A 69,209-nucleotide genomic window follows, 5' to 3' on the forward strand; every position below is an offset into this window, starting at 1 on the left:
TTATACAATGCATTAAAGAAATGCACATATAACTCACAAGTGAGAAATCATAATCAATAAACAAAAGCCACAGTATTATAAGTGGGTATGGCAACTCCTTTTGTGCCATCTGCTAAAGTATTTGTATACTATATGATCCTGTGTTGTATTTGTTTGTGTGTTTGTGGACAGAAAAGAAGATTGACAGGGAGAGTCAGGTTTCAACTGTCGAAGTAAAACTAACCACCATATCTATCCACACTATAGACAAAAGTATGACATATCCAGTCAAATGTGGGTCCTCTTAAAACTGTTACTGCAAAGTTCGAGTTAATTGTAGAGGATGTCTTCAGTCCACTTGAACTAGGAGACACAAACTATGCCACTGTGCACAATGCAAACTCTATGAAAGATATTGTTTTTTGTTTTTTTTGTTTTTTTGTTTTTTTTTGGGGGGTGGGGGGTGGCGGGGGGGGGGAGGTGTTGGAGTGGAAGATCTTGAGTGACCTGCTATAGAGCTCTAACCTCAACCTTATTAAAACTCTTCGGGATGGTTTGTAATGCTAACTGCACCCCAAGCCTCCGTACCCTACATCAGTACCTGACTAACACACTTGTGTCTGAATGAACACAATTTACACAAACAAACTCCAGAATTTAGTGGAACATCTCCCGAGAATAGTGGAGTTTATTATAATCCCAATTGAGGACTAATTGCAATGTTTAAAAAAACACAAATTAATCTCAGGCTCAGGTGTCCAACAAACTTTAGTCCATAAAGTCTATCTATCTACTAATTTATCTATCTATCATGAATCATCAACATGACATATGCCATTAGATTGTACATAGACATAAAAAAAATGCAAATGGACATTTTGTGTACACTTCAGTGATTAGTGAATTAGTGAATAGTGAAACTAATCTGAATTTGTGATGTAGCCTTATACATTTAAAATGTGACTAGCAGTTGTGTCATATTCATGTCAATTTAAAGTGCTTATTGAAATAATGTTTGCATTTTGAGTGAACAGAGTTTTCTGTTATTGGTGAGCCATTTACTGCTCAGACATGAAATAAGGCCCTGAAACTGTTTTGTGACTGCAACAATTTCATTTTGAATTAAAGCACCAAACTAAATATATGATAAATAAATACATGACTAAATATAGATAAACATAACAAATAAAAAAAAATCTTAACTGCATAAAATAAAGTAAAAAAAAAAAAAACAGAACAAAGATTTATATAAATATAGATTGTTAACTATGTAACAAAAATGTTTAGTGAAGCTGAAGAAAACATGAAACCACATTGGTCAAGTTTTTATTATTATTCATTATAATTATTATTATAATTATTATTCTTAATAATAATAATAATAATAATAATAATAATAATAATAATAATAATAATAATAATAATAATAATAATATTGTTGGTGTTGTTATTGTTGTTGTTGTTGTTGTTGTTGTGATTGTAATATTAATTGTAATATTTTTTTTGTGTGTGTGTGTGTGTGTGTGTGTGTGTGTGTGTGTGTGTGTGTGTGTGTGTGTGTGTGTGTGTGTGTGTGTGTGTGTTAATGGTGTCCTGCTATCGACTGTCACTACTCTTACTACCACTACTTCTACTACTACTAATAATAATATTTCACAAGAATAATCAATTACCCTGAAACTGTCAAATGTTTTTCTTCTGCATTAAAAATAAAAAAGATTATCCTAATCTTTAGGGTATACAGTGAGAGCAAATCCTTTGGAAACCAAAGCTGAAGACATGCATGATTAAACTAGGTGAATATGAGCATTGTGAAAAGAGCCAAACTGGTAAGCTTTGTACAGTCACTCTGCCTCAAGACACAATGCAGATACAATTTTAGTTGAAAAGACGTAAGTTGAATGATCTTCACCTTTACAAATCTGCAGTCACAGCTAAAGCATTCAGGAATGTGAAGTGAATACAGTTATTAATCATGTGCACAGTATAACCTGTACGTGTTTTGAGGAGAAAAAAAAAGTATGTGAATGGTTGGAAGTGTACATGAGCTTTCAGGTCTTAGCTATGAGAATACTGTTTGTCCATTGATCGCTGAGTGACAGGCCAGGTAACTTGAGTCCTGCCTCTCCCTCCCTCCATTTCGGTGTAATGGGCACTGATAAAACCCTGGATGTTCCCTCAAACATTTCAGGAAATGAAAGTTTGAAACACGATCCCGCTGAGCCAACAACCCTCCATCCCACTCCCCCACCCCCACACCTACACTGAAACAAAAGCTGCTCACAAGCCAGCAAGCATTTTACCCTACAGATGATGGAGGAAGGAGTGATGGAGAATAAAAAATGAAAGCATAAGAAATAAAAAAAATACTATGAAATCTTTATTGCTAAGTATAAAGTATATAATGTACAGAAACACAAAAGCAGAACGAACGCAAAGTCAACATATAGATCAACCACCCAACCACCCACCCACACACACACACACACACACACACACACACACACACACACACACACACACACACACACACACACACACACACACACACACACACACACACACACACACACACCTGCCCTCTTCTCCCAGCTTTGTTGTGTCGTATAGTCACTCAGGACTTGACACCACTGATCATGCTCCATTGAAGCACATCTGGCTAAAGTGAAGGAGAGCCTGAATGAGTGGCAGCACAAAATCACAGGATGAGGTTAAAACGCCTTTGATGTCTTTTGCATTTTCTAAGTTCAAATTCAGACACCTTTGGGAAACAAATGACCACTTTCCTTGCCCAGTGATTCATCCCATAACATGTTCATCACATGCAGCACAGTCTCAGGACTCAACTAGGTTTCATATGGACTTTCATGTTAAGTAAATCAGCTTATGGAAGCTGTTCCTATGGGAATTCAGGAGATCTGCGCTACACACAGAACCATGTTTACAGACCAAGAGACTGCTTTAGTGCTTTACATTCGTTAGCCCCTGCTGTCTAAAGATCTAGCAGGCTCCACTGACACCAAGGGTATAATGAGTACCAGGGAAGAGCTTCAGTGGGACAGCGGACATCTGCCAGAACTTCACCTCAATTATCAGGCCACACACGGTATTGACCATGATCAAGGTCATACTGCAATACACACTGCCTTAAATTAGAATTGTTAAGATGCAAAGATGTATGTTTTTTCATAAATCAAGGAGAATCTATATAAAGCATAACACTTCCTGGGGCACAAATGGCTGGCACTCAGCCGAGGTATACATGGCATTCGCAATACCCAGGACTATCACAAACAGAATCTCACAATCTACTGCACTACAAACATCAACTGAGAGGAAATTATGTATAAAATTATTCATAGACAGAACAAGCTTGACTTGAATAACATTTTCTTTATCACAATGCATAAATAGGACGCCACAATTATTGAACAGAAACATCATCCAACAACTTGCTGGTGTTGTGAGAACTTGGGCAAACAACATAGATGATATTGGCATGGGAACACAGTCATTCTTTTCCTAAGGAGATAAGTTTGTTTCCTTTAGTCCATATTAATGCACTTAACTAACAAAGCTTGTGCTGTGTTATTAGATTATGATAGCTATCGGTTTTTAGCATTGTCTATAAGGTTTCTGGGCAACTAAAACTTTGGACTGAACAACCCACTGGAGCCTCTACTTGCCTGGAGGGCTAGCTGTTTAAATGTCTTTTTTCCCCACAATACCATAGTGTGATTTTGATGTCTTGAATGTCTTGAACGAATGTGATCTTTCGGCCATAGTGGTGCACACGCTTCATTTCCTTCTTAAGAAACATGGTAAGTTCTTGCCTGGTCTGCCATGAATGTCTCAACTGCTAAAAGTTCACTGAGCCTTGTTGGGTTTTTACCAAGCTCTCTCAGTGCAAAATGCAGGAATCATCCACAGTAACAGCTGCAGTAACCAGAGACCTGAGTTATTTATAAGACCTCTGGCAGACTTTAAGGCAGTATACTTTTTCAGATGTGCATGCTCATTTACTAGCTCAACTAGTGTGCCTCAGTGTGTAGACATGTTTTTGCAAGGTATGTGGTTTCATGTGTTCCATAGAATTTTCTTATGTAACTGTGAGTTGACTATAAAAGATGTTTTGGATAAAATACACTGATGGCAACATAAGCACAACTTGTAAAAGGGGGTAGAATTAACCAGAAATCTATAGTGAAAATGAAATAACAGTTTTAATAAGTGTGATGCTGAAAATGAACTGCTAATCATTTCCTTTGAACTGAACTCTTTCAGTGACGCACGGTACATAAACCGTTCAGATCTGATTGGGTGTGCTAAGTGGCATTCATAATGATTATTTGTACAGGGGACAAGGTGTGTCTACAGAAGCCAGGTGCAAAAAGGACACAGGACAAAAACAACCAATGAACTTTGCAATGAAAGCTAACGCTAATGCATTAACCAATAGCACAATTCTCTCTTTTACTTTATATAAACAGCTAAATACATATATTCTACATGTGGTAAAATTGCATCAGTTTTGTGTTTATCTCCAATTTATTTTCCTTACAAACTAAGCTCAAATTTAAAGCTCATGTAAATATAATGGTTGTGGCAGTGATATAAATACTGCATACTGAAAAACTGACATGTTGTACATGATGTTATATTTATCTCGCATTTCCAGTGAAAAATACCAGATAATGCTTTATTGCAATAAAGATAATTACAACTATTTTAAATGGCTTTTTGCAGATTTTAAGCCTTAAACATTCTTATATTGGCAAATCGCTTCTTTATATAATTAACGGCCAACAGATAAATTATCTGCCAGTATCACAAAGTATTTGGTTTATTGTGATCCTATGATAAGATTCTACTTAAAGTTCAATAGATCGTTGCAAAAACCGATCCAAATGTTTCAGTTTAGTCATATTTATGGTTTGTTCATCAGGGTGCCATCTGAAATAAAACGCCTGGTTTGTGATAAACATCAGTAAGCTTAGGTCTATGTTTTCTCTCTCTCCCTTTCTCTCTCTCCCTTTCTCTCTCTCCCTTTCTCTCTCTCTCTCTCTCTCTCTCTCTCTCTCTCTCTCTGTCTGTCTGTCTTGTGTACTGTCTGTCTGTCTGTCTGTCTTTTTTTTTTTTTTTTTAGATAAATGCAAATTGTTAAATGTTTTTATAGATCAGCTTACAGCATGTACTATGTAAAGCATTATGGGTGAAATGGAGGGCATACCTAGGGCACTGGATCTAATTACTGTTTGTGCCTTGGAGATAGAAGTGCAATTTTGGTGTCCTTGACACCAAATCTGGGTGTAAATTGTTATTGCATTGGCTTGCTTTTGAAGTATGTGTCAAGCCATTGTCTATTTGAATTGTAAAACACTGTCCAAGATATCCTTCTGCTTTTGTCATTAATAAATACAAGCCAGCCAGTTCCATTAGCAGCCATGCCAACACCAAAAATAAGGTGGTACTTTTTACTGTACATCATGAGCAGTTCTCATCATACTCATCATTATTTTGGTAAGCTGGTAACCTTATGGATGTTTTTGTTTAAGGTGGGTTTTTTTTTTTTTGGCTATTTCTAATCTGGTCTTCCTGGTTTGTGGCCTAATCAATGTTTTACTTGTGAGATTTTGTCCATCCAATGACAATAAATAAAGAATAAATATTAAGCTGATAATATAAAATATACACTTTATACATAGTCCAAACTTTGTTTCATGTGGTATGTCTGTAAATATGGCTTTGGCCACATTTTGCCTATAATAACTAGCATATTTTCGAAGAGTTGGGAAATTAAAATCTGCAACCATGTGATCATTGATGAAAGAGCTATTCAAATTGGCTCGTGCAACAAGACACTGAATGATAATGACAACGCTTCCATCTGCTGGTTCGAACTTGTATTACAATACATTTGCAAACACGTGTATTTATGAATGTCTGCCCACTAGTGCCTAGTCGGGTTATACACCATTTATTCCATCAGAAATATTCTTTTCGTGAAATCCTCAAGATGTCTTTTTATATATGAAGTGAAAATCTTTATATCTTATCTTATGTCTTAAAAAGGCATTTTACATAAGATAACATAGAAGTGTCAAATCTATTCAAACCAATTTTCAGAAGCGATGCTGAGAAAAAAAAAATGCTTTTCTATACACGTGTCTCTCTAAGCAGTGAGCACTCAGCACAAGGGAAAAGGGTTGCATTTTAAAAAAGACTTTTAAACCGCACCCACTGCTGCGAAAGTGATCACTACTGAGAAGACACTTTGCCAGGTCTGGGCTCCTGAAAAACACTAACTGCTGTTAACTAGCCCAAGTCCAAGATTATTGAAATTTGCAACATTTTCTTGACATTATGAATTTCTTCACATCACCTTATATCACATTATATACATTCACACACACACACACACACACACACACACACACACACACACAGACACGTACACATTATGTCACCAGCAGCCCATGATACCTATAGGAACATTGAAAAGAAGATTTGGGATAAAAATGTAGATACTAAAAAAACTTGGCTTGTTGTCTTACAGATCTACTTTTGCTAACTCATGGATGGTCCTTTGAGCAATTTAATTGGCAGATATTCAGCAATAGTGTTAATTCCTTGAACACCCAAAGCTAAAAGAGAAGGCCTGGAACAAAGCCTTTACAAAAAGACACTAGTTTAAAGGAGCCGACAACATATGGAAAAAGACATAAGCAAAATATCCACCAACGATAAAAGTATAGATCAGGACAATAGTAGTATAGATAAGAAACAGTGGTCTCTGACATTGTTCCTACTACAGTCCTATCATTCAGAGACTGAACAAGGTATTTTAAGAATATATAATGTGGCTTTTCCCTAAACCAGTTCAGCCTGCACAAAGAGAGGTTGTGACCTGGTCCAGGATGATCTCCCATTCTCACAAATGTGGACTTGACCTACTATTTAAAAAAATAGCCTATTCACCACAACCATCATTAATATCTCTGGACTTTTAGATTGTATAATGTTATTTAGTAAATATGTTATTGAAGAGTTTGACTCCAGGAAAGAAGGAATGCAAGTGAACAACTTACCTCAAGAGGGAGCTACCAGGCAGAGAAAGAGCAGAAAACTACACTGTTCAATTTGGAAAAACACATAGAAGAAGTAAATTTAATGTGGAACTAATATATAGGCTCCAGTTGTTCAATTTAATAAGCACTCTAATGAAAGTTTGTTTACATTTGTGATAAAATTGGATTTGGTTGTCTTTAGGTGATCTAGCTCCCTCTTGCTTTCAGAAAATGCACAAGCTGTGGGACTGGTTGTTTCGACATCACCAGGTGAATACTCCAGTAAAAAAATGGCTCATGCCAAAATAAATATGTAAGGTGCTGACATGCTAAAATGATATGCTTGCAGGCACACAGTCAATAAAGCAAAAGGGGACATACCAGACATATATTTCCATATATGCAAATATTTCCAAGGTTTTAATAGTTTATTTACATTATTGCTGAAAATCTACATTTCTAAAATATTTAAATGAGAAAGATTTATTAGAGGGGCCTAAATGGTAGGAGCTTTAGTTATCAAAATAGAAAGAAATGATCAGATAGAAATTGTCAGTATCAGGCATTCAGTAAGAGTAATGCTCATGTATTAGCATACTAGAAGAGACCTGAAGAGCAACTGTTTTTAGACTGCTCTTTTTACCAGTTCTGTTTATGAAGCACAAACTTAATAGCGATGGATTGTAAACTTTCTATTGTGCTAGAGATACAGCCAAATGTAAACTTTCTATTGTGCTAGAGATACAAGATTCACTATAAGATTGTGTGTGTATTGACTAGAATAATCCTGCTTTTCTAATCCCTAAAGAAAATTGGTGTCTTGCAAAGAAGGCAGACAATTTACACAATATATTTCAGCTTGGATTATAAAGACAACAGCAAAGACCACAGTAATGGAACAGCTTTCCAAATACTATTTATGTCTCAATCTCAGATTCAGGCTTATTCCTAATGTTTAGGTAAAATTAACATTTGTTTAGTCAAGCTGGCATTTCTATTTCTCTACTCTAGTACTTTCCTGTGTTTCCATGGGTGTAATAATAGCATTTACATTTATTTTGTAAAAAGAAATATAAGATTTGAATCAGAATAGAAAGAGTGATATTTGGAGCACTTCACAAATATAGTATTAATATTACTTAACAAGTAAATATATTGCATGTGTGTATGTGTAACAATATTAGTGGAGGGTACTGTTTGTAAAACACATCACCCTGAACTGCATGCAACTGTTTAATGCATTCTTTCATACGTCTATCATTTTAAATGTTGATTTTCTTTCCTACGTTCGAATTTACCTAAACCATGTTTAGTAATTTGGGACATTACACACTACTACTTTCTACTTTCTGACCACACCATCTTACATTATAACTCTTGAATTAGAGAGATTCGAATGCATCTGAGGTCACTTTAATTTATTGACATGAAATAAACTCACTTTTAAAGCTATCGGGTTTTAGCTTTTCATCTGAATCTACTTCCACTTATTCTTCATGACTTTGTTAGAAATATATAGAATTGTGTGTGTAGTTTATGGATGTTTGTAACTGAATGGGGTTTCAAAGGAAGTAAACAAAAAAACGTCAGAAAATCCCGAGCGTCACTGACTCTGGCCATGGTGCTGAAACAGAGAGGGCTGTTGTTAGTTGTTAAACGGTTCCATATCGGTTTTAATCTAGTCTGATCGGCACTGATGATAAATGTAGAAAGAGAATTTCAAAGATAATAACACAACAATAATGCAATTAGAAGAATCTCCATCAATTTAGAATTAACTAGGACAATGGTTACAAGCTTGACTGGACCAGTCTGTATTCAAGCAACCAGCAGTTTTATGCAGCATGATTTTACCAGCAGGGAGCGTGCTACTCCATCAAAGCTTATAATGTTCAGACAGCATGAGCACTCCCACTGATATTCTAATCGAAAGAGCCAAGATTCCTTTACGAAAGTGCACCTATGGGAAAGAGGTTTACTCTAGAGGCGTTATCCATCAACTATTATTTATATCACGGGAATCCATTAATCAAGAGGCCCACCAAGTGATAAAATTGGCTTTAGCTACCACTCTCTACTTTTGAAAGCTGTAGACAATACTTGAGTAATTGTACTTGTTTAATCCTTTATATAAGCAGCAATGTGGCATATTTATACTTATTCTTAGTATAACGATATTTGTAGTATATTGAAAATAAATAAATGTTTATTAATGATCCAGTTTAAGTAATAATCAAGCAAAACAATATTTATTTAGAGCTCCAAAGAACGCATTACAAAAATGTATGCTGATCTCTTATCTAGGCAGTTGCTGTATGTTGTACATCAACCGCACTGGCTCAGTTTAGCATCTAATTAGTGTAGAAAAGTATATGAAATCCCTGTCAATTCGCCACCAGCCTTGAGCTGTTGTACAGTATAATTTTCAACGTTACTATGTTATTTGATTAAAAATAAATCCCAGTGTAAAACTTGAGAATGAGAGCCATGGCCCTTCCTCAGCAAAATGTGTCAAATAATACAGACTTGTATAAAATTAGGTCTTTCATTTGGCTCTATAAACATTAAAATTCCCATCTAATTTGAAAAAGTACGTTTAGGTAAGTTTTGCATAATAATATATATACATAATAAATTATGTTCTGAATAAAGTAGCATTTAAAAAAAAAAGCCTAAAAAGCTTAAGTCATAGTTGTATTAAAAAGTGACAAACAAGTCAACGTGGTGTGTCTTTGCGTTCCGACTCGGCGGCTGCTGAAAATGTTTGGGGAGTTCGCGATTCCGAAACCATTAAGATTAAAAGGAATTTGATGACATCAACTGTATTATATCAACAACCATACCATAGAAAAAGGAGAAACTCCTAAACCTGAACCTCATCTCTATTTACTGGTATAATGGTAGTCAGCAGACATATAACAAGTCAGAGAGCCTTTCATTAGGAAACATTCTTGGATACTCTCAGACGCCTTACATAATAACACAATAATATAATAACACAAGTAAGAGTTTCCTTTTTCCTTCGCTATTTTCTAAGTCGTTTGATTATTTTTGAAGGTGAAGTGCAATTAGGAAGAAACAGAACTGGAAACCCACCCACAACTGCAATAAAGTCCCTGTTTTTCAACGCAGTAAAACATGATACAAATATATCAGTTGATCTGCCTTATGTCAAATAGGAGTGTAGGTTATGTAGTCATGTACTCATAATGTATAGCCCCTACACTAGAACTGACACAACTACATGATTGTTGTATTCTCAAATTGATATAATGCTTGTTCGAGGTACAATTCTTAAGTCATTTATTCTATTTAATGCCTCGTTTATTGGCCAAACGTATACTCCCAAAGTCGTACGCTTGAGTAGAGTCATAAAATATATCATAAGAATGGCACACGATTTACACTTTGATTTTCACTGGCGATTAAAACTGATATGCACGTGCTTCAAACCTTTAAACCTGCCACAACTGCACGTTTTCTTGAATGGAGTACTCTTAACACAGTACATTCTTAAGCATTGCATTCGCTAAAGAATTGTATGGGTTCAGAAGAATAAGACTTTTGTATAGTCAGTTGATTATTAAGCTATACAGCTGACGTTAAAGTGTCTTTATGCAAAACCTTATTAGATCATATAGAACGAATCTAGATCTATAGAAAGCATGTCATCCTATATGGAAGTTGAATCCTTTGACTTATTATAATGTCTTCAATGTACAATTGAAACACGACTCATGTTAAATTACTGGGAAATGAACCGTCTACTAATAATAAAAAACAAAGATAGTTTGGCGTTTGCATGTATGGTCCTGAGGAAGTGAATTAAGTAGACAACCTAAGTGCAGTTTCTTGTGTATTGGAAGTAGGCTATTTAACGCTTTTGTGTGAAAAGGGGACTCCATAGAGCCACAAGTGCAGGTGGCAGTAGTAAGAAAAACCTCTGTCCGTGCCTGAAACAGTGGTTGAATTTTGTAAGATTGAACTGATCAATCTTATAAATTCAGCGAGTAATATCCAAATAATTAGGTTAGGTTCACTTTCGTTTTTATCATTGCTTGCAGTTTTCCACTAGATCATTAAACATTTCATATTCACATTTAATATTCGTATTAAATATTGAATACACATTAACGTCTTAAATGTTAAAGCGTTACTATAATAGTCTGCCTGCATCAGCAAAATTAATAAAACATGTTTTTATTTAAATAGCAGTCTTGCGTTCACTATACAACACCAGAATTGTTAATAATTGTATTTAATTTTCTCTGAAATTCTTACAGCTAAGGGACGCTATAAGCATTTCATAGAAAATGAGATAAAATTAGGTTTGATGCAATGTTTTAGAGAAGGCTCAGAGCACACTTTATCATTTCAGCTGTTTAGGATTATCATTTAACTGAAGCCACATACTGTAAACAACAGCATGCATCAAGTTCCAGTGATAATGATTATCCTGCAGGCTAATTTTCAGACTACCTATTTTCGCAGTCCATTACAGTCCCTGGTAAATGATTTTCTATTGTGAAAAGAAAAAAAAAACACACACACACAAAAAAAAGCAAATAGAAGACTGGTTGGGTTTGAAAACGAAAATCCAATTATGATGATGAGGATAATGCTTATGCTTTTCACTAGCAATGGTAGTAATGTTTATAATAATAAGAAAATAAAAAAATAAAAAAATAAAAACTGTGTATTATATTTGGTTTGGCTCCTAATACTAGTAGTTTGGATAAAACTTTGACTTAGGCAGGTAGACTAGTTTTTTTCCATCACCACCACCCCCCCCCCTCCCGCCCCCCCTCTCCTCACCAGAACTTTTGAAGGCTTTTTGTTCCCGATGTGCTTGAGAGGCCATCATTACCGCTGATTAGCGCTGAACAGTTTGACAGCCTTATTGACTGCCAGAAACGCTCTTTTCAGCTAACCTCTTCCCTTTTGTCCCTGCACAAACTCAATGAGCTTCTCTCTTCGTTCTCTTGCTTCGACTGTTCCTCCATTTATGTCGCATTGACAATTAGGTTGCAACAGCTTGCCACCCATTTCAGAAACAAAAGAGACATAAAAGAAGATCTAGCTGTGTGTTATGACTTGGGCCTATGTCAGAGAGAAATAACCCACACGCGTTATTGAACGTGAACTTCAGGAAGATTGAGGTATGATAATGCAAAAGTTTTCTCTGAACCGTGGTTAGAAGAACAGTCCAAGGTTTAACGATCAGCCTGGATTTTTCATTGAGGTTACACAAACGCAAGTGTTTCTTTTGTCGACGAGTTTCTACCCAAAAAGTATTGTTAAAGTACTACCATATAAATATTGAATTACATCATATAGTATCAGCAGTGTATAATATATTGAATTGTACATATGAAAATGTTGACGTTGCATTGCTCTCAAATATACATTATGGTTTTAACAATATATTTTTTTGTGCTTGTTGAATTAAAATATGTATGATGCGTAATACTTGTATTACGTGTCATTTCTTTTTCATGAAGCACCAATATTTATTGAACAATTGCAATAATTAGAAAACCCTTTTTCTATAACCTGCATTGTTTTAATAAAGTGCAGAGGATCCAACAAAGGAAGAGCATTAAGTATTTTTGTCACCAAAATACCCATACATTAAAAAAAAAGAGTATTGCAGAGAGGACACAGCCCGCAGTTTGTTCGTGATGAGAGCATTATGTAATTTCTATTAGTGATATGTATTCAGTCTTCTTGTTTTGAAAGCGAGGAGCTGCGCCCTTTGGCTGACCTTCTCCTGTCAGAGAGAATTAGGGTGCGCGATGCCAACAACGCTGCAGTTAACACACACAGACACAAAGTAAGGTACCATCACTATTACCCACATTTACCCATTACCACTCATGCACCAACCACACACCATTTAAACACGGACTCTAATAACGCCAAGGCAAAGGGTCCAGTCCAGGGTCTCCATGTGTAAACAAAGAGGCAGCATTCACCAAACACATTTGAGCATGCGCTGGAACTGTTTTTAATAAAGAGTTTGATGAAAACCCGCATCCCGAGGCGTTCAAGTCACATTAATTGGATGTGTTGCGTAGTTTTAAATGGCAAGCAAATCATTAAGGTAAAAAAATAACACGACTGGTTTCCATGTAATCGGGTCAGTTCAAGGCTGTACAATGACAAAGACAAGACTATTTATTAATAGAAAGATTCTCCTTTTCTTCTAAAAAAAAATAAAATAAATAAAATTAAATAAAAAAAAAATGTACTGACCGAGTTTTGCTTTTATATTTTAAAAGACAAACAGCAATAATAATAATAATAATAATAATAATAATAATAATAATAATAATAATAATAATAATAATAATAACAGCAATAACAGCAATAATAATAATAATAATAATAATAATAATAATAATAACCTAAAGTATTAATGACAATACGTCTTTGATCATCAAACATTTTATTAACTTAACGTTCTTAATAAAATGAAACATATGGCCACTATTCATCGCAGTCTAAAAGCCCAAAGACTTACACCAACAACAACAAAAAAACGACCGGACTTCAAATAAAACAGGCAAATCAACGTTTCTATTAGAGCCAAGACTTTTAATACGTAAACATCTTAGAAAAGAAAATCATGAAGTCCTTCTGAGAGCAAACAAGAACGATGTTCTGCGTTGTTCATATTATTTATCCGATGCATCCGTTTTCGATGAATGAAATGAGAACCCGGACAGGAAGATCTCTCTCTCTCTTTCTTTCTCTCTCTCTCTCTTTTATCTATTCCATCAAATCTGTTCGTGTATTTCACACTTGGTTATGGGTAGAAAGAAAAAAAAGATAAATACAATTTTTTTAAAGATCGAGCATTCCGTTTATCTCTGGCTGGTTTGACAGCCATCCAATAAAACAACAGAAACACAGCCTTTAACACTTTAAGGCAGGCACCGATGTGCTTGTTTGTCTTGATGATTGTCTGCCTTCAATTCCTCCGTTAATGTGTTAATGTTTGCGTCGTGCCCCCTCTGGGAGCCTCGTGCCGCGCCGTTAGATGTCACATTCGCTGTCACTCGATGTGATGGAGATGGCGGAAGCAGCAGCTTGGCTTGACAGGCCGGCTTCCGGGCTGGACGCGTTACCGAGCCGGTCCGCGGCGCCGTCCTCCGCCGAAACCGAGCCGTTAGTCAACACCTGCTGTTGTAACCTTTTCGGGTGAATAATAAAGGTTTAGATTTGTGACACTATATAACGAGGATATAACGCTTAAAATGATATGACACGCGTCAGTTACCCGAGGGTCAACAGGGTTATTTTAAGCACGTTTGTGTGAGATAAACTGATGCAGAATGATGTACGACAAAGTAAACCGCGTTAGCAGGAATGCCCCGGAAGAAGAACGTTCTGTACGCTATTATCAGAGGGTCTGTGCAGAAAAAATAGTGCAGAATGTAATGGGTTTAATAAATAAAAAAAATAATAATAAAATAAACGTTTGACAACGTCTAGAAATAGTGTGAAAAAATTAAGAAAAATTATATATATAAATAAATAAATAAATATATATATATATATATATATATATATATATATATATATATATATATATATATATATATATATATATATATAAAATATTACAGTACTACTTGCATTAAGCTTCTTGCAAATAAATAAATAAATAAAGCAAGTGTATATAAAGCAAGACAAAAACACAAAACAAACCAACAAACAAACGCTTTGCTATAACCTGTACAGCTAGGCAGTAATAATAACAAAAATAATAATAATAATAACGTGTTTTGAATGGAATAGTGTGCATTTGGTATGTGTTTTTGTTGTGGACTTTTTTTAGTTACAAAAGCTCTAAATACTGCAGTAGGCCGATATGTTGTAAATAATAGATAAATAACTTATTTTTTTTTAATGCCATCACCCATGTTATCAGTGGGTAAATAAGTCTCTTTGATTTTGAATAGATTATAATAATACCACTATGATATTGAGTTTAAATGATGAGGAAAAAAAACTATATTATTATATATCATATATCATATTTTATTATTATTATTATTATTATTATTATTATTACTAATAAATGGACAATCATCTGCAATGTGTACATGGATAAGTTTATGCCATTGAATTTCCTGCACACGCACAATGTGCTTGTATGTGCAGAGTTGATGAGAAGAACACACACCTGTTCTTCGCTGCTGCTGCTCTGTCTCTTTGTCTTCGGTTTTTAAACCAGTTGCCCACTTGAGTAGGAGTAAGTCCTGTGGCTTGTGCAAGCTCCCTCTTTTTGCTCGGGTTCGGATAAGGGTCCTGCAGATACCATTCCCGCAGCAAATGTCTGGTCCTTTCTTTGAAGCAGTGCGTCTTTTGTTCTCCGTCCCAAATAGTTTTGGGCAATGGAAACTTCTTCCGCACCCTGTATTTGTCTACTGGCCCTAGCGGGCGGCCCCGGAGCTTTTCCGCTTCCCGGTAGTGCGACTCGAGCCACAGAGCTTGCAGTTTCGAATGCGAGTCTTTGGTGAATTTGTGGTTCTCCAGGATGTGGTAAAGCTCGCGGAAGTTGCCGGTGTGGAAGGCCACGATGGCGCGCGCTCGCAGCACCGACTCGTTGCGGTTTAGCACCTCGCAGGCGGCGGGCGCCACAGGCAGCGACCACAGGAAACGACCGAGGCGCTCGATGTCGCCGCTTTCCTCCAGAGTCTCGCACACCCCCGCGACCTGCTGGGGGCTGAAATTCAGCATGGGCAACTGAAACATGAAGGCTGCACGTTTTCTCCCCGCCTCGAGGTGCTCCGTCTCTCGTGCTCGCGCGCTCTTCTGTCGCGGTTTTTTTTTTTTTTTTACCTCCCCCTTGCCTCCTCGTCTCAATCCCTTCTCTGGTGCAGACAGGCAGAAAAGCAATGGCGGAGCAACGAGACAAGGCGTTAGATGATGCTCAGAAGAAAATGGATGGTGCCACTTTTGGACTGGCTCAGCCTCGGAAGGCGATATGGAGAGCAGAAGGGAGCGAGAATATAGTTTAGGAGCAGCGATATTTTTTTTTTTGAGGAGGGGGAAAAAAAAGACGCCCTGTCCTCGTCTGATTTTCTATTGGACCTGGCAGATTGATTGCGTAGTTGCCCATGAATTCCTGTCAATCACTGTCAAGCTGTGCCAATCACATGGAATGGGGTGCTAATAGATTTCAGCACCTTTCAGCACCTCCCAGTACGTTTTCGCTTCATTTTATGGACGTGTTTTATGGACATTTTATCGGGATGTTGTAGGTTCTAACATGTTCAATGGCTTCTGGACACAATATTGGTGTAGAGAACAGTATTCGGAATAAATATGGTTTATTCCACAGACCAGGCTGTGTGTCAAAGGCAGACTTCAGCTGTCACACATAGTCTTTTTCATAACCCACATAATACACATGACAGAGAATACGACAGAGAGATTGTGCTTTTGCAGTTCGCATCAGATCTTTGGGTAGAAAACTGCGCCCAAAACGCTTCGACATGGGAGAGATCAGAATGACAGAAGAGAATAAACCAGTTCGTCGTTCCGGTTTAGAAATCAGTGGTTCCCACATGAAGTTTAATGACGTCAGAATGAGGAGGAGGACACAATATAGTTATCTCAATTATGTATTAAACAATAGAGACAGCCAAGAAGGTCGACAGTCAAAGCGCAAAACTCATTTGTCCATTCCAATACATTAGTCCAGTCAGGATACACTGGGACATACAGTGTGTAATGATATCTGTGATTTATTTAAAGTCTCGTACCTGCTCATCATTTCAAAAACTCTTATACTGGTTATCTAGTCCTAACACACTCTATGTACACTTCGTTTTGGTTTGGATCGTTAGGAAAATATCGAAGCATTTTTATATTCCTTAGGCCTAGTTCCCGGAGCATGCGCAGAAGAGTGAGTCTGCTTGGTAAGAGAAAGAGAAATAATGAGAAAACCTTGTCAGGTTCAGCTCGTCGTGGGGGGAAACGCCGTAAAAAAAAGAGTGGACGGGCGCAGTTTAGTGTCAGCCACAGTTCGCTTTGTGGTCGAGATGAGACGGTAAGGAAGACGGCGGATAGATAGCGCAGATGGTTTGAAGTGTCGGGTCACATCATTTCACGGCTGCCTACAGTAGAAAGTTCATTCTAACGGAAAGCCCCTGATACAGTGGTCGCAGATCCAGATTCAGCTAAAGAAAATCCCCAGACCCTTTGTTCATTATGGAGGTGTAACTGTGGAATCGGAACCACTTTCTGTACCAGAATACTGATTACATTTCTGATTATTCTAAAGCCAATGTGTGTAAATAAATCTTTACATATTATATAGACAAAAACTAAATTACTCCTACTACCACTATTAGATAGATAGATAGATAGATAGATAGATAGATAGATAGATAGATAGATAGATAGATAGATAGATAGATAGATAGATAGATAGATAGATAGATAGATAGATAGATAGAACTTTATTGTCATTGCATTGTACAGGTACACAGCAACGAAATGCAGTTTGGCATCTACCAGAAGTACAAAAATGTAGCAATCGTGCAAATAGTAGCATATGAATACAGCATGTGATATACAAGTAAGTATATGTACAGTGAATAAATATAATAAATAATAATAATAATAATAATAATAATAATAATAATAATAATAATAATAATACATCTAAAAAGTAAAATAAAAACAACTAAATGAATAATAATAATAATAATAATAGTTGAAAAATGTACTTAAATAATTTAATGCAATATTATAAAAGTATTACGTTTATAAATAAGGGCATATTCTAATTATTATTATTATTATTGTTGTTGTTGTTATCATTATTATTATTATTATCATTATTATAATCATTAATAATTATGATAATAATGAAACAACATTGATAATAATAATAATAATAATAATAATAATAATAATAATAATAATAATAATAATAATAATAAGAAGAAGAAGAAGAAGAAGAAGAAGCAGAAGAAGAAGCAGAATAATACAGCGTTCCCGTGCGTAAAGATCTTGTGTTATAGGGTAATGTTTGAAATCAAGAATATATATAATATCATTTGGATTGTATCATATCAATTTATTTATCCTCGTATGAAATATTACATATTTATTGTCTTCAACACGTGACAACTGCTATTTTTGTTTCAGAAATAGCGATAGCCAAACGAGACGGTGTGCAATGGAAAGTGGCCTAATGTCTTGCTAAATACTAGATTTAAAGTGCAAATCCAACCTGCACTGTAGGAGCGAATGAAGCTCTCATTGAGACAGTGGATGAAGTGTCTGGTGTGCTTTGGCGTGCTCTGGCTTTCAAACATTTACAAATACACAAGACACCACATTTAAGATTTCATTTGATGCCTCGTGCATTTGAAACAACCATTGTGTCAGTCCTCGGCATGGCAGGATAAAAGAGCAGCAACCTTGTAACTAAATGATTAGACTATTGTGGGTGGTCCCTCCACCGTAATTCCAACAACAGCTAATCAAATACTATTTTCCTACAGATTTTTCTCGACCACTGTGGCTTTTTAATCGCCCTGGGAGAACAGACGGCTCATCTGCTAATCACAGCCAAATACTCAAACGCGAATTAAATAATTATAGCCTTAGAATAATTGACAAATGTCTCAAGACCGATTATTTAGTCATTGCTGTAAGATGGGGGGGGGGGGGGGAGGGTGTGAGGGGTTTACTACGAAAAGCCCAAGGTCACTCATTAGAGTAGAACTAACGCATGAATAGGCTTTGGAAATGAACTTTTAAACTGGAATTTTTGTATTTATCCTAAATACATACATACATGCATACATACATTAAATATATATATATATATATGGACATACGGCATAATACAAAAGAATCAGCATTAGAAAGCTAAAACAACAAAGCTACAATCTACAGATTTTATTCCTGAACACATAAAGGAAGTAAGATATCATTCATTCGTTATTTATACATTAAGTGAGCGCTTTATCCTAAAAAGGGGACCATCAACACTGGGCAAAAAAAAACCCATAAATGGGGGTCACCCAATCATCAGTAAATTTACCAACAGCACTTCTTTTATAGAGTCATTCTCTCATGTATCTCTCATTCTACCACGATGAATTAAATGTTATGAAGTACGAAAAAGAAAATGCAAACACATTACCGACTTTCCCAAGTCGTAAATATACTGCTTTTGCCTGGAATAGTCTTCTCGGCATAAGTGAATTATTTTCCATTTTATTCGCATTCATTCATTTGTTCTCGACAATCACTTCCTGCCTACACTGTAAAATACTGACTACATCAAGAAATAACTTGAAAACAGTTCATTAAGTTTCCTCAGTTAATGTTTACCTTAACAGATTGATCCAATATTTATAGATTTTACAACAATAAAATCACAAAATCTTCACATATAGCTTTATTTGCATGTAGTGCAATTTTGTTGTTGTTTTGTATTCTCACAGTCTATTCAAAGAGTACAAATTGCATCGTTGTTTTAACCCGTTCATAGATGTTGACACTGGTTGTGGCAATGTGTGTAAATGCGTGTGCGTGCGCGTGCGTGTGTGTGTGTGCGTGTGTGTGTGTGTGTGTGTGTGTGTATACTGTAAGATGTTAGCTAGTAGCGGTTAGTAAAAAAATTAGTGTATAATAATAATAATAATAATAATAATAATAATAATAATAATAATAATAATAATAATAATATTTTTTTTAATTATTATTATTATTATTATTATTATTATAAATATAGTCATATTTTCAAATTCAATTTATTGTAGCTTTTTATGGTATGTGTAAAATTGATGCCATCTCTGCAGCATTTGAATCTTTTTAATTATTATTATTTTCATGGACTCTGAAAAAAAGGCAATGAAGAACCAAAAAAAATAAATAAATCTGAATTGAACATATATTTGGACATCCATTATAACAAACTGTTTAGAAGCACAAAAGAAGCTCTTTCTGCATGCGTACCATAAATCGCATAGCTTGAAATGTAGCGAGGGGTATTGGATTCATGGTTAGATGACACCGAAGTTAGATGTTTTGACTAAGCACACTATCAGTATGTTTGCAAAAAGAAATGAGGACTACATTTAGTCAAATGCATTTGATACTAAGTGTAAAATGGGAAGATGAATGACAGATGATTTGGGTCTGTGTTTACACTAGTTGTAAAGGAGCTCTTGTAGGCTAAAAACATCATGAATGATCACCAACTAGCATGATTTTGTAGCCTGTGATTGCAAGGTTTAAACAATGCAAATATTGGATATGCAAATATTGGCAAAAATAGTGAATATTTGACCACAAACACACATCTGAGACACATTTGTACATAAATGATTATAGAAACACAAAATGATGGACACCTTATTAAATACATAGAAAACCTATTGAAGTATTTACTTCATAAAGAAGTGGCCTAAACGTTAATAAAGGTAATAAAGGTCATGTAAAAAAGCACGTAAAAGCTTACAAATGTCTCCAGGAATGTTTATTTGTTTTTATTTAGTTTTCTTAACATCAATGTTGTTATTATTTAATTTTCTTTAAAAAAAAACAAAAAAATGCTGAAATTTGTGTTGTTCCTGTTGTTGTTGAAAATGACAAAAAAAATGATCAGGATAAAAAACAGCATTCTATAAAATGGTTAATATTCAGATTGTTGAGCTGTTGTGGGTTTTCAGCACATTATGGCATCAAAGAATGTGACAGATACAGCAAACAGCCAATAAGATAAAAGGAAATTACAGCATAATATGTTCAGAAGAAACCAGAAGAGAAATTTTTTTTTTATTTTTTTATTTTTTTATTTTTTTACCATTTCTCTCTTATTTTGTTGTGACGCTAGTATAGACAAGTCAGCCAATTCATTAGAAAATTTGTTCAGAACCCAGCTAAGAAGCTTTCAAGCTTGAGAACAAACTATACATGGCTAGTAAAAAGTGATAGGTGGAAGATGGCAAAATACAGAAAGACAACAGACTTATTTTAAGAAATGGGAATGGGCAGGAATTAGAGTTTTGTCCTCTATCATATAGCAGATCAGATTGGGTCAGTGGTGTGCAAAAACTACAGTTTTACCAAATGTTTAAATGTTTATCATAGATTGCACTTTTATTTTACTACCAGATTGGTTTTAATGATCTTTTTTTTTTTTTTTCAAGCTTTAGGAAAGATAAAAAATATGGTGTAAAATATAGTGTGTTTCATGAAAGCCATATTTGTTCTGTGTTTTTCTGATTGTGCTGCCATGAACACCAATATTTTATGGGGCTTCAGAGGTCTATAGGTCACTTGATGTAGCTCTCTCTCTTTTTTTTATTTTTTATCTTTGACTATTTAACTGCTTGGCCTTGAACACCCACTCCTGCGAAGTTTGGCACCTGTCTTGTAAACAATATTTCTTACTGAAGAATATTGAATTTTACATTGTTTGGTGAAGGCCTTATAATTCTTCCCAAATTGATTAGGAGCAACTATTGCTTCTCTAGGTCATGGTGGAAGGTTCTTTCTTCTGGCATGATATAAACACACATATGAGTGCTACTGAACAAAACCTCTTCATTTATATTGGTAGTTAGGCTTTGTGATTATTAACTATTTGGTTGCTTATTACTTATTTTAATGATTGTCTAATTGGAAAGAGGGTATTTTTGTTCCTTTACTGGCTTCTGAATGGCCACATAATAAAATCAGATGTGTTTTTTTTCTGGTAGTTGTCATCACCTAGATTTTTTTTAATTGTTGAAGTTAGTGTTTGGTCCTAAACATCTATTCTTAGACATCAATATTAACGTTCCATACATGGACCTGGGTTCCATACATAGACCTGGGCCATGCTGAATCACCCCACAGGCTACCTGCAAGCGATGACCCACTGTTTCCACTGTGCGTACTGGAAGATAAACTTCATTTAATCTCTTTTCACTTCTTTTCACAGCTATTGTAACATACTCTTTGGTTCATGGGAGGAGGGGGAGGAGGGGGTGAGGGAGTTGGTAGTTAGGTGGGGGATAACTCAAAAAGGCTTTTTATCTTTCTGTACCTTGACGTTGGCTTTTTGGATGTTTTTATTTTACTTCACACATGCAAAACAGGGCTCTATGTTGTTCAGCTCTCTTCCCACTTAAGACTTCCTTCTCTCTGCCCCCTTTATTCTTGCCACACCGTAATGAAACACCCAAGATTCATCAGTAAAATTTTGCACAGGTGTAGGATTCTAGCCCCTCACTTTTCTTGTCTCTAGCTTCTATTCACAAACAATGAACCGTGCTGGAACAAATATCTTTGTGGTTCTACTCTATTTTTGTTACCACAGCGCTACAGTCTCTAGCTTGTTATCTCTGCCTTGGCATTTACAGACCACTGTATATTCACCAGTTCTCTAAAGTGGTGTCTCAGTTATACATTTTCTTTACTGTAATTTTTTAATGCTTGTGACATTTGCCTGATATTTCACATCTATATGTATGAATTGCCTGAGTGATTTTGAATGCTTGTTTTTTTATTCTGTTGCAATGTACACTTCACTATGATTTTCAGCTCTTGAATTTGCAACTCTATTTAAACTAGAATTGTCAGTAGAATTGTTGTTACATTCTGTCCCTTTTATTTTTGCTATTCAATAAAGACATGGATGAACATGGGATAACAGGTCAGATTTTTAGCTATAAATTCTTGATATGTATACCTAGAAGTGTTAAATGAAGCTATACATGGAACTTTCAGCTTGGACCCATCAATTTCCCTAAGCAATTTTGGAAGATGTGTCCGGTAAGTGTTTCTTGTTGCCCAGGCCTACCCAGGTAGATTGACTAAACAGTTAATAGGTCTCAATGTCTTCTCTAGGTCTGAGCCCTTAGTTTCACATATCAGCAGTAGGATTCAAAAAGGGCAAAATGGGCAAAAGGGCAAAATGAATTTGCAAAGAAATACAGATAAGAGAAATACAAGCTGAACCAAGTGACAGGAAAAACTAACTGTGAAGAAAGGATCTGCTCATTATCTAAAACATGGAAGCTCATCTGTCCAGCATGGTAAAAGTAGTGAAGAAGTAGTATAGAAATTAATTCTATGTATGTGTGTAATATGTGTGTAGTATCTATATCTATATATATATATATATATATATATATATATATATATATATATATATATATATATATATATATATGTGTGTGTGTGTGTGTGTGTGTGTGTGTGTGTGTGTGTGTGTGTGTGTGTGTGTGTGTGTGTATACATATATTTCTTTTATTTTTGTTGATTATGGCTTACAGCTTATGAAACCAAAAAATTCAGTATGAAAATGAAAATAAAAATGTTAATATTGTGGAAAGTTTAATATTGGAGACTCGTGGTGTCACACTGTAATTAGCTAATTAACTCAGCAAAGCACAGCACAGAAAAGGTTTCCTGAGCTTTTAAATGGTGTCTTAGTCTGGTTCAGTTTACACATTCATTGGAAAGACTGCTGACTTGACAGCTTTTCAGAAGATGATCACTGACACCCTGCACATGGAGTGTAAGACACAAAAGGCTGTTTACAGAGTGCTGTATGCAAGCACATTAATTAAAAGTGGAACAGAAGGAAAAAATATGGTAGAAAAAGAGCCACAATGCTCAGGCCAATGTCTACAACTGTCAAGCCACTCTTGAAACAAAGACAACATCAGAGGCATCTTACCTGGGCTAAGGACAAAAAGGACTGGATTGTTGCTCAGTGGGCCAAAGTCCTCTTTTCAGATAAAAATAAATTTTGCATTTCATTTGGAAGTTCCCAGAGTCTGGAAGAAGAGAGGAGAGGCACATAATCTAAGTTGCTTGCGGTCCAGTGTAAAGTTTGCACAGTAATTTTTGGTTTGGGGAGTCGTGTCATCTGCTAGTGTTGGTTCACTGTGTTTGATCAGGTCCAAGGTCAGCACAGCCGTCTACCAGGAAGTATTAGAGAACTTCATGCTTCCCTCTGCTGACCAGCTTTATGGAGATGCTAATTTTATGTTCCAGCAGGACTTGGCACCTGCCCTCACTGCCAAAAGTACTACCTGCACAGTATCTGTACTTGATTGGCGAGCAAACTCGCCCTACCTAAACCCCATGGAGAATATATAGGGTATTGTGAAGAGGAAGATGTAAAACACCAGACCCAATAACGCAGAAGAGCTGAAGGCTGCTATCAGAGTAACCTGTACTTCCATAACACCTCAGCAGTGCTATAGACCGATCGCCTCCATGCCACGCCGCATTGCTGCAGTAATTCATGCAAAGGGAGTCTGACCAAGTATTGAGTGCTGTACATGTTCATACTTTTTAGTAGTTCAACATTTCTGTTAAGTTTTTTGTTGGTCTTAAGAAATATTCACATTTTTGAGATAATGAGCTATGGGTTTTCATCAGCTGAAAGCCATAATCATCAAAATTAAAAGAATGTGTGTAATGAATCTATATAATGTGAGTTTCACTTTTTAAATATAATTATTGAAAAAAAAAAATCCACTTTTTGATATTCTAATTTATTGAGATGCACCTAAAAAAAAAAAAAAAATATATATATATATATATATATATATATATATATATATATATATATATATATATATATATATATATATATATATACAGTGAGGAAAATAAGTATTTGAACACCCTGCTATTTTGCAAGTTCTCCCACTTAGAAATCATGGAGGGGTCTGAAATTGTCATCGTAGGTGCATGTTCACTGTGAGAGACATAATCTAAAAAAAAAAATCCAGAAATCACAATGTATGATTTTTTAACTATTTATTTGTATGATACAGCTGCAAATAAGTATTTAAACACCTGAGAAAGTCAATGTTAATATTTGGTACAGTAGCCTTTGTTTGCAATTACAGAGGTCAAACATTTCCTGTAGTTTTTCACCAGGTTTGCACACACTGCAGGAGGGATTTTGGCCCACTTCTCCACACAGATCTTCTCTAGATCAGTCAGGTTTCTGGCCTGTCGCTGAGAAACACGGAGTTTGAGCTCCCTCCAAAGATTCTCTACTGGGTTTAGGTCTGGAGACTGGCTAGGCCACGCCAGAACCTTGATATGCTTCTTACAGAGCCACTCCTTGGTTATCCTGGCTGTGTGCTTCGGGTCATTGTCATGTTAGAAGACAAAGCCTCGACCCATCTTCAATGCTCTAACTGAGGGAAGGAGGTTGTTCCGCAAAATCTCGCAATACATGGCCCCGGTCATCCTCTCCTTAATACAGTGCAGTCGCCCTGTCCCACGTGCAGAAAAACACCCCCAAAGCATGATGCTACCACTCCCATGCTTCACAGTAGGGATGGTGTTCTTGGGATGGTACTCATCATTCTTCTTCCTCCAAACATGTTTAGTGGAACTATGACCCAAAAGTTCTATTTTGGTTTTATCTGACCACATGACTTTCTCCCATGACTCTTCTGGATCATCCAAATGGTCATTGGCAAACTTAAGACGTGCCTGGACATGTGCTGGTTTAAGCAGGGGAACCTTCCGTGCCATGCATGATTTCAAACCATGACGTCTTAGTGTATTACCAACAGTAACCTTGGAAACGGTGGTCCCAGCTCTTTTCAGGTCATTGACCAGCTCCTCCCGTGTAGTTCTGGGCTGATTTCTCACCTTCCTTAGGATCATTGAGACCCCACGAGGTTAGATCTTGCATGGAGCCCCAGTCCGAGGGAGACTGACAGTCATGTTTAGCTTCTTCCATTTTCTAATGATTGCTCCAACAGTGGACCTTTTTTCACCAAGCTGCTTGGCAATTTCCCCGTAGCCCTTTCCAGCCTTGTGGAGGTGTACAATTTTGTCTCTAGTGTCTTTGGACAGCTCTTTGGTCTTGGCCATGTTAGTAGTTGGATTCTCACTGATTGTATGGGGTGGACAGGTGTCTTTATGCAGCTAACGACCTCAAACAGGTGCATCTAATTTAGGATAATAAATGTAGTGGAGGTGGACATTTTAAAGGCAGACTAACAGGTCTTTGAGGGTCAGAATTCTAGCTGATAGACAGGTGTTCAAATACTTATTTGCAGCTGTATCATACAAATAAATAGTTTAAAAATCATACATTGTAATTTCTGGATTTTTTCTTTTAGATTATGTCTCTCACAGTGGACATGCACCTACGATGACAATTTCAGACCCCTCCATGATTTCTAAGTGGGAGAACTTGCAAAATAGCAGGGTGTTCAAATACTTATTTTCCTTACTGTATATATATATATATATATATATATATATATATATATATATATATATATATATATATATATGTATATATATATATATATATATATATATATATATATATATATATATATATATATATATATATATATATATATATATATATATAATTTATAGAATGTGTATAGCTGAAAGGAAAAAAATAAAATAAATGTATTTAAATAGATGTGTCTCTTGTGTAACTTGTCAACTGCAAGCCCAACCTATAATAGAGGTTAGTGTAAAGAATAGACTTTCCTAAAAAAAGAGTAATTTTTTTACATCTTGATTGAGAAATAGACTGCAAACATATTAGTACTGTCATGTAAATACTTTACAAAATAATCCAGCACATTTCTAGCACAGTGATTAAAGATCTTTTTTTTTTTTTCAACCTTTAGTGCATGTTGTTTTACACTGTTTTTCTTCCATTTATAGTATGTTGTTAAAGATATGAAAGTACTGTCACCAACGTGGCATGTGTGGATCTTGAGCTGTTGAATAATAGAGGAAGCAGCGGCTCCTATGCATGTTTCATAATGCCTGCTCTCCGTGTCCGTGCTTGGGGACTGGCAGACCTTGTGAGTTTCAGCTTGTCATACAGAGGCAATAAGTACACTCTTAGTTCTGCCTGAAAGAGCATAACTACATTTCTGCTTTCACAAGCATATAGAAGCCTGATGTGGCTCTACCTAGTTCTGTACTATAAATCTGCTCGCTGGACACTTTTTTCTTTGTGTCATGATTTTATTGAACCCAGAATGCGTAAATTTTTTTTGCTTATCTGGAAAGAATTTCATTTGAAAGCTATTATTACTAAAAGGCTCAGGGAACTCTAGCGTTAACAACACAAATCTAAAAATACCCATTTAAAGGCTGTTACATTTAAACAAGTCTAAATGATGTTATGTTTGTACATTTACTGTCCACTTTATTAGGAACAACTGTACACCTACACATTCATGCTGTTATGTAATCAGCCAAGTGTGTGGCATCAGCACAATGCTAAAAGAAAAATGCATGAAGATTCATACATCAGAATGTGTTCCCCTGTGACAAACTAAATTGGTTTATTTTGATCATTGTAAAAAATGCTTATTTCCTGGGAGACTCAGCTCACAAGATGTTTTTTTTTTTCTTTGTTCGCACTATTCTGTCAGTAATAATCAGCAGTTTATGAAATAATTAATTCAGCCCTTCTGGTGCAAAATCTATAGCAAAACTGGTGTGATGCATGGAGGTGAACAAATACAATATTTTTAGTAAAAAATAGTGAAAAAAAAAAAAAAGAATATGATGTGTTGGTGCTACTGCAGCATTTAAGTTCATCAAGTTCATTAAATCAGATTCTCCGTTCTGTGCGATTGCCTGGTTGACAGTTTACACTATTTACATTACACACAGTTTATGGACAGGGTTATTGCATTTTCTCCTTTTTTAGTACATGTAAAACAAACTGAACAAAACTGTACCACATCGTTCAAACATTATTCAAAGTTTCAAACAAATAATGAAAGCAGATTTTTGGATCAAACACACATAACCTTAAATATTTAAGGTTTGTAAAGCAGCTTAAAAAAAACACTGGCTTTTTAACCGGTGCCAAGCCCTGTTGCCTGATTCAGTGTGTGGTTGAAGAAAGGCTGCACTTTAGAGAAGGATGTTATCTGTCATTCTGGGCTGTTTGCTGCTGACCTCTGAGTGACACATGCCCTGGTGACCTGCAGTGTGGGACTATAATGCCATCTGAGTGTAGCAGAGCCTCTTGAGTTGTATGTACTGTACCACTCAGACTTTCGGGCCAAAGGGGAGATGATGTTCACAGGTGAACAGGCGAACCCACACAAGCATGAGTGACAAACACATTTGATTTACTATCCTTGTATCCTCATGGACACACACCCACACCCACAACACACAAACACACACAACGGGTGTACCCTAAACCAAAAACCTATCACAACTCAATCTTTAGAGTTTAGCTACATTACTCATGTTAACGATTATTCTCAACTAAAGATGTAAGTGGGGCTATGTACTTCCTGTAAACAATGAACAAATCCTTTATTTAAAAAAAAGGAATGCAAACCTGTTGGTTTCCAGTTTGACTGGAGTAGTGGTATCAGGTTTAGAGATCATCCTATTAGACACAGCTTATTCAAACTTTTGAAGAGAAAGGGCCTGGTGCTTGTTAACATGATCAGTAGATCCTAAATAGAATTATGAGTGGCTTGGAGGGTAAGCTCATAAAACAGACATTATTGCCTAATCATGCCCTTGTCTATGGCAGAAGGGAGGGTCAGGATAGCCAAACATTAATGATCCCAGCCTTTTTCAAAGCTGATTTCTTGGAGTAATGCCCAGAGCCCTTAGTGTTTTTGGAACTCTTTTCCTAAATCACAAACAGTAGCTTAGGGAAGGTTGATATGTGCTCTAGGCTACCTCAATGGAGATTGACTAACCAGCACTGGCAGACACAGTATGCTGGGGAGCATTTCAGTCTGCATTGTTTGGTGTGCTTGCCTTCTTAGCACAACAAGCATCAGCACCGCGTTAAGAAATGATTCAATAAGAGATAAAGGGTTGATCTACAAAGTTATTGCAAAAAAATGCCAATGCTAAGGGCAATCACATTTGCCATTCATCACGCATAGCATTACATTTTTGACAGCCTTGCAGTGCTAAAGTTCGACTACACAATGCTCTCATGTGAAGGAAGTTCACACATGCCTGCCAGAGCTCTTTTACAAAATTCAAAATTTTCTTTATCATGATGCCATATGACAAAAGTCTCAGAACCAAGATTAAACTCAACCAAGTACAGTGAAAGTGAACGTAGTGTCATGGCTTGAGCTTAACCCAGACCTTCATCCAATTGAGCGTGCACTTCACCTTCTGAAGAGGAGAGTGAATGGAGAAACCATGCTAAACAAGAAACAACTGAAAGAATCCATGGTTCAAGACTGGAGAATTGTCACAAAAAGTAGACTGCAGCAGTTTGATGATCTCGGCGAGTTGCTGGATTGATGCAGTTACATGCATCCAAATGTTTCGTGCTATTCACTTTAATTTACTTTAAGACTATCAGTTCCTATACTTTTACTTATCTTGGAAAAAAAAGACAGGTACATTGGTACAAGGTTACACATCTAGATGTAAATATAAGGGAAATGAAAGCCAGAATTCTGATCCATCGTCTCATATTTATCATTTGATCTCAAACCAAAATGTCTTTAGTGTATAGAAAAAACAGGAAGAAGAATTGTTTTGCCATTTCAGTACTTCCAGAGGGGGCTGAAATGCTAAATGGTCAGAAAGACTTTGAAGTTTATGGTGTACTTCTCTCATGGTTTGAACATTATAAAATGTCTCGTGGCCTCCACATCATTCTGCTTCTCTGTGTACATTCAGTGTACAGTATCTGTAGGCTTGTTAATGATTTCTGCAGTAGGAGACAAATGATGTTGCACTCTGTAAATGAGAACAGTCATGAGTGGGTTGGGCAGAGGGACAATGTCAGCCTTAAGAATGTGAGATCACCGTAAGCTTGGAGACAGCGCCGCAATTCTGATGTCATGTGACTAACAGTGTCTGTGGTGCCCGTTCAAGTTTCACTTTAAAATACTTTCTTATTAAAATGCCACTGTATTACATATACAATAAACCTTTATTTATTATTCTTTGTGCTTTATGGGATTTTCAAGTAATGTAAAAATCTTTTGCTCACAAGTGGCCCAAATACAAATATTGTATTAATTTATACACTACCTGAAATAAACAAATATCAGAAACTCAGTGCTGTTTTCAAATTTCACACGAGTGTAATTGTGATTAAATGTTTGCTCTGCTAGCTTTGTAGGTAGAAAGAGCTACAGTTCAGCATACTATTGTTGGCTCCCTTCTTTTAGAGACAGTAGAGAAGGGAACGTTAAGAACAATTTCTTTCCCCTCTGTACCTCTTTATTTTAGAATAAGTGGTATGTGAGGGTGGGCAGGAAAGGAAGGGGGAGCAATCCAAGCAAAAAGAAGGATTGAAGAGTAAAAATGGGCAAGAAAAAAAAAAATGACACGCAGCAGTTGTTAGTCACCTAGCAACAAGTCCTCCATCAAACCCCCCACCATCCCCCTCCTGCTCCTGCAGCCTCTCTTCCAAAGTCTCCCCACTGTGTTCCTTAATTCAGTAAATGTGCTACGGATGTGTGTACCTCCTCCTCTTTCCCCCTACATCCCTTGCCCCTGACAAAGCACACTGTGAGGTGGGTTGTAGGACATAGGCCTCCACCTTACACACATCCACTCATCCGTCCCATTGACCGCCGAGGCCTTTCTCCCAGCATACAGTGGGCTTGGAGACAAAGCACTGAAAAGAGGGGCAGACCAAACAGGGAAAACATTTGCTTGTAATTGTGATTGACTGCATAATTAAAATGATGTTCTTTTTTTCATGGGGGGCTCTAAATGCTGGGGAGGGGCAGAGGGACCCTTGTTAAAGCCTGCACTTTGTCACCTTGTAATGAGGAGAAAGCGTTCCTGCTGAGAAGAGGGGCAAATATTGAGATCGCTCCAGGAACAACTCAGAGCGCCTCTTCAAGTGTTTTCACAAAGAGGACAAAAATGCAGGGAGATCTCACCCATCTCACACTTACCCTCAGAAATAAGTAGGCAGTTGTGAGAAAACAAACGAAAATAGGCAGGGAAAACTGAAAAGCATACAGATGGAGAGGGGGAGATGCTCAAACTCACACATATTGTTCAATATCTGGGAACCCACACATTTAATAAGAGGTGACAATGCTACACTTTCTCTTCTTGCAAAATACGTTCTGTACTAACAGGTTTTGAGGTTTGAGCCAGGATATAAATACATATGGGATGAAACCATTTTAATTGCTAATGGGATGTAGGAGGTTGTGTGTTTGTTCAACAAATTGACTACACACAAACAACAGCTACTTTCTGCTTCCATAGATGCTTCAATTGAGACTTTTTCAGAACAACAAATTGGAGGCATTTGCCATCAAACTCCCACCCCAGGGGGCTCATAGGCAACATTCATGCCCACCCCCCTTCAAGGTCAACTTGTTTTTCGCTGCTTTCCAATTTCAGGATTACCTTGGCGACCATTCTCTTCTGTCAGTGGGCTGTCTATGCTGTTTCTCCTCTTTGTCCCAAACCTCTGTGGGTCCACCGAGGACCAGAGCCGGCAACATAGGAAGTCAGCTGGGTACATGGTCTCTGGACCAAATAGAAAAAAAATGACATTATTGGCAAACATACATAAGGTTTATTAAATTATGTAATTTTTTCTTATGCATGTTTTATTTTTCTTTCATTTTGTTTGTCATTATTTATTAATAAGCCCGAAAATTGCAGATGACATAAAAACAAACATTTCACTGCTGGTTTAACAACAGTAACAGTACAGGAATGTTTATGGTATGGTAAAAAATTTCAATGTTATGTGTGAAATTTGCTCAAGAATGGCAAAAGTGGGTGATAAATATCAGAAAAATAAACAGGGAAAAAAATTTAGCAACTGTTTTAATCAAAGAGAGGCAAACTTACAAATTATTTCATAAGTAACTAATAAAAACCTGAATGCAATCTCCATTTGCTATTAGAAGATTTGCTGTACAGTTACAAAACAGACTCATTTGTCCATTTGGTAGACACCCTTATCCAGAGCAACTTACAACTGAGCAGGTGAGGGTTAAGGGCCTTGCTCAAGGGCTCCACAGTGGCAGCTTGGTGGTGCTTGGATTTGAGCCCAGTTTCGACAAAAGTGTAAGAGTAACCTTTTAAATTTCCCATTAATTTCCTGTATTTATGCCAGTTACCTATAATTCGAGCTCTAATGTAAATTTGCATGGTCGATCAAAGCGCTGGACTCAGTAGCTTTCACATTTAACTATGTCATTAGAAGACCACAAATTATCTTTTTTGTACTATACCAAGACAGTGAATGTGACAGCCTTGTCATGGGCAATATAAAGTATATAAAGATAGGCTTTAGAACTGTGGTAAATACTGTACATCAGGGATTAATAAAAAAGAAAATCACCTGCACAGTATGTCACATGGGCATGTATTGAGTTCTGTCTTGAATTCCTTTCTTAGAAGCAGGTGTAACAGGTACAGAAAGTGTTCTGTTAAAACATGTGTAATAATTGTTATAATTCTCACAAAATGGTTTTTCATATATCTGGTGTACCTGCCTGAATGAGCACCTTTCCCCTTTAATTGCTGTGATGTCATCATGAGCCTACATAATTTCCTGTTTTGTCTCCTCCTCTTCCTCTTGGCATTTGTTAATGCATGGAAAAGGTGGGTTATTTTTGGCTCCTGCTAATCCTCATTAATCTTTATTTTAATTGTTGTCTATATCTTTATTGCAAATTATGTGTATTATGTTATTTTACTTACCTGTGTGGTTATTTTTGTCATTTTGCCCAATTTAAGTTATATTTGTGTCTTTGAACTATGTGGAGATGAAAAGCACATGGTAATTAAATCTACATCACATTTGTTTTATAGAGCAAAATAAGGGTGATTGTACTCAGAGGCTGCTTTTATTTCTTTTACATCAGATAAAAGCCAGTGAAACCGCCGCCTGTTGTCCCGTGTCTGTCTCCACTACACTACACAACGCAGAAAAGTGATTTTGTAACTGGTGTCGCGAGCCACCGGTTACACAGATTCAATAGTAGGCAGTTTTGATGAAAAGTAAGGCAGCGTAATAGGAAACATTTAATGTAAAGCTTTACAAAACCAAGCATTTACTCTACATTATAGATACTTATTGGATGCTAGAGTTTTGACCAGTGCAAGTGAAAAGACCAGGGTCCTTTAAAAAAAAAAAAAAAAAGGAAAAAATGCAATTGTCCTTGAATCTACAAAATGCCTTTGATCACTTTAAATAAAACAATAAAGACATAGAAGAACTTCGATGAGGTCAGTAAACCACAGAAATTGCACTAATTTTCATAGGTTATTTCTATGAGTAAGTCTTTATATGCTGTATTTGAAAAATTATTGAAAAGATGACCTTTAGCAAGTTTTGGCAAAAAGCCTTATAAAAATTGTATTTACAGTGTTGGTTGGTTTTTATTAGTTGAAATAATGAAATAAATAGACTTTTATATGCCATGTTCAAAATGTGTTCACATACAAAAAGATCCTGCATGATATTTTGCACTGTGGTTAGTACCTGTTAATAGTTAACAGTCAAAATGCTAATATTTTGTGCCTAATAAACTGAAATCATCCATATATAAAATCAGTTTATCTGGTTTCTACAAAGAGATTAGAGTAAATAAGTGTTGAGAATTCGTCCACAGATCTTTTTATGATCAGTCTGGTCCTTGTGGCAGCTTTATGCTGTTTAGGTGATCTGCATTAACAGAGCAGCTCACTGACTGCCTGGCGTGTGTGTGTGTGTGCGTGTGTGTGTGTGTGTGTGTGTGTGTGTGTGTGTGTGTGTGTGTGTGTGTGTGTGTGTGTGTATTGTGGACACCTGACCAAGATGCATATGTTTTTTTTGAACATCCGATTTAAGATTTATTCCACATTTGCTGTTTTAATAACCTCCATGCTTCTGGGAAGATGTTCCTGTAGATTGCTTGTAGAGATTTGTGCAATTTAGTGTAATATATATATATATATATATATATATATATATATATATATATATATATATATATATATAATACAATGTAAATAATATTAAAAGAGTTCTAAAATGTCAAGAGTACACAATGGACATAGGTGGGTGATAGGGTCAAGGCCAGGTCATGTGGGCTCCTGCTATGACAAGCCCTCACATCTACAGTAATGTGTCTCGGCAGCAGATGAGCAGAGTTGTAAAAGCATCCTTTTTACTCCACACCTTAGCCCATATCTCTCTGCACACATTCTAAACCAGTGCCAATTAAAGAGATTATAGCTCGGTTCATAAGGAGCCCCGGTCTCCCCTTGCAAGTGAGAATATCTGACAAAGCTTTTAGAAGTCAAGCTGCAATTCCACGACTTCCCGAACACTTCTGAAGAAATCTTTTCACCTGCACAAAGAAAAACATTGATTGTGTCTATAGCCACAGAGACTGTAAGCAGCATTTCACTGAAGTAAATATATATTTTATCAATCATATAAATCTCATTACAAAAGAAATTTTGGGCTTTGGCATTACATGTCGAACAGACATAATTCGTCTGCACACAATATAAGCCTAGCATGCATAGTCTTCTGAACACGCCAAGGTCATTTTTTTTCCTCACAGAAAATTGCCTTATGGTTGGAAATGCAATTTTGATCATAGAAAAACAAGAAATGATTTACATGGCATCCTTTGTTGAACATCAACAATACGAAAACCATAGAAAATATCTCTCTCAATTTTTCTCTCATTTTCTCTCCCCCTTTATCTCTTCTTGTAAACTCTTCAATCATTCTCCTCTCTCAAGCAAAACCACACATACACAGATCCTGACACGATATATTAGTGTGTTGTTTTACTCTTTTATATTGTGCACTATCGATTCACATAGTCATGATGTATTTTTTTTCTTAAACCAAAATGAAATATTGATGTTACCTGTGCATCTGAAGATTGGCAATTTTAGCTTTCAAGAGAAATTAAGAGGAATGCAAGTAATTGATACACGACTTGAAAAATAACTTTTACTATTAAGTTTCTGTGTGCTATTTTCCTCCTATTGAATTAGAATTATAGATTTTCACATGTAATTAAAATTTTTCAGTCAGAAACAAGGATTTAGCAAAGATTTTACAAGTAGATGTTCTCAACAAATAAGAATACAAATATGCACCAATATGTATGTAGCTTTCTGTGGGTGATAATAATGAGCTGAAGAATCCTGCAGAGAATTCAGGCACTCAGAGTTGATCAGTGGATGATGATAAATGCTGAACATCTTCTGGAAATGAGGCAAAATTCTTTAGAAGGGTAGATTAACACACACTAAGCAATGCTCTTTGGAGTGGTTGCTGAATTTTTAACCCAGACCATTTTTGCTGCTAGGTAATTTCATTCATTGCAAAGTCAAGGTCTGAGTTTGTGTTTTTATTTTTATTTTTTTGCCCTTTCTTGTAAATTAATGTCTGTTTGCTGTAAAAACTGTTTTGAGGTAGAGTAAGGATTATATTTACTGTTACATTTCCAAAATTCAAAGTATTAATCTGACTTCAAGCCACATCACCACCAAGTGTGGCGCAAAATAATAATAAAAAAAAGCACAAATATACTGGATCCATTTTTACATAATCTTTGCAATTCAGGATGACAGACACAGATGTAAGTTTGGCACTTTCAATATGTCTAGGCTCACACAGATAACTTCTTTGTTACTTTAGGTCAGAAAATAAAAAAAAGGAACTTCCTGTTTTCTGTTTGAGAGTGACTGGCCAGCAGCTGATAGCAGCAAGTCAAATCCGCCTGAAGGGAAGTATCTTTATGCTGGATCTCCGGATACTCCACAATGTCCAGCAGCTCAATAGGCATCCAAGAGGCAGGTGCACTATTTACTTTAAGAAAGAAAAGAAAAGAAAAAACACCACACTGAATGAGGCTTAGAGCATTTTGTCTCCTTTTATAAATTCATTTATTGGATTGTTAAAGAAACCAGATAATTGTGTTATTTAATGCATATATGTTTGTATTTAGTTCAATTTAACATACACTGTGACTTAATGTGATTAAGAGTGGTTAACAGACAAGTTTATGGTATCAGGCATACTACATATATACATATTAGCTTAATCAGTTAGTGGCTCTTGCAAGGATGAGGTTATTATTTTGGGAGAGTATACATATTAACATAAAAAAAAAAACAATAATAATAACAACAAGGCCTAGGTTTCCCACAGTTCAAACAGACAAAAGATATAACTACAGTCATCAGTTGTTGTAAAGCCACTGCATGTCACTGACTACACAATAGCTGACTACACAATAACTGGCTATACAATAAACTACTGCAGGGGTGGCCAACCCGCGGCTCTCGAGCCCCATGCGGCTCTTACGTTCATATCGAAGTTTGTGTTTTTTTATGTGCGTGTTCGCTTCGCTTGAGTTCAATACGGTATTTTTAAGACTTAAATGTTCTTGCCCCTACTGGGGAACTTTGCGGTATTTTCATCTCACGCACATGCGCATTTGACGAAAATACCGTGTTGAACTCAAGCGAAGCGAACACTCACAAAAAACACCCCACAAACTTCCATATGCAAATTGTTTAATTACATTTTAAGTAAACAGTTTGTGTCAAGTTTGCTCTCATGATGAAGATGAACACAGGACGTTTTTAACGGAGTGGGAGAGTTTATATTGATTATGTTGAACGTAATGGCAAGTCATTCTGCCTTATATCAGGCGTCATTAACGCATTTCAAATCTTCAAATCTTCATCGCCACTTCAGCTCACTCCATGCTAACATCAACCAGGAATTTCCAAAAGGGACTGAACTTCACAAGCACAAGTTGGTCACTTTGAAAAGTCAGGCAGAAAAGCAGATACAGTTTTCCCGAAAGTTTTGCTTTAATTTTGGCTTGGAAAAGTAAATTTGGTTTGGAACATTGCACGGGCTAAAAAGCCATACAATGAAGGGGAGTTTGTTAAATAATGCCTCAGTGACGTTGTTGAAATCTTGTCTTTTGAAAACGACAAACTAAAACGCATTGTATCAGACGTCCAACTGTCCTGCCACACTGTTGAACACAGAATATGGGACATTAACACAGCTACTGAATCACAGTTTCACTCTAACCTGGAATGCCAAAAGTCCCACTAAGCAACATGCATAGTTAAAGAAAAACGCAATTGTAAATGATTATATTTTTGATTGTGGACTTGGTTGAACTGAGAGTTTGTGTGTGTGTGTGTGTGTGTGTAAGAGGAAGGGATGGGTGATGTTCATGTGTGCCCATGTGTATGATGTGGCTCTTTGCGGTAACACAGTAAAAAATGTGGCTCTTGGTCTCTGACTGGTTGGCCACCCCTGAACTACTGTATACTTAGTGTACTATTAAGTATGTTACTGGATTCAGTGCTTGGGAAGTATATTGTTTGATAACGCATTGCAGGCACCAAATGCTGCAGGCAACAAGAGGTTATCCAAATATTATTATGAAGCTCTCAATCAAATCTTTGCATTATGATAATGATTCAGTTGCATTGTCTCAACTGAGGAATCAAAGCAAAGATTTTTGCTGAGCCATGTCTGCTACCAGGCCATTTATTCACCTAGAGATGTTATAAAGACTGATCAGCGCCAAGGCATTTGGCACACTGCTGGTGGATTGGTTCAGTCAGTGGCTACATAAGCACAAGTTTTGCAGCACAGTTATCACGTTGAAGGAAAAACAAACTCCAGTGAACCAAAATGCATGTTGATCAAAACATAGGGAGACAAGTTAACATAGCAGACTCCACAGTAAACCTGTGTGACATGGTATGGTATGATATGGTATGGAAAACCACTCAAACACACAAGTGGAATGCAACCACAGGCGTTCTGGTAAGCTAGATGACAAGAGAAAATACTCTGAGGAAATAGCACAAAGGGAGAACCTGCTGAGAGGAGAGATGTATATATGTGTCAACATGGAGCAAGGTTTTCGAGACACTCTTGAACCACAGTTAATATATTTGGAGAAACGTGTGATCGCATGCATTCCAGGGTAAAACTTAATAACCTAGTACACATTTTACTAGGTATATTTCACACTTTGTATTTACACTAATCGGTCTTTGTTCTTATCTTTCTTAGACCTACTACATAGGTACACTCTGTTGGTACAATAATTGGCTTTGATGCTTCTCTTGATATGTTACCGTTCCTTTTCTACCATCAAACAAGGAGAAGGAAGCAGCATAAGACTGGTGCTGATTATTTTAGTGGTGGACAATTATTGATACTTACATAACAAGAGGGAAGGTGGGATTTATCAGGTTTAGCAGAATGAATGTTTTTTTTCCCAAAAACACTTCAGTGCGATTGATAAAGTACTAGCGGGTGACTGTTACAAACTGTGCCTCAAAGAAAAAAGTCTAATCTCTAATCTAATAATATGTAACTGTAAACTTTAAAAGAGGACCAACAAGAGATGTCTAATCTAGTATCTGGTGGAATACAGAACAAAACAAACAAAACAACAACAAAAACCACCTGATACAATATTACCAGCAGTAAACCCAACCAAGAAGATGCTACTGGAAGTATCAGTGTTATTGCTGTAGAGTTATTCTACAAACAAATGATATTCGAATAGCACTGGTACTGTATCAGTCCCTTTCCACTCAATATTGAAATTCTGGCAACATAAATGGACTACAGTAAGTATATACAAATGTGCTACACAAATGTGTAGTAGCTAAAAATGGCTAAACAACAGAGGTCTCTACTGCTGGTTTTGCATTTTGTCTTTGTCCTAATAAACCAGCATCAGAATGTATTTATGTATTTTTGCATTTATTTTTGCTAGACACTTCAAAGCATTTCTGTTAGTCGCTCTGGATAAGCGTGTCCGCTAAGTGCCATAAATGAAAATGGAAAAGCAAGATCTGTATAAAAACTTCAGTCGAATTGTAACATAAGGGAATTTCTTTAGCAAATTACATTTACAACACAATTCTCTATCATGCAATATTTACATTGCATTTTAAATAATATCAGTGTGTGCATTGTAAAGGTGGAACCAAATACTGTACCTCTAAACGTATGCTCTCTTACAAATACAGGACCTACTAAAATACACATATGCAGTAGTACAAAACCAGGTCCTTTTGAGAGAAAAAAAAATAAGGCTATTATACATCATTGTTGATGTGCGATTGCTGACAGACAAAGGCAGGTAGCGCCATTAGACCTGAATCTGCACGATGCTCTTCAAAGAAAGACATCACCAGCTTCTCTGTTAATACAATTAAAATAGCAAGGACAAAGCCCAAAATAAAAATATATGAACAGTAAAAATAACAAATAAAAATAACGTGTTTATTAAAAAATGTCAAAAAATTAATTATTACAAATACTGGGGAAAATAATCACAAAAAATATATGAACATTAATCTGATTAATGTGGCAATAAACAAAAAAAAAAAACCATAGACTGTATTTATTGATTTATAGATTTATGGCACAAAGATATTAGAGTTTATTGTTTTCTAATTTAAATATTATTTTACCTCACAATACCGTAAATGCATATATTTCACATTTCACATTATAATTTTCTTATTTTACTAACATTCAAAATTACAGTAAATTATTTATTTACATAAATGCTGGAGTATATTTTTGTTTGTGTTTTGTTCGTACCTGCTTGTAGTATATTCCAATCAACCTTTCTTTCTATTCAAAATATAAGCGTTGCAATAAAATAAACTACAGCAACGTTAACTATGATAATGCAGCTAGGATGAATAAATCAATGCTGTAAACACAATGAATCACATGTACCCCAAGTACATGGCTGTGTTTGGTGAACCCTTTTCGTCTCGAAAGCTTTTTATTTGCCTGCGTGGTCCAACCTGCAGGGGGGAAAAAAATGTACACAACTCTGTTTATCCAAGCTCAGCCTGATTTCAATAGGAACAAACACATGCTGTTGACATGCAAGAAAGGGACACCAAGCAGAGAGGCTGTGACCCTGAATTCTATGATTTGTTGAATGGCTTTTATTACAAGTGCGAGGTAACTTCCTGACCCAGCAGGAACTGCAGGCACAGCCTACAGTCAAATCCCAGGGCACAACTGCGAGAACAATGTCACTGTCAGAAAATGACAGGCAGACAGGTGGCTGATCTTTCTGATCTCTGGAATAGCTGATATATTCATTTCTCTGGTGAGGAAATGAGTGTGAGTAGGAAAATGAGTGTAAAAAAGAAAAGAAAAACATCCATCATGCAGTTACATCTTTGGGAAGCATCATAGTAAAGAAAAGCATGCTGATAGCCTAGAGTCAAATATATTTAATTTAAAGGATTGGACATAAAAAAAAAAAAAAAAGCGAAGTGAATGGAAGATGTGTCGACTGAGCCAGAATGAGGTCAACGACCTCACGGGAATTAGAATGGGCAGAAAAGCAACGCAATCTGGGCAATGCTGCCCTTAAAATAACAAATTTACAGATTTATTGAACAGACTTTGCTACACTTAGTGAGTGTGAAAGTAAACAAGCTTAGAGACAAGCATAGCTTAGAGAGCTCTCTCTCTCTCTCTCTCTCTCTCTCTCTCTCTCTCTCTCTCTCACACACACACACACACACACACACACACACACACACACACACACACACACACTATAAAGTGTAATGCAAGTCAACCTGTTAGCACCTTAGTTAAAGGTCACATGGTGCTGCCATTTTATTCACTGTAAGAAGCAATTGTTGGCTTTGACCTTGTAAGCATTTGCCTCTAAAGCAGGGAGATGGTTTACAGGAAATCAATAGAACATGGCAGTATGCAAACTCTATGGATAGAAAGTGGGGGGGGGGGGGAATGGTAAGGAGATATATAGAGGCATGGAGTGATTCACTGTTCTTCATTAAATAAAGATATCCTGAGAATGGAAGTCAACTGGAGGAGAGGGGGCTGACATCAGATCTCAGGGCAGAGCAGGCAAACTGCTGTGCAGACTTGCCAGTCTTGTTAGTCACACTTAATGGTCTCAGCATCTCAACAAGCCAAACGAAGCATGAGGACATGGGCTAGATAGTGTAAGAATCCACAGCTAGTTTTAAAGTCTGTAGAGCGCTCATGGTTCTGGGTAAAGCTGTGTCTTCAGTTCAGTTATTTATGCTAGTAAAGAGTTCTTGTACAATTTGGAAAATATCTAAAATGTGCTCAAGTAAAAGCATTGACACAAAAAAAGGACACAGTATAATTTTTTAACAGCTTCAAAAGAAATTTTCCTTACAAAAATATATAATTTTTTGTCTATTACCAAAAATGAAAACCAATCCCCATACAGGTCAGAGTATGATTGTGACTCCATTTGAAGGTTTTTCTGATTAACACTGACATTAAATGTAGCTATTAGCACTATGACTGTGCATAAATATCAATCTTTTTTATTAACAAATTCTCTTAAAAAGAAAGTCAATTAAACTGCCCATTTTATTTACACTTGAAGCTTTGTGGATGGTGTAACCTTGAAAAAATAATGCTAAAAAGCATGCAACCATTACAGTGTGTATTTAAATCTGGAGTGTGGTAGGAATGTTATAGAGTGCAGTAAACATGGTAAACAAGACATGTTTAGGCTAGGGTGCTATTGAAATAAGTACCCAACAAAGAACTACCCAGAATGCCTATTACGAGTTCCAAGAAAAGTAGTGTAATAACAGTGTTTTATTCTCCTTGATTGTGTGTAACTGTATCACTGTGTAAAAATGGAGAATCCCTACTGTAAAAAAAACAAAACAATGCAATGGCTCCAAAAAGTAAAATTAAGATATTTTTATTCTGTATAGAAATCAGGTAAAATAATTTGATGTTCAATAATACAGCTAAAATGAGCAGTAATCAAAACTGAGAAACCACATATATATTGTGCCTGATAAAGACTAAAGCGCAAAGAGAAAATCTCTAGCTCCCTCTAGCCATGGCATTCGGCTTTGCTTCTTTTCATCTGTCCTGAAGTACAGCTGGAAAGAAAAAACAAAGATACATTTCCTCCCTCTGGAACGGGAGCTAAAACACTGAAACACTAATAAATCGTAGTTAATCTCCAGAGGCTGATGCATTATGTGTGAAAGCATCATCACTGGGGAGAGAGTAGTGCAGCAACCAAATGAAATTTAATCTGCTATTAAGAAGTGATAAACCGTATGAGCATTCATAGCTGGAGAATTCTCTGCTCGATCATGCACACCTCATGCACTTCTCGCCAATCAGATGATATAATGAATCAAATAAACCAATCTCTAATCACCAGATGTGTGCACGTTTGTTTGTTTGTATTATGCGTGCAGGGGGAAAGGGATCAACCCTGACCCAACCATAGCACTAGCATCCCTCGTTCTCTCTATTGCTCGCCCCCATGCCTGCTGCTCCAGGGCAGGACCATGTTGAGCTAGCAGCCCAGCACTAAGCCACCATATGGCTTTAACAGCAGCTCAGTGCTCCAGATAGAGCTGAACATCATGCATGGGTGATCAGCGAGGCCACTAATGCTGTAATTAGACAGACAGGGCCAGGTCAGCTGACCTGCTGAGTTCAGCCTCACAGTGATCCTGCAGCCTCATTAGTCAGAGCCAAAACAATGGAGGCCTCACATCATAGCACAATGTGTGCATAAGCATGTAATGCTCATTTGCATACTCTCAATATATTCAACAAATTAGACATAGTGGAAGGTCACCTCATGTAGAAATGAGTCAAACATTTACTAATGGTTATTTCTTTTTTTTCCATTCATTTTTCATTTCTGATAGGATTATAATTTAATTACAATATATGCATGGGAAATATGAGTCGATGAATAGTCTTTTTTTTTTTTTTTGAAGCAAGATATATTGTGCGATGGAGACAAAGTCAAGAGCCACCATCACTACTGATCAGTGATCGGTCATTATTAGTCAAATCTATCACAAGGAAATTGTGCATTATGCGTTCAAATGCCATACATTATATTTGGAAGGTTTTAATAATGTGTAATATTTAAACACATTTTACATAAAAACTTATTTATATAATATAATTTATATAATATTATATTTTAAAGCACATCACCTGTCAATCATTTAAGAGCAGTCTTTTAAAGAAAAGGAAATAAACCAGATATGACCTTGACTAGTTATGTCTTAATGAGTAGAGAACAAGAAGTAAAATATGCCATTCAATCCTTTTTCTTGCAAGAAAAACAGACAAATTCACAAAAAGGTAGAAAAATGAAAAGATTCAATTAGCAGGTTCTTTTGGTTTCAACCTATTCAAAATTAAAAGAGAAAATATAGAAGCTTGATCAACCTTTCGCTACATTATAGCATATGGAGTTCGGAGTAATACAGAGTTCAGTAATGCTGAGTGTTTAAAAACAAGAACGTCAATACAGACAGTATAGCGCACACACTATTTTTCATTCACTGAACCATTTTAATTTACTGTTAGTCGTCACCATTTAATTCTCTGAGGGCCGAAAATTCCAGAATAAAATATTTCTTGGCAGAGATACCAGACTGTAGTCCTAGAACATTTATACTATAAATCATAATACTGTGGGGGGAGGAAAAAAGCTTCTTTATATCCTGAAAATATTGATAACATGTTGAAATAGTGATGATGTTCATTGGCATAAGATACCAGATTGGGGGTGGGGGGTGGGGGGGGGGGGGGGGGGAGACGACACAAAAAGTGTCAAGTACAATCTTCTGATGTAAAATAGTTACCTATTTTTACAAAGTCGATAATAATTCACCACATCATGTGTCACACCATTTAACAATTACAAAAGAGCCAAACACAGTGGAGGGAAAAAAGTAATATATTTGCATAAATATTTTATTCTTGGTCATAACCAACATAATCAATGCTCATTATACAAACACAAATCAAGAGATTCCACAATTTAAAAAAATTATATTTCATCTACTGACATGGCCACTATATAGCAGAAGTATTTGGACACCATCGCACCCATATGTGATTCTTCACCAAAATAGTGTAATACAAATTTGACACACGCATTTGAATGCTGCAGCTTCAATGTAATTAAAGGTCCTGCTCATTTTACAACATGACAATACTCCTGTGCGCAAAGAAGACATGGCTTGCCAAGGTTGCTGCCCAGAGCCCTGACCTCAACCCCACTAAAGTTTTGGGATGAACTGCAGGACATGACTGCATGGGCCTCCTTATCTAGAACAAGTGCCTGACCTCATTAATGCTCTCGTGTGCCTAAATGGGCAAATCCTTAACCACAAAAGCGTTCCCCCCAAAAAAGTGGAGGCTGTTGAAGGGAACCAATACTCAAATGAGAGGTTCAACAAACACTTATGGGTAAAAATCAGGTGTGCACACAGTTTTAGCTGGTATCATTAGTCCAAATAATAATGCTCATAAAAATAATTCTTTGCACAGAGGAGCATGCAGTGCTTCAAAAGTATAACATGGAAAGAAATACAAAGAGAAGTGTATAAACCATGAAACACTACAGAACATTACACATTCAGTAAATAGACGCTCAATACTTTACATTTTGGTGGAGCAGGTTATGATGATGAAGATGATGATGATGATGCCATAACATCAAACACGTTTTTTTTCCCCACACATGACATGGAGAAATTTTTGAGTTTCCCTGGAATATTTAGTCGTCTAGTCTAGAAGCTCATTTCGAGGATTTGGTCATCTGTGTCTAATCCTCCTTTCCCCTCTTTAAATCATTAAAATATATCTTTACAACAGAATTGGTTCTGGACTTCAGACAAACTAACTGCACTAAAAGGCAGTTTGCATTTGCTTGCAGAAATTCATTAGACTTCATTTAGATTTCTTGCAATAAAACAATGTTTGGCAGCTGCAGAGCACATGTCAAATTTCCCCCTTTTTCACTGAAAATATTTAAAGAGGGAGCATGAGGCAGCATAACGTCTGCTGCAATAGACCTCTCTCAGCGCTTGTTGCAGTTCTCATTTTGACCACTAGGTGAAATAGCTCTATGGTGCTAAAAAGGGACGTGTGAGCTTGCTGCTCTGCAGTTGTGCAAAATCTAAAAAAAGGTTGGGAGATAAATGGACCATTAGTCTGGTCACTCAGAAAGTGATCTGTAATTCAAAGGAATTAAAATAGATGGAGCTGAGCAGCTGATATATAAATGATGTGATTCTTCCCCATCTGCCCCAAAGAACAAGCTAGCACTGCTTTCAACTGCAACCAAATACTAGACATTAAAGTAAATGAACAGTGTATTATAGTGTATTCTGTATGTTAAGAAGAAATTAATTCTTTTTTTTCTGTTCAATTTGCATCGTGTTATTAGGCATTGTGAGATACGCTGTCGGTGTCATTCAATTAGGTGTGTGCATATCTGACACACGCTCAAAGGGATGTGGAGCTTATTTTAGCCACAGAGGGCCAAAGTCTCTTGCTTTGATGTTCAAAGCAAAGGGTAGGCAAACAGTCTCGATATGATCAGTACTCATCTACAACATTTTGTGAGTGGCAGACCAGTAACAGGAACAAAGCAAAACCAATTGCACTGATCTAAAAACAAATTCATGGACTGAGAAATTTCTGATATTGATGGTCACTGCTGAGAGCTAGCTATTGTTCATTTAAAATCTGGGCAATTAAACCAGCAAAAAAAAAAAGAGGTAAGTCGGTTAAGAGGTAGAGACTTTGCGATAGTAGACTGTCAGGCAATGAAATAAAAAAAAAAAAGCTTCGCCAAAATTGCACATTTCCTGATTTGATAGCACCATATGGATGGTATAGTAAAAACTGTTCCATTTACTATGCACAAGCAGTTTAATGCTTTTATGCAGTTTTATCTTGCATATGTTTTGTACATGAAAAGTAAAAAAAAAATTTTTTACTTGCAATTTATTTAATAATGGGGAAAAAAAGGAAATCTGCAATTATTAATGAACATAATATATATATTTCTCTTGACTCAATTATAAACTAGTTAATTATTTTTATGGCTTTACGATGTCACTTCAAAACTTTTGCACAAATAATTTTATTAAGTTGATAAAAAAAAAAAAAAAAGGAACTGTATATTACAATTTGTAGAAGTAAAAAGTCATTTGCTGCAGTGGTTATCATTTTTCATCTCACTCCAATTACAGTCATAGACAGTCATACATAGTTGCAATATGTTGAATAGGAAGAAAAAGGCAATACATTTTCCCTCTGATTCACCAAGACTTCTCAGTTTATATACAATCATTCCAATTATAACATGCAAAGAGAAAAAGCACTTGTAATAAACACCAGTCATATTTACAAAGACGGTTATAAGAAGGCATACACAAGTAGTTGTTTATTCTTGAATAGGAATTGCTTTCAGTACATGCTACATATACTCGCTCAAAGATTTCTATTGCCCTCGTTATTATACCTGCGTCTGTCTGTCTTTATTGACAGTATTTAAGGCAGTATACAAAGAGTGAATTTAGAGGTAGCAGTAGGTCTTCTTACAGTAGTTTTGAAGCTGGATGCACCTGGTGCTGTCGTATCATGATATCAGTATCTATTCAATTCAAAAAAGTGTGTAAAAAGTATATGAGGAAACATGATCATGTTTAGAGCCTGGAGGATCCACATACATTGCCCCAGTTGGTGGCTCCACACTGAAAAAGCATGTATAACACAGGCTTAGTGCAGGGGCATTTTTCCCCCTCACAGTATACAAGTCTAATTACCGTAATTTCCGGACTATAAAGCGCACCCATATATAAGCCGCACCTGTGTATAAGCACCTGTCTGCACTTGTACTAATGAACTTTACACAGGCTTTAACGAAAGACAGTGTCTGTTACACGGTGTAATGGGTGAAATATGTTGTGGCTCCTTTAAGAGCAGAGCAGCATTTTTGGAATAGCCTGCCGCCGCATTTTTACGCTATTACTGCATGTGTGCAAGACCGAGGAATATGTCCTTATTATTTTCTGATGCTCATTTCTAAGTTTCTTTGACTAACCCGTAACACTGTTTCCAAGAAAAATAAAAAAGCACGAGTTTTGAAAACCTGTCTGTGCTTATATAATTTCTGTTGTAACTGGAGTTAGCGAGCTCTCCCATGACCCTGATACAACGCGCTACAACAGCTTGTATCTAAACAGTAGCCTACCAAGAAAGTCATTGTTCACTGTCTTCCTCCTTCCCTTCACAACTATTTCTCTCAAGAGTTTTTCTTTTGGCATCGTCATGCGTTTAAAAATCACCATCGGTGGAAGCTTTTCTCCTGATGACATGCAGCTCAGAACACAGGTGAAGTGCGTATTTTCATGCCCGGTTGTTTTCAGCGTGACGAATAATTCGTTTTTTTGGCTTGAAGTTTGTGAAACCGGGAAAAACCCAGAAAAAATCCATTTATTAGCCGCTTCGTTGTTTAAGCCACGGGGTTCAAAGCGTGGGAAAAAAGTATAGTCCGGAAAATACGGTACTAGGTTCAGCATATTAATACATGGTGCATGTAGTTATTACTGATATGTATAGTGATATTGGGTGAATACATCTCAAATAAAGTATCCGCATTATTTTTAGGTCACTTACATTTAACATGTAGAAAGACATGATTAAACAAAGACGCACCAGGCCAAAAAAAAAAAAAAAAGGAAGCAGTTTTAACAGCATAAAAAGTAAATGTTCTGCTTGAGGTTACTCACTGTGCTGTCACTTTGGTGTGGGTTGAGTCTATTGTACATTTCCTCCACGACGCTCCGTCTACCGAGACAAAACAGGATATGGCATGAGTAACGGTAAAAAAATATACTGTATGTATTTGAAATGTAATTATACTTTTTTTTCTCTTTGGATTGTGAGATCTTGACCCGTTTTGTTTCGAGCCAGCAGTATGGTAAACAGGCAGCATTTCCTAGATTCTGTAAAGTGCTGTGTTGCAGTGTCTTGGCCTACATTTCAGCAGCTTATCACTAACGCAGAAATGACCGATGATCAAAATTCCCTCTTTCTCTTTATCTCTCTTTCTATATATATACGTACATGCATACACATGCATATACATAACAGCAAGTGACAGTTGCAAAGCATATAATAGGGAGTGCTGGGAAGTCGATGAGAATTCTCTAAGCTCATTTGTTTATTATACCAAACCATAAATCGAAAAGACTTTTCTTCTGGACAGGGTTTAAAAATGCATCAGCTTGGCATGAATAATTTAATTTGTAAGGTAATGAGGAGAGATGAGAATGGGAGGTGAAAAGATATGATCTATCTAGAAATGACAGTAAATTTTTGTTTGGCTCATTTTCCTAAAAAATGGATTGTTAACATTTGAATTTTCCTCCACCATCGTGATTTTTTTTTTGTCTGCAACTGGACGTATTTTGCATGTTTTGTATAAAAAGCACTCACTTGCTAGCCAGATCTCCCCCGGGTGGAAGGTTCGGGATGCTCTCCGTCGCTAACACACACATCACATTGGCTAAGTCTGGAATGCTGTCCACACCCTGCTTCTTAATGAGTTCTGAGGAATCACAAGGACTTTTGAGGTGAGTCAGATTAGTCCAGCGAAAGCAATGTATGTGTACACAAAAGCCACACCTTTTTTAAAAAAAAGATTCAATAATATTTAGATATCATAATTAAATTATCCTGGCATGCAAGAAGGCTGAGCCTAGTGGGTGAGTCATCATTGCAGGCATCCAGCCAAAGGTTGTCTTCTATGACTCATGCTACCCCCAACCTGTTCCTAATAGAGGTATAAATAAATGCTTTTCAAGAACATGCTTCCTTCCATACATCACTGAGCTGTTTTAAACATCTGACTTTAAATATAAGCTCCCCGATATCATTCTAATTTGAAACAGTCCACGTGATACGCATCTACATTTCCTTTAAGTCCGATTTCTCTCTAGATTTAACCTCTTCAAAAACTATAGCTACTTCATGCATTAAATAAAATAAACATCTCCATATTTTAGTAATGAATCATGAAACAGGGTATTATGTCTAAATAAGAAAGCTCACAATCTCAAGAGTTCAATAAGTAACTTTTATTTGAATCATCATTAACATCTAAGAATAACATCAACAATTCGTCTCTACATAGCCAGTGTTTGGGTGCTAACATACAAAAATAGAAATCAAACAAATAAAGCATAGAAGGCTCATCCCCCTTTAAAAAAAAAACAAAAAAAAAACTTTGCTACTGATTTTCCCTTTTATGGAACATTTTGGTGAAATCATTTCAAATCAGGGCAATATGAGAGTTCCCCACTGAATGGTAATGAACAGATGCAAACAAACATACAGAATGCTGAGACTTAAAGACTGTAACACCACCCTTGGATAAAACTGATCAAATAAAAATACTAAGAATTTCATTTGGAAATCCATGTAGTGTGCAAAAGAGTTCACTGGAGATGAAGTCAAGACTCCAGAAAACGTCTGATCAACTCACAAAACCTTTAGTTTACAATTAAATAAACAAGCTTCATGACACTGGTACACAACTGACAGATAAACATTAAAACAGGGAGGAAAATAGCTTAGTTTATAAAAATTTGTGTTGTTTTTGGCTGAATAAATCGGAATGCCTGGGTTGTTTGGTTCGAAAGAGGTAAATAATGTTGTCAGAATAAATAATTCAAATAAATACGTGTCTTCGGTTGCTCCTTAATGAAAATCCTGAAAGACAAACGTGTAACATAGGGACGGCCACTTTACAAAAAGTGGGAAAATAACGTCTCTATCGCCTTAGAAAAGTTTCCCAAGTTGATGTTTATAGGTTATGCAAATGGTATGTATTTTTTTGTTGTTTTTGTTTTTTTTTAGATAACGTTACCTAACCAGTGCCTTACAGATTAAAACCTGTTCAACAAGTCGAGCCAGAAAACACTGGAGTTCCAAGGTTGAAAGAAGAAAAAAAAATCTCAAAACCTGTCGCACCAAACAAATCCAAGATGGGCTCCACTGCGATAATCACTGTAAGTATTGGAAAATAACTCAAAGTTTAGAAAACCTGTAATACATTGGGCCTCGTTTATCAATCTCTATCAAAAAGGGTACGAAAAAATCTCAAATACAATTTATCAAAGGCATAGAAATCTCTGATTTGTGCAAAAATGGCCTCATCTGCTGATAAATTTGATCAATTTCACCTGAGCCTTAGTGGAATGGGCATGTACATAATGCTCAATTACTAGACACCGGATCCATTTTACTAGATTTTATTTAAAAGCTTGGTTACGGATAGTTCCGCACAATGGCGAGAGCGAAAAAAAGAAAAAAGAAATGCTTCAGGCTTTGGAAAGTAAAAAAAGAAAAAAAAAAAGAAAAGGGTCACAGCAATACATAAAATGCTACGTCTGAATGTTTTATTTAAGTCAGTGGATCCATACTGACCTTTTAATGGTGTGACCTGAGTTTAATATAGGTGCATTCTCAGTGCTCTGTCTCAATTTAACTCCACATTTGACAGCCACATAAATCATTTAACATGACTGTTTCAAACAACTGCGCTCGTTGGTGACGTTCCAAAAAAAAAAAAAAACCCAAAGATGAGACTTTCATTAGATATATGTATACCATCGATCTGGTCACTTTGTGATCCTTTTACATATCTGCAAGCTGCAATGAGGATTAGTTTACAAAACCTCACAGCAACACATCAGTAATAATACCTCCACCTGTTGTGCATTCTAAAATCATAGCATTATCTCGCACTTACGCTTCAAAATCACAAAGTGTGAGACCGTCTCATTATGTCACAAGGAAATCCAGTCTGGATGAAGTAAATCTCATCATACACTTGTGTTTTGGTAGAAGAGACAGATAAGCCGGGTAGTCATTTGTCTCTTATGCCAAAGAAGAAATCATAATCAAATCTGATTGTACACACACTCAACAAATATGAGTTTCTGACTGCACTTCCAGTTATTCAGAGACCCACTATCTGTACCGTGTCAGGTAATGTTTGTCTCCTATTGAGCATACTTCCACATAAAGAACAACTGTCCTAGAGTGGAAAAAATGATGGGAGGTGAATATCACCATTCCTTTAGTCAAGCTACTAGTCCCTGTTTGGTATTAACTAGTACCTTTGTGTGTGCGTGTTTGTGTGTGTGTGTGTGTGTGTGTGTGTGTGTGTGTGTGTGTGTGTGTGTGTGTGTGTGTGTGTGTAAATAAATGTAAAATCCTTGTTTCCTCACTCAAGTGTTAGTGCACTATTTTGCCATATGCTACAACTTTAATTTTAGACACACCTGCACACACAATGTGCAAAAAAAACCAAAACAAAAAAAAACAGAAGAATGAATATATAATGCCTTATGCTTAAAAAAAAAACCCACTGCAAACATGGGACTTGAGAGATGAACAAGTGAAATAAAACGCAATTGGAATATAGGGGACACCACACATGCTTCAGGTTGCAAAAAAAAAAAGAAAAAAAAAAGAAAAAGAAAAGTGCAAGAATGGAAAACCACAAAAAGCGGCATGAGTCAATCTGAGCGATGTTGTGAGATTTCCATTCATATTCCAATCAGCCCAATTAACAGAGGAAAAGATCATTATACTTCTCAATATTATTAGTAGTACGTTAATACTAGTAATAGGAAGAACAATAATAAAGCTGTAGTTGTAGCACATTATATCTATATCTATATATCTATATCTCTATATATATATACCTCCAAATTACATACTTCGTGCAGGTGCTACCAAATAAAACATGGAAATATTACACATCATATCAGATTTCTTTGCGTGAGCTTAAAGAAACAAAGAAAACGTGCCAAATTTGGGTGGTTAAAATCACATATGGTCAACTGCTGCGTGACATGGTTGTGCCACCTAAATGGAAACGCTATTACTATGGATTTCCAAAGGTAAACAATTTTTGTTGAATAGTGAAGGTAGCAAGACAAACCCGTGTTGGCATCAGTAGATATAAACAACTGCTTGAACGTATTCTAATAGTACATGTTCAGACTTTTTAAATACTGTGTTCAGCTCTGGTCTAAGAGAAGAAAAAATTTATAGAGGAGTAGAAAATCATTCCAAACGTTCTTTCAGACGATGACAACTCGAGTCTGATCAGGAGCAGTACCCCTGCTTTTTGTTTTGTTACGGAAACGTCTTCTGCTTTGCATGCAGGAATGCATTTAAAATCATCATGCTACTGGTATTATACATGCCCGTGGACTATTTTCGAAATAGCTTTTACTCTTGAGTTAGCTAGTTAGTTTTGACAACTAGCAATACGGCAACAGCATTCCTCGTTACAGGCAGAAACCAGAATCATGCAGAAAATGAGTATCAAGGCAACCCAAATTAATCACGTCTACAAATGCACCCCTGAACCTGAAGCCTCACTTTGTGCCTGTAATAGTTCAGTAATGCTACAAGCAATTACATCTCTAACATTTGGTTTCATTCGTTTTAGCACATCAGCTCAGGAAAGTACGAATAAACATGGTGCCAATCTCAAACACATGCTTATACAAGAGAATCTGAATGGAACACTGTAAGGCCATCGGAGTACATGAACGTGAACAACATGTATCACTACACTTAGCGTTTTGTCTTTTGTTAAACAGATAGCTACCACCAAAAATAAATGTGGTTCTGAATTTGGTTTGTTTTCTACATTAGATACCTCTAAGTATAGCAGCTTTCATATATAACTATGGAGCTAGAAGTCGAGTCAGCTTTCTGAAGCCCTGTTGTATGACTGGACTGCCTCACTTAGGAGTCATGGTGAACCCTGGAGTTAGCCAATCGACAACTCAACGCAATACGCACGATCATTCGTCATACTGTGGGAATGCCTTTGGCACAAGTATATCAAAGAATTCTTTTACTTTTTATTCTCGCTATAATGTTTTGATCGATTCTGATAAATGAGTCCTTTCAAAGCTGGGTTGTGAAAAGTTTCAGAATGTGAAGATCATCTTACGATCTTCGTTCTATTGGCACTTTTTTGGGACACCACGACATGGCATGTTACATAATAAAATACATCTGGGTCTTTTAAAGACATCAACTGATTGGCATTGAGGGTGCAGTTTTCCTAAAACTGCTCAAACTTCTAGAGGTGTTTTAATGTTCACCGTGGTAATGTAACTTATTTATTAGCCTTTTTGGATGCTCCACCTTCTATTTTGTTCTGCAAGTACTTATCCAGCTCTGCTTCTCTCTTCACAGCTTCTGGATTGATCTTGGGTGCACCCGGAAAACATACCAGTACCACGCTCATGTTGTCACGGCTACCCTGTGTACAAACGAGAAAAAACAAAAAGAAAGAGAAGGAAACAGTTATGCAATGCCAACTACACACACTGACTCATTGTGTACTGATCTAAATAACACACTATTTTTTCCTAATATATTTATCGGACCTAAAAACGATTGAGCAACTTTAGCAGTCTGGCCGTACCTTGTACAAACAGGTGTCCACAATTTCATTACACACAGTCTCCAGGTCCTCGGTCAACTCCAGCCTTGAGCGCACATAGTCACACAGTTCCTCGTTGGTCATGACGTCCCAGATTCCATCACAGGCTAGTACTACAAACTCATCCTCTGCATCTGACCGTTCGATCTCATACACTTCAGGCTCTGGGGACACCAGTTGCTCTGTGGGGCCTTTCCCATGAACGCACTTGTAGTCAAAATCTCCGAGAGCACGAGAGACAGCCAGAGAACCGTTGACCCGCTGAATCATAACGGCACCACCCGCGTTCTGAATCCTCTCCTTTTCTAAAGGGTTGCTTGGCTTGTGGTCTTGAGTGAAGAAGTGGACCCGGCCACCACGGCTCAGCAGAGCCCGCGAATCCCCACAGTTGATGAAATAAAGATGACTAGGAGAAACCATGATTCCTACAGCTGTGGAGCCGCTGCGGTCAGCGCTGTGCTTGCGCTCCGACATAGCTCGCATGTGCTCGTCGATCTGCAGGAAGCCCGTGCGAATGCCACTCTTCACGCTCTCCACCGACGGCTCAGCTTGAGAACCCTCACTGCCTCCACCTGGGCCTCCGGTGTGGAAATCCGGGTTGCTTGTGATGTGCTCCAGCAGGTGTTCACAGCAATACCGGGCCACCTGAGATCCAGCGTGGCCGTCGTAAACGGCAAAAAACGCCCACTTGCTCAGACCGTTTGGAAGGCCGATGACCGCTGTGTGGGCGTCCTCCATCTCGACCCTCCACCCTTGCATGCTGCTCAGGCCATAGCACAGGCCATTTCCCTCTCCGTGTGCGGTTAACTTCTCCATCTTTGGCTTGTCCAAGAAAGCACCCATTGTTGTCTGTTTCAACAGAACACAAAGAAGCATTGCAAACACATACGCCACATACTAATTAGGTGTTTTTTTCCCCTATTCGCTTACTTTACAAGAATGAAGCGTGAATAAAATAGTTATGCAAATACTTTGGAAAGTAAAAAAATAAAATAAAAAAAAAAACCGATGGAAAATGTTCAGACCCATACACAATAACCACCTGTCACTCGGCCACGCCCACATCTGGACTACTGACTAAACAACTTAGCTCGTTTAGTAACTTTTTCAGCCAATCAGACTCTAAAACATAGTACAAGTGATCGTTAACTAGATCGAAAACCTGTCCACGTGTACCACACCTGGTTTCTGTTCCTAAAGTATGTCCAACACGCTAACACAAGCTAGCTCGCTAACCGGAAAGACTTCTTATTTCAGTGACTCAGATATTAACTTACCAGTCTCCTTACAGCTCTTTGTTGAAGCCGAAATTAGAAGATTGAAGAGGTTTCCTTTTGTTTAGCTCCACGAGGAGCAGCTGTCTCACTAACCAGACGCGTCACTAGTTGCTAGTAGACAGGTATTAGCTAAGCAGTTAGCTAGCGTGGTAGCAGGACCCACTCACTGACTAGCAGGCGAGACAGGATAGGTGGAAGAGCTGAGATAGAGAGAAAGACGTGCGTTTGTATCCCAGAGAGGAATACTGACGACGTGCATTATGGTCGTCTCATGCAGTGGTCTACACCGAGCTCCATTTTAGCACCTGTGTGTGTCTCGCTGCGGTTGTGTCTTTCCTCTAACACAGAGAGGGAGGGATCCGGTCCGCCGACTCCCTCCTCAAACCAGCACATCTCCGCAGCGACGCTCAGATCCCCGGATGTAAGTCGCCCATGTCAATAGGCTGATTCTGTCTCCGGATTGACGTCATCGCGGGTACATGGTGCTTTTTCACATAGCTGCCTTCTTGACCCAAACTCATCTTTTGTTTTGATGAACACAAGGACTGCACAGGCAGAAGTTTGTAGACACCTGACATTTCCATGCATTACTATGTTACTATGTGCTTGTTGAACATGGCATTCCAGAACCCCCTCCATTTACTCTCACCACCACCATCATCACCACCTTTTTTTTCATGTCAGCCACTACCCAGGAAAAGGTTTCCTATTCTTTCTGGAGTATGTCTTTTGAGGATTGCAACCACCACTGGTATAAGCTTTGCTACCCCAACCCTACACTTAAATCACATTTAAAAGAAGTCTGCACTAAATTTATGCAAACTAAATGACATATGACGTGAATAAATCCACACTGTAGTGCTTATATGGCTTGTAGGGTGCCATCGAGCAATTACGAGCCTCAGTTCAAGTTCCTAATATGGGCAGTCTGCTAATAATGTTCCTAAAATGACATTTTATCCTTTACATAAATAGATGGGGTTTCACTTTGGGATGGCACCTTCCGCCCTCTTTGGTTCTCTGTTATGTACTATTCTGAGATATCTATCATATAGGTCTGTTCTGAGCCAAACTGATTCTTTGGTTAGGCCAATACTCTCACTGCATAGCGAGAAGTTTGTGGACATTTGACATTATTATGCACAATACATGCTTTTTGAACATTCATCACATTGTACCACCCTTTCCCCCAAACTTACCGTCTTTTTGTTATAATTACATCCACTGCTCAGGGAAGGCTTTTCACCTCTTTCTCGAGCAAAGCTTTGGGGATTTGCCTATTGACTTAAAAGTTAGCAAGTAAGGAGATCTGGGGTGCAGCCAAATTGTCAAGTGGGGTTTAGGACCAGGATCCAGGAGTTCCTCTATTTCAGTTGTGGCACACTATGTCTTTATTTTGTACACAGAGGCATGGACATGCTGGGACATGTTTGAGCAGCTTAAGTTCAATGGAGGAAAATTGTTGTGTTGAAGCATGCATAGACGTCCTATAAAACTGCATGCTTGCAATTTTGTAGTATAAGTTTGTGGAAAACCGACAAACTGTTGGCCATATAGTGTATTGGTTTAGTTTTGTTCTGATTCATATCTGGTCTAGGATTCAATAAAACGAGTAAATAAATCAACTGAAGCCATTAATAAAACAAAAAAATGTTGCTCGATGGAAAATATAAAGCTGAAACCATAGGATACTCATAAAACTCTTTCTTTCATTGAACAAAAAAGAAAAGGGAGAAGATCCACAACATTTTAATTTACTTTATATAGCTTTTTCTTTGTATTGAAATGTATGGGGCTATGCTTTGTAGGCACAGGATGGCACAGAATTCATCTTCCATATGCAAACTAAATGTCATATCATGTTGATTTAAATCAACACTGTATTTCCTATATATCTTGTGGGGTACCATAGAGCTATTACGAACCTCAGTACAATATGGACAGTCATTTAAGAAAGTTCTTTAAATGCCATATTATCCTATAAATAATTAGATAGTGTTATACTTTGCGATGGCCCAGTTTTGATTGGCCCTGTTCCCCCGTGTAGCATCAGATTCATGTTATTGGCTGACAGGCATGAAAATTGACAAGTCTTTAGCATTTGCAAGCCTTCCATCTCAAGGTTCTCTGTAATGTACCATTCAAAGATGTTTTTTGCTTACCACGGCTGAATGATTAAGAGTGTTTTTTTGAGTGATCGTAGCCTTCCCGTTTGCTCATACAAGTCTGGCCATTCTCCTCCGACCTTTCTTATCAAAAAGCGGTTTCAGTCCACAGAGCTGCTGTTCACTGGATGGTCTTTTCACACCATACGCCAGTTTCTGAAATTCTCAAGCACTTGAATGGTATCTTATTTTATGCATTTTATGCTGTTACCACATGAAAGGCATGAATGACAGGATAATTGCATGAATCAGCCAGTGTATATGCTTTCCTAATAAACTGGACAGTGAGTGAATATATAGTACAGTATATATAGTACAGTTAAGTGGGGTCTTCTTTTGTGCCATGTAGTTACAGTGCTGCAATTTTACATTAATTACAATACTAAATAATTTATCCAGGGCTGCAGGTCCAAATGAAAAGCATCTTATGTTAAGGACTGGCCAGTTGTCTACTGGCTGACCACATTATTTCTCGCAATGTGGCCTGCACTTAGGCTAAGTACCTTGTTGCTTTAAACACTACATGCATTAAAGCCAAACGAGGCAAACAAAAAAAGATGCTGCTTTTCCACTATCATATGAAGCATTCATTTTTTTACTTTCTCTCCCACTCTCTATCTTTCACATATGATCGGTTTTTACTCCTGATCCATACCAGCGTAGTTCTTAAATGAAACATTGTTTTTTAATGTCTATGTCCAATTCTTTGCCAAAAAAAAGGCAGCCTGCAGACAATCAGTCGTGTGTGAAGTTTTTGAAGTATCCGGGACAAAAGAGCTCACACAATGTTTTTGTGAAATACCAGACAATCTATATGGATTTTTCTTTTGGTGGCAACAGCTACAGGAAAGAAAGCTACAGGAAATACCAAAAAAAGGTTTTGTTACAGCACTGAAACTAATTCAATATGTTCTTCTTTATAGCCTTAAAATGGTACGTAGTGCATGAAATAGGAATTCAAAGCCAGAAATGTAATATTGCACTTGGCATGATGGCTGGTACAGTTTTATTTGATTTAAAAAAAAAAGCTTTTTTTGTTGCTCTTTTTATCTTTTTAGATAACTTTTTTGGTACTTTTTCACCTGGTTCTTGTAGGCGTATCTTTTATTTTAAGAAAAAAGCTTGACGGCACTGCACTGTTATTGGACCCTATAAAAATATTTTGGATAAATGGAACAAATCGTTGACAAAAAGGCGTAACACCACGTTGATACATTTTACAATAAAAGCATGTTCTGCTTTGTGTTATTCCTCAATTAGCAATTTGCCACCTTTAATATTTGTAAAAATTAATCATTTGTTATTATTTGTTAATAATACAAATAATCTTTTTTTATTTTTTATAAGTTGCATTTAATGTTGTAAAATATTTGCAAAGCATGTGACTACCTGTTAACACAGATTATAACAACTATAAACAATTGTTCTTTTTTTTTTTTGCTCTTTCTCCTTTTATCTCCATGAAGTTAATAAGAAACAGAAAAGCATCGTCATATTACTAATAAAACACAAAATTAAACCATGAAGACATCCGTGTTTTAAAAGTTTAACGTTACAGCTTTACTTCTTACCTGTTACAGTGGAGACTCCTTCCAAATAATGGGGTTGCCATGTCACCAATTATAAAGAACAAAGTAATTTTAGTCTCTTCTCATGGAGATTCCATCATACATGCCACTTTGTAAATCACTGCTATAGAAACAGTAACAATAAAGTAAGCAAATCAGTATAGAAGTACAGAAAACACCTTCTGGCCAGTCAGAATTCAATAGTGAACAAAAATAATTCTTGCTATTTTTAATGTAAACGTTGGATTGGTATGTCATCCAATTGTTTTTCACTTCAGGTCAACATGTGGCTTGTTTCAATGTACAGTGACAGTACAATACATTACTATTTAAATCTGCATTGGTGCCACAGTGACATACTGGGTAGCATTTTAAAGTGACAGCTCCATGGTTGCGTCTATTATTCTGAGTGTTTTCAAATTTACAGAAGGACTGAATAAATGAACGAATGAATGAATGAATCTATCATGATACTGTGGCATTTTTTAGCATGATAAAAAAAAGACTGCTTCATGTTTTATCTCTCACAAAAGACCAAGGCTAACGATTGCTTGTTGTGGTTGGTAAGTAATGCCCTATTCAGCCACTATTGAATTATTAATAGCATATCTTTCTGTTGGGCATTTGTCGAGTATTTGTTGTTGCCAGTTTTTTTAATAGGTCTGTGCCACCAGAAGGAAAGACTGTGTGTAATGTGTAAACTATACTTTTTGGGGAAATCCACAGCAGATATTAGTATTTGTATTTTGAAATCAGTGCTAGCTTGTAATTTACCCTCAATCATGTTGTGCCCTGATTTCTGCAGTAGCAGCAAAATAACACTACTTTGTTCATATTGCAATTTTTTTCAAGAGAGAGAACAATAAAACAAACATCGCTCTCTACATGGAACGAGTGTAAAGCAGTTTAGAGCTGCAGTGGCACATTAATAATAACAAATACATGTGTTTTAGTTACAAAAATAGAAAAGATTACAATTGAAAAATCTCAGTGTTCAGCAGTGATATTGCTCCACAAGTTAAGAGTGCATGCAATCTATTGCTTTTATTGACCTTGAATTAATGACACTGTATTATTTATTGTTTTATGATCATTTTCACAATTCACACAACAGCAACTTATGCTGTATTCTTACAATGATAATTCGTATCATAATTGAATTCGCTTACCATCTTACGAATTACGAATAAACCTTGACAGGAGCCAGAGTCTAAAAGGAAGACAGCGGAAAGTGTTATTATACATAATTTCCATCTATAACTGTTTTATATGGTCATAAAACACAATTACAGTTTTTCTCAATTGCTAAAACATTAACCCTATTGTCTGAACCAAATGCTCAGTTGCCTGAACCCACTGATTGAATCAATCACTCTTTTGGCAAAACCATAAGCACTTTTCACCTGTTTAGGCACAACTTGCCAACACATTTTCATTGTGATGCACCCGTGCTGCATAATGGTGAGCACAGGGGACAAAAGTCAAACACAATTAAAGCACAAGTTTCACCACTTGAACACTACAACTCAAAATGGATCACACTTGTGGCTAATGATGTGAGGGAACATATAAAGTAAGCCAGTTCAGAGAGCACTGGTTTGTGAGACCCTACAATAGATAGAAATCTGAGAGGAAGAGTTTGTGTGAGAGGAGGTCGAGGTGGTCAGCGAAGACAAAGAACAGTAATATCTGATGAAATCAGAGCTACTGTGATCGACCATGTTCTTGTCCATGGTATAAGCATGAGGGAGGCTGGACAAAGGGTACAACCAAACATCAGTAGATTCACTGTGTCCACCATAATCCGAAGATTTAGAGAAGAGAACAGGTAATTACCGTTTTTGACATTATAGTACAGAATGTAAATGTTGACAGCAATTACTCTATGAAATACTATATACTGTACCACAGTATACTGTAAGTAAATATATGTTTCAGAACATCACTGTACCAATGTACTGTAGTATTGTCATGGAGGGTTGGTCTAACTGTTTGTAGGCCTAGTATTCCATGTATATTTTTTGTAACTCCATGTTCTCTTTTTGTAGAATTGAAAGACTGCCACATGGGGGTAGGAGGACAGGTATGTTCTCCCCCCACCAAGAGATATGGTCCGTGAGAACAATGCCATTAAACTGAGTGAAATTCAGCAGAAGATCGTTGAGGACCATGTACATTTTGAGGGTATCATCAGTGTCAGCCTCTCTACTGTTAATCGTGTCCTCAACCGCAACAGACTGCGCATGAAACAGCTATACAGAGTGCCCTTAGATCACAACTCAGACAGAGTCAGAGAGCAAAGATTCCAGTATGTACAGGTTGGCAAATATCCAGACACATCCGATGTTGATTACTCTAAGTAGTGATTTACAGTAGTGGCCTAAATCACTTTTTCCGTATCACTTACAAAACTATATCTATTTCTACAGAGGGTTCTTCAACTGGATGCAATGGAAAGACCCATGAATATGTGTACATGAATGAAGCTGGGTTTAATCTTACCAAATCTCACTCAATCACACGCGAGATGCTCTGTAGGGCAGCAGGATGAGCATCCCATTTATATTGTTGTTTGGGACAATGTAAGTTTTCACAGAGCCCTCCAGGTTAGAGAGTGGTTCAATATGAACCAAGGTTTTATCAATCTTTGCCTTCCACCGTACTCCCCTTTCCTAAACCCCATTGAGGAATTCTTCTCCTCATGACGGTGGAAGGTATATGAACACCAACCCTACACCAGAGTAAATCTTCTGCAAGCCATGGGACTTGCCTGTGGTGACATAGGTGTGAAGGCATGCCAAGCCCCATTGGCATGCCAGGGTTTTTTTCCCCCGTTGCCTGGACAGACAAAATGTGCCCTGTGATGTGGATGAAGCCCTGTGGCATGACCCAGTACGGAGACATGATGCTGGGCTGAGTAATGCACTTATTTGTATATTTTTGTACTTTATTTTTACATGGGCTTACTGTACACAAGTGGCAAACTCATAAGATTTCTGTTTGTTTTTACAAGTGCTACTTGTAAATGCACAAGATTTCTGTTTTGTCTTTTTGTGCAAGTGCAAAATGCACAGGTTTTTTCTTGTTTTGCAACATGCATTTAGCCTACAGTGAACAATAAACATTTATTTCTCCAGCTTCATGTCCTGAGCATTGTGTTTTCTATTTTTCTACGTAGTGTTTAGTGACTGTTCCGTAGTGATTTTAATTTTGATTGACTCGGGGCACGATTTGACAACATAGTTCAGTTTTGAGCACAGATTGAACTGTTTTGAGGTGAAAGTTTGGTTTTGCAAGAAGAGTCTGAGGTTTTGTGAATGTAGCTTGAGAATTGGGTTTTGTGTTCACAGTTTAGAGAAAAGGAGAGCAGCTTTCAAGAAATGTGTCTTAGCAATCGAGAAAAACTGTAATTGTTGCCAGGAAATTAGGATAGCATCAGTTGCAGTCTGTGTAGCTTGACAGAGAGAAAGAGAGAAAGAGAGAGAGAGAGAGCGAGAGAGAGAGAGAGAGAGAGAGAGAGAGAGAGAGAGAGAGAGAGAGAGAAAGAGAAAGAGAGCGAGAGAGAGAGAGAGAGAGAGAGAGAGAGAGAGAGAAAGCGAGAGAGAGAGAGAGAGAGAGAGAGCGAGAGAGAGAGAGAGAGAGAGAGTGAGAGAGAGAGAGAGAGCGAGAGAGAGAGAGAGAGAGCGAGAGAGAGAGAGAGAGAGAGAGAGAGAGAGAGAGAGAGAGAGAGAGAGATCCTTAGCTAATACATAAATCCAAAGCTACACAAAATGCTTGTTAAATCTTCCTTATTTAACCTGTATATGTGACCCTTTAAAAAAAAAGAAAAAACAAACAAAAACTTGGCACGATTTAGACATTGTTAAATTATTAGGTATTATTAGCAACTTATTCTTAATTGTTTTGTAAATAAAAAGCAAGAATTGTGTATTCAAATGTAATGTTTCCAAACCTGGTAATCATTAATTGTCTCCCCTTCTGTACTTCTTTTTTCTCCCCCCATCCCCTGTTCCTTGCTCTACCATAATGTCATGCAGATGTAGAGTAAACACAGCCTGTCACATTCCATACCATTAAACAGGTCACGATCATTCTGTCTTCACAGTGTAAGTAGGAGGGTTGAGACAGGAATGGATAGAAATAGTGATGCTTTCAATCAACGATTTCTACTCCTAATGCAAATGACATTGAAATTAGGGAGAAGCCATAGCTTTGCAGCACACACATGCACTCTCAGCATGGGATTGCATTATGTTCAGGAATGCCTGGATGAATTAATTTCATTGGCCATTAACTTGGCCTGCTGCCACTTTTGGATCTACATAATCAGCACTCTGAGAAAATCAGCGACTTACCTCTGCAGACTAGAATTTCTTTTTCTTTGTATTAATACAGAACAATGTATGCAAACACAGCTATTATGTGTGGTCACTGCAAGGGGGTTAGATGCAAATCATTGAGTATAAATGGATATCCGTGCAGCATGACTCCTCTGTGCGTTGTTAAGTCTTTTTAGGTATTTTTTATCTCTAGTATTTGAAACAAGCAATAAGCAGCATTTAAATGCATAAAACATAAACGAGAGTGCTGTAAATTCTTTACATTCTGTAAAGATTATGACGTCTTAGATTGACCTCTCTGCCAGATGGTTTTAGCTGTTACTCAGGACTGATTTTTACTTTTCAAGTTTAGGCATGAGGGCCACCTAGTGGTTTCACACTGCACATTTAGGTTACATGCATAACAGTGGGTACAGATGCTTGAAAGCCCCTTTAAGGCCTGCATGCATAATCATTTATGACAGCCATATCTCCACCATTTATTTTTATGCGTGAAAGTGAAAATAATTATAGCAAATGTATGGGTTGTGTATGTGGTTATATAAGGAAAAAAGATGCAAGCTATTATGAGAAATGTTACCAAGTCAAACAATATTACAGTCACCTATACAATATAAACTTTAGCTACCTTGGGGTAACTGTGGACAATCAGCTGTCCATTTCTTTTTAAGTTGCTAATCTAACACATTTATTATGATTTTTTCTTTACAACATCCAGAGACAGGAGAGCTCACAGATCATTCTGGTGCTCGTTCGGTCCCTCATCATCTCAAGACCTGATTACCGCAACTAGTTCCTGGCAGGTCTGCCTCTGATAGACATTCAACCTCTGCAACTCATCCAGAATGCAGCCGTATGACTTGTTTTCCTTTCCCAGTTTCTTCCACATCACCCCACTGCTACGTTCCATGCACTGGCTTCATGTAGTTGCATCAGATTTTGTGAACAGTGATGTTTGCCTAAAGCTAAAAAAAGGAAATCATCCTTCTACCATTCAGCACTTTATCTCATTCTGCTCTGCATCATGCTCGGTCTAATCCTCAACCATTGCTCGACTGGTCCCACTATCTCTCCAGGTCATGCCACCAGACTCTTCTCTGTCCTGAGGTTTTGAAATAAATCAGTCAATGTTTGCACATCTGAGACTCTAGCAGTCTTTAAAAGACATTCTAGATTCGAACTATTTTCTTCTTTTAACAGAGATTAAGACTGACAATGTTCATAGTCTGTGTCCTATAATGAACCAGTATTAGGATGCATTTATTGTTGGAGAAAATGACATAAATGTAAATATAATGATTATCCTAACAACAAACAGAAACTCTAATAATGTTGTCATTTTGCCAAGTAGTAGAACTTTTGGTTATTTCTGAAAGGCTAAACTTTTTGTTTATCAAACATCCATCTTTTTACTTACATTGCAGTTGATATTAACAATTATTCTCACTTTCAGGACAATTCGTCTGTTTTGCATTTGACTTTTACTTATACACTTGTTGTAAACCTGTATTGCATCGCAGTCTGAACTCTTCAGTTAAAGAAGTGTTAGAAATTTTCACTAATCAGTACTAGCATTTCAACAGCAATTTGTTAATAATAGCAATTACTGTATATTTTATAATAATAATGATTGTAATAATTTAGTAGCTTTAACTATTTGATTACTTTTGTGTATATCATCTGACTTGATTATTTGGTGCTGTAATGAAAGATTGGACCTGAACAGAGATTGCAGTGTTGTTGTCAGCCCATTTAGAGCTCTTTCCAGTTTATGTTCTCATATGAGTGTGGACAGATTTGTGCTCATCCCAAGAGGGATTTAATCATCAGTTGGCAACTTTATCTTACAAAAGTGACCAACATCTGTGACCAGATTTCACAAGAAGCCATTCAAATGAACTATTTAATTGTGTTTATTATATTGACAGTTTATAATGCCACCAGGATTTATATATATATTATGTCATTAAAACTGACAGGGTTGTAAATATATTGAACAAATAGAGTTCAAATGTCGCTCTACAAATTTTCTTTATAAAACACTAGAACAACATTGATTGATCAGTCTTTAAAAGTATGACTTTCAGAAATAAATTTCATGAAGGAAAATGTCATCTATTGCTATGTTTATTTTGTTTAATGTTATTTAACTGTAAATCCGGATGCCCTGTCCTAGTGGAATAATGGTTTGATGGATAGTTTCATTGGCAGTAACTAGAGCAGAAGGGAAACTTTGACCTTTGGGAATTTCTGAAGCCCGTGACAGACATCAGAATGTTCAGAATCTAACACTTCCAGAGTGACCACACCAAAATATCACTCCAATATACATGTAAAAAAAATAAAAAATAAAAAAATAAAAAAATTATTTATATATATATATATATATATATATATATATACACACACACACACACACACACACACACACACACACACACACACACACACACACACACCAAATATCTGACCATGAGGATAAAAAAAAAAAAGACATGTTGGAAAAGGATTAAAGCTAAAAGTTATCTACTCTGTTGCAGATTGTTGCAGCATTATACTTATATAATATTTTATGTACTTCTGTAGTAGTGAATTACAAGAAACTGAGCTGTTATAGAGTGGAAAATGTCCAAGGCATCAGATAATGTTATATTGATTGTGCATAGACTGCTATTCTGCTTTGTACTTTATATATAATTATTTTTATTTTTTTTTACTATTATTTACTAACTCAACAGTCTTAAGGACTTTTTTATAGATATTAGTAATTGGTGTATTGGTAATACCTTAAAGAATGCTTCCTGTTTGCCTTTTTTTAAATGTAAAATAAGATTACCTGTATTTCTATCTGCTGTATTATTGTATTTACATGCAAGAAGAATGTCATTTGAACATCAGTGTTGCATTAAAATTGTATTATGTATAACTTAGTATAAATATCATAAATTCATTGTCATTTTTGGGGGGGAAACAAAAAGGATAAGAAGACCTGAATGAACTCATCATATGGGATAGAAATTAAGACAAATTTTGCTTTGCATTGTAGAACCAAAAATATAATATTATATGAGGCAATGGTGAAATATAAAAAAAACTATTAATAGAGGATTTTTATTCAAAAAATAAAAAAACATGTTAAACTTACACTATGCCTCCAAAAGTATTGATTTACCTGCTATGTTATTTCGCTCTGGTATATTATTTTTGAGCATTGCATTCCACATTTAGTGCCAATTTGCACTTATAATTCCTTTCCCTCTTCTAAGAAGATATTCCACTAAATTATGGAGTGTGCTTTTGGATATTTGTGTTCATCAGCCACAATGGTATTACGAAAGGCAGGTACTGATGTAGGTGAGGAGGCCTGGGTTGCGGTCAGCGTTCCAATTGATCCCAAAGGTGTTCAGTAGGGATGAGATCAGAGCTCTTTAGCAGGCCACTCAAGATCTTCCTCTCCAAAGCATGTAAACCAGCTCTTCAAGGAGCCCAGGGGGCATTGCCATGCTGGAACAGGTTTGGGTTTCCAAGTTCAAGTGAATGCAAAAGTTTATTAGAGTGCATCTAAAGATGTCCTGTACAACTGAGTGCCTCCAGATTTGTGATAACAGTTTGGAAACAAACCACATATAGCAGGAAAGGTCAAGTGTCCCAATACTTTTGGAAATATAGTGTTTCATAAACATTACTCAATGATCACTTATGTGACCTAATTTTTAATAAATGAAACTAGTAGCAAACTTGAAAACATGTTAAATCTTCCCAAACTTTTCTTCTTTTATAAAGTTGTCTTGTTGAACCATATACCCGTATGCTGATTGATAAGGATTGTATGTTCCTCAGGTCAAAACATCATGGAAGGTGAAGGTTGTTTGCGATTAAACACAAGATGGCGACAGAGGACAAACCTGAATGAATCCTTTTGTATTTTTTTAAAGGTTGAGTTCAGACTGTAAAATTATTATAAAGTAATCTGCTTTATGATTCATTTACTACATCTAATTTTAACATCTATGTGATCAATAAAGCTTTTTTATAATAAAGTCTATTTCTATTTCTGTTATAGTCTATAGTGAGATTGTAGACTTGTGGATATTGCGATGCCAGTTCTACCCAATAGCCATTGGTTCAGTTAGTTTAACAAAAATCAAGGAGTCTTTAGAACTGCTTATATCACGATAATAAATAAAATAATCTAGAATGACACCATTAAACATAAAACCATATACATAAACAAACACACACAGCCCAATAAAACCACCCAGCCATCCACAGTATGTAAGACAGTTATTCAGCCGCATATACAGCAAGGTGTCCTGACACCTTTCTATCATAGACAGCATTAACTTTTTTTTTTTAGCAGTTGCTCAGATCTTTACACTTGCTCTGAGAAGTTAAGCGTTAAGGGTTTTCCTCATGGGCAGAGCAATGGCAGCTTGGTTCTGCTGAGATTTGAGCTCATAACCTTTCGATCCAAAGTCCAATTCCTTAAATCACTGAGCTACTACCATTGTACACTGCTTTCTAGTTGATATCCTCTTGTGACAGGTGCTAGTGTAGTTCAGTGTGTAAAGGTCTGTTTTGGATATAATATCATTCAGTATATAATATTATATTGCTAGGGCCAGTTTGCTAGTTCTTCCTGCATGTCTTTCCTCAACACATCCATAAACCTCCTCCTTGGCCTTCCTCTTTTCCTCCTTCCTGGTGGCTCCATCCTCAGCATTCTCCAACCGATATACCCCATGTCCCTCCACTGCACATGTCCAAACCATCTCAATCTCGCCTCCCTCACCTTGTCACCAAAACGTCCTACATGCGCTGTCCCTCTCATATACTAATTTCTAATCCTGTCCATCCTCGTCACTTCAAATGAAAAGCTCAACATCTTCAGCTCTGCCACCTCCAGCTCCACCTCCTGTCTTTTACTCAATGCCACTGTCTCTAATCCATACAACATTGCAGGTCTCACCACAGTCCTATAAACTTTCCCCTTTCACTCTTGCAGATCTCTTCTATCACAAATCACTCCTGTCACTCTTCTCCACCCACTCCACCCTGCCTGCACTCTTTTCTTCACTTCTCTAACACACTCTCCATTACTTTGCACTGTTGACCCCAGGTACCTGAACTCCTCGACCTTCTCCACCTCTTCTCCCTGTAACCGCACCACTCCTTTGCCCTCCCTCTCATTCACACACATACTCTGTTTTACTCTGACATTCATTCCCCTTCTCTCCAGCGCATATCTCCACCTCTCCAGGCTCTTCTCAACCTGCTCACTACTCTCACCACAAATCACAATATCATCCGCAAACATCATAGTCCTGGAAGACTCCTGTCTGACCTCATCCGTCAACCTGTCCATCACCACTGCAAACCCAGAAATGCTCAGAGCCGATCCTTGATGCAGTCCTACTGCACACTTCACTGCTGTCACACTGTCCTCATACATGTCCTGCACCACCCTCACATACTTATCTGACACACCAGACTTCCTCATACAATACCACAACTCCTCTCTCTTCCCATAAAAAGACAGCTTCCCAGAAAGCTGTCTCCATATCACTTCTGCAGTAGCTGGACAATCTTCCAGCACCACTTCACCACCACTGAGCCTCTTCCATGAACCTCACACCAGTCTTCCTCCATCAGTTTTTACCATCTTATTCTTCTTTCAGTCTTCACTCTCCTCCTCTTCTTCTTAAAATAAGTGTTCACCACTGCTATTTCCATGCTTTTAGCAAAATCTACCACCATCTGCCCTTCCTCATTCCTCTCCTTAAAGCCATACCTACCCATCACCTCCTCATCACCTCTGTTTCCTTCACCTACATGCCCATTGAAATCTGCCCCAATCACCACTCTTCCATTCCTAGTTACACCTTCTACCACTTCATCTAACTCACTCCAGAATCTTTCCTTCTCCTCCATCTCACAACCCACTTGTGGGGCATAGGCACTGATGACATTTATCATCACCCCTTTAACTTCCAGCCTCACAATCATCAGAAACTCTCTTCACCTCCACTACACTTACTGTATTCTTCCTTCAGAATCACCCCTACACTATTTCTCTTTCCATCCACAACATAATAGAACAGTTTAAACCCACCTCCAATGTTCCTGGACTTATTCCCTTTCCACTTGGTCTCCTGAACACACAACATATCTACCTTTCTTCTTTCCATCATATCAGCTACCTCTCTCCCTTTACCAGTCATAGTACCAACATTTAAAATACCCACCGGAAACTCTACTCTCCTACACTTCTCCTTTCCCTGCCGTCTCTGTAGACATCATCTCTCCTTCTCCTCCTTTGGCCAACAGTAGCCCAATTTCCACCAGTACCCTGTTGGCTAAAGATACCTATGGTGGGTGTTGGTAGCCCGGGCCTCGACCGATCCGGTATGAATTTCTGTTTTGTAATCCGCATATTTTATTTGGTT

The 69,209-nt window shown here is 37.0% G+C and overlaps 2 protein-coding genes across 4 annotated transcripts; both read right to left on the bottom strand.

Moving 5' to 3' along the window:
- Window positions 1–13,513: 13,513 nt before the first annotated feature.
- Window positions 13,514–16,422, bottom strand: six6b (SIX homeobox 6b). Its single transcript, XM_083562024.1, has 2 exons — window positions 15,238–16,422; window positions 13,514–14,241 (listed from the first exon to the last, which is right to left on the bottom strand). Exons 1-2 carry the CDS (start codon window positions 15,807–15,809, stop codon window positions 14,085–14,087), a joined length of 729 nt encoding a protein of 242 aa, XP_083418150.1. The 5' UTR covers window positions 15,810–16,422; the 3' UTR covers window positions 13,514–14,084.
- Window positions 14,152–55,082, bottom strand: ppm1ab (protein phosphatase, Mg2+/Mn2+ dependent, 1Ab). Of its 3 annotated transcripts, XM_083561998.1 has the most exons (7): window positions 54,691–55,041; window positions 53,396–54,262; window positions 53,113–53,230; window positions 48,370–48,481; window positions 47,661–47,718; window positions 31,419–31,541; window positions 14,152–14,241 (listed from the first exon to the last, which is right to left on the bottom strand). In XM_083561998.1, exons 2-6 carry the CDS (start codon window positions 54,254–54,256, stop codon window positions 31,452–31,454), a joined length of 1,239 nt encoding a protein of 412 aa, XP_083418124.1. In that variant the 5' UTR covers window positions 54,257–54,262; window positions 54,691–55,041; the 3' UTR covers window positions 14,152–14,241; window positions 31,419–31,451. The 3 variants fall into 3 exon arrangements, with proteins under 3 accessions (XP_083418124.1, XP_083418126.1, XP_083418125.1); XM_083562000.1 differs by lacking the exons at window positions 14,152–14,241; window positions 31,419–31,541 and adding an exon at window positions 35,407–35,847 and having other exon boundaries at window positions 54,691–55,039; XM_083561999.1 differs by lacking the exons at window positions 14,152–14,241; window positions 31,419–31,541 and adding an exon at window positions 45,721–46,622 and having other exon boundaries at window positions 54,691–55,082.
- Between the last annotated feature and the right edge of the window lie 14,127 nt (window positions 55,083–69,209).

This window comes from Silurus aristotelis (genome assembly GCF_946808225.1).
Source record: "Silurus aristotelis genome assembly, chromosome: 15".
NCBI classification, from domain to species: Eukaryota; Metazoa; Chordata; class Actinopteri; order Siluriformes; family Siluridae; genus Silurus; species Silurus aristotelis.

Excerpts from the sequence above, each read along its gene's own strand:
- six6b (XM_083562024.1), bottom strand. The coding sequence starts at position 15,809 with ATGTTTCAGTTGCCCATGCTGAATTTCAGCCCCCAGCAGGTCGCGGGG. Across the intron at positions 14,242-15,237 it reads GCAGCAGCAGCGAAGAACAG|GTTACAACAGCAGGTGTTGA; the intron begins GTGTGTGTTCTT and ends TCACCCGAAAAG.
- ppm1ab (XM_083561998.1), bottom strand. The coding sequence starts at position 54,256 with ATGGGTGCTTTCTTGGACAAGCCAAAGATGGAGAAGTTAACCGCACAC. Across the intron at positions 53,231-53,395 it reads TGGACACCTGTTTGTACAAG|GGTAGCCGTGACAACATGAG; the intron begins GTACGGCCAGAC and ends GTTTGTACACAG. Across the intron at positions 48,482-53,112 it reads CTTGCAGAACAAAATAGAAG|AACTCATTAAGAAGCAGGGT; the intron begins GTGGAGCATCCA and ends GTGATTCCTCAG.